The following is a 72,089-nucleotide window of genomic DNA, read 5'->3' on the forward strand; positions in this document are numbered from 1 at the left end:
TTGTCCACACCAGAGGCAGATGGTCATTTGGGCCCTTTCTCCACATGGGTACTTGTATGAAGGAATGCCTGGACACCCCACGGATGGTCAGCAGGGAAAAGGTCACCATCTGCCGCTCAAAGGTCAGCTGTCTAAAGAGCATGGTATTAGCCATGCTTTTGACTGTTTCAATAAGCTGGCGAGGACACGACACACAGCTCCACCTCATTGTGTTAAAACATGAGTGATGCAAAATACTTGTGGAAGCAGTGACTTGAACGGTGCTCCAGACATTCAAGACAAGGACTCTTAGTTGGATTATTTGCTTTCATTTTTAGTGTGAAATACTGACTTTTTTTGTTTGCTTTTCCTTCAAAATACCTATTACAAAAGAAAAATGTCTTTCTGTAACTCAAATATTTATCTCACTGGTTTTAGTGAGAGATTGCTCGAGGCCAGCAGACTCAATACATAGACACTCAGTAATAATTAGTTCAATCTTTTATTGCTACGTAAAAGTTGTGCTAAACAACAAATAGTAACTGAAACTGTATAGTAAATAATGGCATATATTTAAGTAAAACCTATTAATGTATAAGAACAATCTCAAAGATGAATGCAGTTTAATGTATTATTTCAAAGAAGGCTTGGTAGTGATGACTTTAAGATATTTTATTTATTCCAGATTTGGGAAGTTTATTTGCATTTTTCTTTCTCAATAATTCGATCTTGCTTTGAAATTTCAGTAATCAATATAGTAATTAAAATAATATAATAATTGATTCTAAAGCAATATATGCACCTTAAGCTTTTACGGATTAAAAAACTAATGCAGATTAAAAAGTCTGTAAAAAGGTCAGCTACAATGTAAATCAGCACTTCCTAAATTTAAGACTCCCATGATCAGTTCAGAAACCTGGATGTTTTCTGTGGCTCACCCAAACCTCTCATTAGAGCTTTGGTCATAATATAAGCCAAAGGTCATGTTTTTCCTTAGTTGCAATTTAGCTCATTGCTTATGACACGTCATAGCCCCTTTCGTTCTACATACTTTCCCCCATTATTATGGATATATAAGGCAAATTCAGGATCAGAAATCAGCCAGAAAAGTAATCATATCATATCATAGCATACAAATTCACTTTCAACAACAGCCCACCTGAAGTACCATTACCATCCACTGGGGGGAAGAGAGACTACTGACATAGTCTAAAGAGCTTGGAAAGAAAAGCGTCTGGACTTCTTCAAGTTGCTTGAAGATGTTTGACCTCTCATTCAAGAAGCTTCTTCAGTTATAAGGTCAAAGGGTGGAGAGCCCCATATTTAAGTCCTAGGGGTGTGTCCCCCAAGGGGGTGAGAACCCCCTGTTGATCCTCTACCTAATCAAATGATTTACTGAAATAAATCATATGCTATTGCAGGATAATGCTTGAGAAAAAAAGTAACTCAGACTGTAACAGGATTGGCTCATAAAAACATGAACCATTGAAAGTTTTTTGCTTCACATCACACAGGCATGATTATGATTACTGCATTATTTTATTGTCAAAAGAGAAAGGAAATCTTCACATTAACAAAAAAGTGAAAAAGTGGAAAACAGTGAAAACAGCCTTTCATTTGGGATTTTCAAGTGATATATAGAAATGTAAGGCCCCTAAGAGTAATAAAGTTACTGCAAATTATTATAATTTCTACATATGCATATGCTAAACAGGAAGAATGGAGGTTGAAGTTGCAGGGTTTTTGGCATTAACCTGAATAAATGTTAAGTACAATACTCAAACCTGGCAATTACAAAGATCTAATAGCAATCTTTAAGAGATATTGCAGTGTTGAATTATTGTTTTTCTCTCACAGATGTCCATATTCCCCATGGTCTGCTGGGACATTCATCATAAATATCTTATATTATACTAAAAGAAGAAAAACTTGGTGTTTGCTTATTGGTTTCATCAGCTCTCATCCTGACTGCCAGTGGTGCTCGGGGGCGGGTTGGGGCAGACCACTGTGCTGGCGGTGTTGGAGGAGGCATACAAAGAGGGTGAAGATAGCTGGTCATAGCTTGGCAGGCTGTCCTGGCTGGGGAGGACTTTACAGGTCGGTCCGAGCCTTGACCCGCCCCCACCGTCGCCACCAGCATCCTTCTGTTCCAGCAGATATGCGAGGGACTCCACAATGCGATTCAAAGTCTGGTCCATGTGTGTTATCTGTAAGAGTTCAATCAAATATTCATTTAAGTGACAGCTATGACACCAACAGTGCCTCTTAGTAATTAAAATTAAATTAGGTTTGTTTACTTGTTAAACGAAGGAGCTACGGTTACGTTGTTCATAAAGTTTTAATTAACCCGTGTGGCACAAACAGCATCTTTAGTTTGGGCCAATTATTTTAATGATTGTAGTTTTCATGGTCAGTTATGAAACATAAACTAAAGTGATGTTTATTACAGGATTATGAGATGAAAATTCTTTAAAAGCTTTAGACGCAGTTTGATCTTTTTTTCATCCAATCACAAATAACAAAGAGAAAAAAATCACAGATGTATATAAAAACTCAGGGAGGGAATTGCACATTGTGTTCCTTTTTCTTTTCTTTTTTTTTGATGCATCTTTGAAATACATGAAAGCAAACAGTTCCTCTTTTTATGCCACAGAACTGGAACAGGCTCTTAAAGTTTTATATTTGAATCAACAAAAACGAGGCCACATGTGCACACATACATAGTGGCTCATGTTACATTACAGTAAACAAAGGCAGCTCTTGTTGCATTACCCAGAAAACTCCCAAATGCAGTTTATTTTCAAGGGTTCACTGAATTGTAAATTGTCATTGTAAACATCCTCTTGGGATAACCCTTGTGAACGGCTATAAAAGCTCAAATTATAGTGCAAGATAAATGGAGACGGAATTAAATATTTGACTTTTCTCTTGTACAAAGAAAAGAAAGAATCTCAAACTCTACAAGGCTTGTGAGTGTTACTGTATTTTTCCACTGAGGTTGCACAAATCCCACCTTGTCCTCCATCCTGTTGAGTCTGGATCCGATAGAGTTGTTGCCTTTGTCTTTGGCTCGGTCTTCAGAGGCAGACAACAGTCAAGTAAATAACAAGACAGAAGGATTAGGTCTGTGGTTTGTACCATAGCTGCTGTAATGTATTTCGAGAAGTCAGTGGAGTGATTCATTACCTGAACCTGTCTGGAACAAAGTTATCTTCCCTAAAGACTGGTCCAGTCTGGGGGAAACAATGGGAGCCTTAAGTTAGAGGAATATTTACACACTCTCTCTACTTCCCCTTTCATCTTCCTAGATCTTCTCCATTCTTTTTTTTAAAAATTTATCTCTTTGCCTTTGACAGTATTGTACACATATATCCATGCTGTACTCAGGGGATATAATTCACATGAAGCTCATCTTATTTAAACCATTTACCGTCTCTGAAGCTCCTTGATGCGCACCATGAGATTGAGGTGACCCTGGGAGTACTGTTCAATCACATCTCGCACATCATACGGTTTACGAGCTTGCTACAACAGAGAGTTTCAGATTGTTTAATCAAAACGTCATCTCTTTTATTACAAATGTCTTGTCAGGATCAAACCCGTACGAATGTCTTTACATGCCAGAAACTGGATATTCTTTAGAAAATTATTCTGTCAAAGAAACTTATGTAAAAAAAGAAAGGTTTTACTCATGGCATAGAAATAATAAATTAGTTAAGTCAAGTCTCGGGTGAACAACAACACATGACATGACATGTTTGTTATTATTTCTTTAACAAAAACTAAGCCAAAATTCAGGAGACAGTGTGTGAAAATCTAAGTACACACTTACTGCTTTCATAGAAACTAAAAGGGTAACATTAGTGCACTAGTCTTATTGCTCATCAGCAAGTTTGATGACTGCCCTGGAGCATTCAGCAGTGTGTTAATACGAAGCCAGCGAGGAAAGACCATAGCAACGATCTTATCTTAGATAAGTAATTGTTGCTGCTCATTAATCTGGGAAGTGTTACAAGGCCACTTTAAAACAATTTTAAGTCCATCGTTCCACAGGGAGAAAGATTATTCACACATGGACAACATACAAAATAATTTCTAGAGTTACTATGAATGGACATGTCAGCAAATTCACTCCAAGGTCAGGCTGTGCAATGCTCAGAGAAATTGCAGAGAAAAAAAGGGGCCTTAAGAGAGCTGTGCATGAATGAATGCCTGCAAATGTTGTAAAGACGTAAAAAATGCTGTAAAGTTCCCCCACAATGACATGAGAGACTGATAAGTCATGTAGAAAACAATTACTTCAAGTTATTGCTGCTGAAGGTGGTTCTACAGCGTACTGAATCATGAGGTATACTTAGTTTCTCATCCACGGCTTCTTCTTTGGCTTGGTTCTTTGTTAAATAAATAATCATAAAGTTTGGTATGTCACACTTTTCCCCCCTGAAGTTATATTCGAATCATTTAAAGATCTGGTAAGGCCCAGACGATTTTTTTTTTAAATTATGCCCCAAAATGTAAAAGTTTAGAACAGAAAGAGAGTGCTCCTTCTCTTCCACAGATGTTTGGTGAGGTTTAGAAACCAGATATAAAGTAAATCCTGTATACACAGTAATTTTTATTAATTTAATATCATGGAAATGTTATTGTGACTGACTGATAAAGAACAAAGCCTGTACAAAAACAAAAAACAAACAAACCACTGAACAGAGGTTAGCTGGACATAAAGTGAAGTGGAATTAATTTTTTTTATACTTGAAAGCAAAGCAAAAATGCCATAGCTGCCACATTAACTTACAACCGAAACAGAATAAAAAAAATCCTGAGATTGTCTCTTCAGTTTTTGTTCATTAGAAACAATCCAATACAAGCTTTTTCTTGTGGCACAGCTAGCGTTTCATGGCTTGAGCTTTTGATTAGAATTAGAGAAGTCATAAAAGCGTTACTAACATCATCTAAAAGAAAAAAAACATACAGTATAGGACTCATATCCAGATGTACTCATCTTTTTTCCACATCCAATTCAAAAACCTATTACTATAATGATGCTGCTGATCTGCAAACTCAGCTGAACCACTGCTCATTTGCAAACTCAGCTGAACCACTGCTTGCTGTGACCCTGGAGCAAAGTGTATTATTGTTGCTCCCCAATCTCTTTTGTTGTGTTTGATGTTTGCACAGTGACAGTGTGACAGTAAATAACAGTACAGTACTTAGTTAATAACTACTGAAATGTTAGAAATGAATAAATACTGCTTAGTGAAACCAAGCTGTTAGCAGGTGTTCAGAGTATGCAGATAGGTTACGCAATTTTAAGTAGAGCACATAAACATCAATTATTTCCCAATGTGTGAATATTATTCTTTTTTGCTATTAAAAAAAATTGTAATAATTACCTGGAAATTTCTCTTGGCCACAAAATAACGCATTCTCTGGATCACCCGGATGGCTTTTCGGTGAGACTCTGTGAGTCTGTGAAAAACACATTTGCATCAAGGTTGGTCGACTTCAACCTGTTACACTTGTTTACACCCCTTCTTTCACTGAATTGAATGAACGTGGCAGACATTAACCTTCATACCTGAACTCTTATCAGTATAGGCAAAAATATTAAGTTTCATTATTACTGCTCCATCTACATCAAAAGCCTCTCCTCTATTACTTGTCTTCCTTTGAATGTGATGAAGGTGAGTTACAGAAAGAACAAAGGCGGGTAATTTTCAAGGTCTGCACATTTCTCGAAAAATCATTAGCACAAAGCTTAGAGTGATTGTCGGGCATTTAGCCTCCATTATTATGTTGTGGGAATTATTAAATAGGTATTACTTAACAGGCTCATTACCCTGGAAAAGCAGTGAGCGAGTATGTGAGGTGGGAGCGCAGCGAGTTCTTTGTTAAGTCCGGTGTATAACAAGGTAGGTGAGAGTCTCATAATGGACTTTTCAGAGGCAATGCAATGGGCTGATTTTCACATACAGCTTTCATAACATTTTGTCAAATTAGCACTATGAAACGTCAATAATGTGTTCCTGAACTATTATAGAATCCATTTTACATCATAAAAGGATTATGTGGTAGTGATATAAGCAGAAGCCAGGCAGTGAGACAAATTTCTTTTAGCTCTAATGGCAAATTGTGACTTCTTCAGAAAAAAAGGAAGCATTTGAATATCAAAGATGTTTCTTTAATATTTTCATCTACCATCAATGAACACTGTGATGTGAACATCCTAGGGATCTGTAAGGTTATAATCCTTAAAGAAATTGTTAAATATTTTGGAAATGGAGCTTATTAAACTTAAAAAGAGGAGATCTAAGACTGGAATTAAGAGACAGTTTGTTTTACGTAGCACAAAGAATAAAAAGAGGAGCTTAGCCTTGCTCTATCTAAAGCATCCAAGTCTACCTATTAGCAAGCTTAGTAATTAACTCTGTACAGATTTAAAGGGGATTATGTGCTGGACTACGTATTCTAGGCTTCCTCAGTAGAAACCAAAGTCACTATGATCATTTTATGTTCAACAGAGATCTTAACGAATAGTCAGCTACATTAGTGGTTCGAGACAAACATGACGCTTAACGCACCCAAAGGAAAAAGATTTTTTAAATCCTGTTTGGGGAAAGTCAGCAAACATTTTTTTCATTTCTTTTATCAGATTTAATGGGTGATTTTATAAATGCAGTTTTTAATGTCCTGGTGACATTAGATATTCAGTGCTTCAAAATAAGTACCTGATGTGTTGAGAAGTGAGATTCTACAGGGCTTGAAGGAAGTGAGTAAGCATATTTTTCACTCTCATTTTTTTGTAGTAACAGCCATCAGTGAACTTTATTAATGTTGATCATTATCATGGTCTGAGTACATCAATCATTTAGTCTGCATATATATGTGTGTTGCAGATGCAAAAGTTTTGATCTTTACTCCACTGGAGTCACCAGGCAACATGTTGGGCAGTTTTTTAAGTCAACATCAGAATTCAAATCCACCAGCTGACTGGAGTGTTTCTGTGTGGCGTTTGCATGTTCTCCTCATGCATGTGTAGGTTCTTTCTGAGTACATCACATCTCTCAAAGACGTGTGGTTTAGGTTGATTGGAATTTCTAAATTCCCTATTAGCCATGATTGTGAGAATGAATGATTGTCTGTCTCTCTCTGCGGCAGCCCTGTAGATGGACTGGTGACCTGTCCAGAGTGTACTCTGCCTTTTGCCCTATGATAGCTGGGATAGGCTCCAATCCCACCTGCAACCCTAAATTTGATAAGTGGAATGAAATCCCACGGATTAAAGCCTTAGCAAGATTAGAAGGATGTCTTTGGAGCCGTTAGGGGATACTTGATTGTGCTATTTAATATATACAGTGCTATTTAAATAGCACCTAAATGTGCTATTTAATGCAGTAAAGGCATTTTGATTACTATTAGTGCCATATATTCTTTTAGAATGGTCTACTGAGCAGTGTTTTGTCTTCCATCGGATGCCTCTGAGGAATCAAAAGAACTCGGTAAAGTGTTGATATGAATAATTCATTATTATTAGCTGTCATGCTTTGACAGTTCAAAAAGTTACTCTTACGATCAGTATTGTACCAATGGTTTTATTATCACTATGAGTTATGAGGAGACTTTTCAAATAGGGGCAAACATCCATAAAATTTTTTAAGGTGACGTGGATTCTGACTGACTGTGTCTCTACATTGAGAATAATTGATAATATAACATATAAGTAAATACAGGTGGGTTACATGCAATAATACATGCAATTCTTTAACTTTGGAAAAACTCATTTTGCTGCTGTCTGCTTCTGCGAGGTATGTAATGAACTCAGAGAGAAGACTTCTAAAAACAGCTGAAATCTACACTTTGTGTATCTTCAAACCCCTGCCTTATATTTATTAGTAGTAGTGATCAATAATGTAGCCCACAGAGTCTGTCTTCATCATAGAAATTTGTGCTTTAAAAAATATGAAACCCAAGCAAATAATGGTTGTTGAACATTCCTCGAGTGCTTTTTGTGGCTTTTTTGAAAGGTCTAAAGGCACATGAACTCCGCTTTTTGTACTGTCGACATTTTTATGCTGAAATGTCGAAAATGACTGATATTAAAACGTTGTTTTTTTTTAAATTCCAATCCATTCTTTATTTGCAGCATTTAAATAACCTTTATCTGATTTGATGGTTTTGTTACAGACTTTAAAAAAGTGGTTTTTCTTTTCTTTTACAAATGTGGGGATTCAATTGTGTTAAAATGTACAAAACAGTGATGTCATGTTTTGTGACGAGGACCCAGGCACAGAGAGACTTGATGAATTTAAGAATCTTATGATTTAATAAAGAAATTTGCAGACTTGCACAGAGATGGTAAAATTATGATGACTGATAACGGAAACAAAGACAACAGAGGACGAGGACAGGGAGGAACAGGGGTTAAATGCACCAAGGAGACAGTCAGAGAGGACTCAGGACAACTGGAGACATTTAAGGATGCAGGGACTGACAGAGACAGGGAAGAAGTCTCATCGTGACGAGTACAGTTTATCTTGCTTGGCTGGGCAGCTCTCTGGGTGCTCAGCACCCCCAAAGCTCTGATCCTAGAATCGCCCCTGTTCCAAATGCTTCATGTGATTGGTATAAACAAAAATGCAATGTGAAAAAGATTTTCAAAAAAGTTTCTATTGAGCTTTACATTTTTGCCTCACACACTTTTTTTCTTTTATTATGACTTTAAAAGCTCCGTCTTCTGGGTAACTGGGTGTGTAATTTTCGTTTGTTTGGGACAAATGTTTGGCAGTTTTGTTGAAAGTCTCAGTACCTCGATTATTATCAATTTGCCAAAACATAGCACTGCAAAGTCAGAACTGGCAGCTGCAGAAATATGACTCCTGGGAAGTATTCCATAGCGAGAATCTATACACCACGATTTGTACCAATGACTAAACTGAGCTATTCTCCGGTCTTATAAATAAAATAAAACTGACAAATTGGTGTTAAATATGTAACAAAGCGTGTAATCAAAGACAAACCTGGTGAAGAGAAACACATTCTTCAAGGGTTTTTTTTCTCTCATATTTTTGGTGTTGTCTCGTCATGGATAACACAAAGAGTAGTATCTTATAATGGCACAATGCAGCATGGGATTTGATGTGGCGCTGCTCTATGAGAACAGCTGGTTACGTATTTTGAAGTCAGCAGAGCACAGAGTGATCTTTGCCAACAACGCTGCTGCATGCATTTCCCACTCTGCATCATTACTCCTCCGTTTAGAAAGAAGTCCCACGGGTCAAAACTGTCGCTCCATTTGTTTCACTTACTGTGCACTCACATTGCACTGCAGTTACTTAACACTCATTTCCTCATATCACTCTCAGTCTCTAGCTGTGCAAGTGCCTCGGCAAATGCAAGTGATTTTTTTTTCCTGATACACACTCATTACACAGTAGAGACACGAGCCCTCTGGGGTTTGGCATATTTCAAAGGTTAATTACAAATAGCGGGAAAAAAACAACAACCCTAAAACAAAATGCATAAAAACCTTCCCTGTCATGGTCATTAAAACGAACGTACACATAAACACAGAATCCTATGGTGGTAAACTCACTGTGACACTGAGGAGGCTGGGGCCAGTTCATTCTCTCTCTCTGGCTCCAGCTCCATGTCGTCTGCAAAGCTGCAGTTCCTCTGGAGCGCGCTGGGCGAGTGGACTTCTAAAAGGCCAGGGCTTCTTTTCACTGCACGTTCACCCACAGACACCCAGAAACACACTCATTAGACTTTAGCTATTAATATGTGTCTGCAGTGACACTGCAGATAAAGTTTCGCTGTGTACATCCTGTTCAAACAGGTTTTGCGATTTACACTTACTTACACATTTAAATGTATTCTAATTTCTCTTAATGCACTAATGTTGTGTATGCTGATATAACCAACAACAAAAATATGCCCATATGTTGCATTAAAAGTAACATTATCTGAAGACAGTGGAAAGGGGGGAAAAAGACATTCCTATGGTAGCTTTCAGAATCGCTAGTGATTTAGTGAGGGCTTGTGAACTGTGGGAAAATTAGGCCTCATGTGACCTGGGATCTTGACTCTCCAGAGCTCTGTTTAGGATTATAAAAGTGCTGTATTTAGATGGGAAAAGAGATCTGAATTTACAGCTACAGTCATCTTGCAAAAACAGGGAAGAGAGGAAACAACTCCGTTTGGATAGACACAGATGGGTTTTTTTTTTTTATGTAGATGTTCTCAAATGCAACATGCCAGCAGGGTGGCACTTTCTGTTCTTTGCCACATAAACTTGGATAAAGAGACTTTTTTGTGTCTTTTAAAATGGTAAAATTTAATTTAAAAAAAATGAAAGACAAAATGTAACCCCTCAATTATCCAAATCTGCCGCTGGAGTGTTTTGAAACTGCACCATTAAGAGCCGTATGACACAACAGGTTCATGATTTTGATGTGTGAAATAAAAAAAAATAAAAAAAGGTGTTAAATGGCACTGCTTGAAATGCACTGTAAATCAAATGATCTTAAGTGGTGTTGTCATCTGGTGACAAGACTTGCCCTGACCAGCACACTGATATTTCTCAATAACAGAATGCAGGAAAATGTTTTAACTCCCTGCTGGGCAGCTTTTTAGATGAAATGCCAAACATTACTTTGCATATCATCTAAACACATCAGACCTTTAGTCCTCTTGGCAACAACACTTCAAACTGTATGTAACATCACACATGATGAAACCAAAACTTGTTGCAACTAAAACTGAAAAATGAAGCCAGCACCCCAGTGCCAAAAATCTGCAGTTCCTGGAATGACCACTTGAAGTCGATTTCAAAAGTTCTTAATAGACATCCATGTTCAAATTTCTAACTTTACAACAGAAATATGCATTTTTTTCTTCTGGGAAAAGGCTTCAATCTCTACAGAGGATTCTCAAATGACATCATATGCACACCGTTGGCCTCCTCCATCATAAGGGAACCACAAGGGAAAAATGTGTAATCCAGTTGATGAGTGGTTCCTGGAAGCTGCTTTCATGCCACTGGGTGAAGTTGGTCATAAAGAAGGTGCTGCACCAAAAACCTCCTTGGTGTGGTTGAAGATTGCTGCAGCTTTTACATCAAAGATACTAATTTTTTCTATAAACCTTCGCTTTTATAAGAAAACTTATAAAAGTGCAACACAAACTCGACACAAACTGGAAATTGAGGGCATTTCCCTTCAAAGTAAGAGTTGTGCCTCACTTGTGTCACACTTTTATAGTTTCATCCCCATTTGAAGAGTAGTTGGCAAATGTTTGCAGTCTCAGACAACTTGCCATGTTTCCTACGAACTGTGGGCAACTGGAGTTAGGAACCAAAGCAATCACATACAGGCATCTTCTTTGCGACCTAGCAACAGCTAGGAACCTCCAAGATCTATTTGGTAATACATATTTTTCCCTTGCCAGATTATTGTGCACCGTCTCTAGGGCATCGTGACTGAGGTCTTGCTGAATTGATTATACATAGTCACACATCAAAAATGGTGGACCACTTAACATCACGTGGTTAGCAGTTGTAGGACCACAAAACCTCACTAGCTAATTTTCCTTCTTATGACATTTGTAGAGGGGTTTAAATTGTTAAGGCATTAGCATTATTTGCATTATTAGGGGCCTGGACACTTTGAGAGACAGGAAGGTGCCATGAATCGACTATTCTGTAGGCTGTGTATTTTCTCAGGTGTCCATTTTGTGCACAACCTTTTTTTTTGGTGGTCATAATTAACATCAATCTAACAAGAAAGCAGCAGTAAAGATGGCGAAGGTCAGAATACTAAACTCAAGGCTCCAAAACAATAATCCACAACCTCATGAGTGCCATCTCTTTGGCCATGTGCACTTTTTATATGAACGCCAGACTGTATCTTCAAGGCAAACAAAGTAACATAAAAACAACATTAAGCTCTGAAGTTACCTGGAGGTGGTGAGCTGAACTGAAGAGAGGACAAAGATGTCCAGGACTGCTGGCGATCTGAAGAATACATGATGGAAAACACAAGCATAAATTATTAACTTTAATTATCCTGAAAAATGAATGTGGCACTTGGAATCCTTTTTCATAGTCATTAGTCATTAAGAAAACAACACAACATTTCATTACCTCATGGGTGCCTGACTAAGAAAGCATGCTGTTATAAAACTTGACAATGACAAAAAGTGACTTGATGGGCTGTTAAAAACAAGCATTAGGAGAGGATAGCGAGTGCGCAGAGGACGTGACCAGGATGTGGACACTAACATGCAGCTCACCACATCCTCCCAGAGTGTAGAGTCCTGCTAAATCAGGCATAAACACAAAGAGAAAAAAGACACAAGCAAGGAAGTAGGCAGTTAAGTTGAATGGAAGAAGCACAATGAGAATTAAAAAGAGGCAGAAAGACTTAAAATGTAAAAAGAAATACCACATCTGCAATACACCTGATAGTTCCGTTTATTATGAACTGAAAAACACTGATGGAAAATTACTTTCCTTCAGTTTTTCCACTCTTGCAATCAAAATTATAATGACTTGTATCTATTTTATGTAACCACATACCCAGTGAACAGAATTATGAGGAATAAATGCCCACACAGCAGAGATAACCAACAAGGTTAACGCAGGGATGAAATTGTTCAATGCAGAAGACAGGATACGCTTTTAGTGTAAGCTGACAACTCTGTAAGGAGCTAAGCACTTGAGCCAGCATCAGTGCCTGCATCCCCTCACCCCAAGCATACAACAGATGGCAATGTAGCAACTTAGTAAAAAATGGACGTGTTAAAAGCACCATGCTGTAAATGTAAGATGTGCAGTAGACCTGTAGCATCAGAGATCGTGAAGTGCACAGACATGCATAGAACCGTACAATGGTGCAAATTAAATTCTGCCCTTGTACTGAGAAGTGAGTGCAAAGCAAAACCATTGGCACTGTTGTGTTGGTGGTGCTGCAGTCACCCATGTAAGCAGCTTTTCACATTACCAGATTGTGTTAAAGAAAGAGGTTATATAATGAGGGCCTGAAAAGAGTAGCATCCAATTAGATGTTTATATATTATGGATGTGCTAAAACTATCCATATTTATCTTCTTGAAAAAGTAAACAGATGATCCTCTCCTGTGTCTTGGTTGGTCAGTCTAGTAGATCAGGCTATCCATTAATGTCCTTCATACAGCAGTGAGAGGAGTAATAATGATGATCTTTTGAAAAGGTATAAAATAGGCTACTCGGTGAGCAGAACAACATTAGGGAATACACTCTGAGAGAAATGAATGAACATGGAAAATGAACTGACAGGGGGAAAAAAATGAAAGAGGCATTTTCAAAGATGATATTGAATTAGTCAGTATATGTTACTTCAGCAAAAGTTCCACAGCTTGTTTTTTGATGAGAACAGCTCAAATATTCTCAGCCCCAAAAGGCTGCAGCCCCCACTCTCCATGACAGGATGTTGTAAACCAGGAAGTTAGAAAGTGGGGCATATGATATTTTGGAAAAGTAACTCACATTCTGATTTGTTTGTATGTAGGCTTTAAAAGGCCACATAGTCCCTTGAATGAGAAAATCTGTGACTACACTGACCACAAGAATGGGAGCGTTAACATTAAAGGGTTTAAGGTGACTGCTGATTGCTAAAGTTGGCCACAATCTAATTGCATATTAAATTGTGTCTGTGCAATGCTATGCAGTGTGCATGCTCCACATGCTCCACAATACATTTAGTTCAATTTGACTAATGTTAGATGTGTTGAGTAGTTTCAAATGGCTCTTAAATACTAATGCAAGGACAGTGTTTCATTGTACTGTCTAGCTCGTGATTCAGGCTGTTTTCAGGAACATTTCTATCATTTATACATTAAAGTAAAATAATGTAAAAAAGTCATTCAGTGTCAGTGAAAAGGAAAAGGGAAAACTTTGACCTGCTGGTGGCACTACTCCTGAGCTATTAGAAAAGGTTTGATTTGAAGTATTTAAAGTGAACTCATCAAAGTAGTTGGAGTACACAACATAATCTTAAGTGACACTGACAGGATGCAGTATTGATTTGAATACCTTCTTTATTTGACTCCTAGTTCTTCATCATTGAATCAGCAGCACTGTTTGTTGTGCAGATTTTTACAAGTTCAGCAGAGGACCCTTGCAGTTCATACTCATCAATGCAACCTCACGTTATATTCCTGCAATGCGCTCATCTATTTTTAATGTTTGGACTTTGTCCTCTTCACCTGCTGTGGACAGCCTTATATCTGCAGTTTAAATTCAACATTCTCTATTTTCTGTATCATGAAAGAATTTTTGGTTTGACACCTGAGCAGCGCTAATGAAATCTTTACTCATTAAGTGATGCTGTGAGTATTGATTCTGATTTGAAGGAAAGAACAGGCACCACTCCATATATCTACACACTTGCAACAAACATCAGTCTGTTTTCTTCTAGAAACTGTTCTTCACTCTTTCAATAGGTTTTAGTACCTGTGCCAACAGTGCTGTAAACATCTGAACTCATCTCCCTCCCGCTGTCAAACACAGAGTCGAAGGTGATGCTCGGAACTGTGGGGGAAGTTGGACCATTATCCTTGTCACTGCTCTTCAACTTCTTCCTCAACTTCACCTGTTCGAGAAAATGCAAACAGCTCAATGAAGTGTTTGGCTGCAACTTGAGTGACACAAAAAGGTAACCGTGTTCACCATGTGGGAAAAACATTTGGAGTTACATTTTGATTTTGCAGCCAAAGTCTCAACTGTCAAACGGAATTAGATTTAGCAGCCAACAAACCTTCGTAAACATAAAGGCATATCAGTCGCCAAATTACGTGATGTAATGATCTTCATAATCTGCCTACCTTTCTCTACCGCCACTCTCTGTTTTAAAAAGTGTGGAGCTGTCAAGCATTTAAATAATTTATCATTTCTGTTGATGATAATTACATGGAAATACAGTAGGAGGATCAGAGTCACTGATACTGACTGCACATAAGCAACATTTAAAAACAGATGCATTAGTAGATGTATGGTTGGTTGCAAAGATGCTGAATAATCAATATCATTATTAAATTGCCTCTGGCTGTCTTACTTGCTGACTTTTTTCCCCTTGTCAGGCGTTTCTTGTTTGTTTTTATGTGTATCTTTTCAAAATCTGATATCCAGTCTTGTGATTCTGTTATGCTACAGTAATGGATGATTTTCTTAAATCTAACTAGTTGATTAAGCCTGTCTGATAGTAGAGAGTGAGTGAGGGGGTTGAAACCCAATCTGACATTAATTTATGAAATTATTTACAATAATTCTGTTTATTTGTTTCTATTATTTTTTTCTATTATTACTATTATTTGTTAGCCATTACTAGTCGGAAAAGACTGACCTCTCTCATAAGAACTATGGTGTTTCCAGTATTTTTGCATCGATATCAGATATCAGATTTGCATCATTGAGTGCAGTCTAAACATCAGAAACAAGTTGCAGTATAAAGCAACACAATGCAGCACAGCAGACTACAGCCTTGACAGTGAGCACATAATAACTGAAAAACAAAAACAGCCTACATTAACCTTCATGGAAACCTTTGTAAATTTAGGATTTACAGTATTGCAGGGGTGTTGCTTCAGACTACATTAGTTGCACTTTGCCTGTGTCTAATAAACGGGAAACCGGGTGTATGAAGCAGTTACAGAGAAATCTATAAAATGATTACTAACCGATTTCTTGGGCTTGGGGGTGGATAGAGAAGAGGCAGGGATGTTTGATCTTTTTCTCAAAAACATCTTGAATGTGGCAGAATCAAAGTTCTCCACCGCAAAACATCTCCACGATGTCTGGAGGGGCATAAAAATAGCAATACGTTGGTTGGACAGGACAAATTTCATGCCAACATGTCTGCCATATAAGAAAAGAAAGAAAAGGTTACATGAAAGGATGGTCTCCATAATAAGACTGTAGCTCTGAGACAGCATAATCCCCCGGCTGTACTGAGCTACTGTTGGGAGTATTTTCTTGGTCAAATACCTGAATGAGACAGGCAGCTGCAGGGATCTGTCGGTTGAAGTGTTTTTGTCTTTGCTTCTGCTGCACCTTCAGGGCGAAGCCTGAGCCCAAGATTCCCTGTGAAGAACAGCATAGCAGAGTTTTTTCTCATTATTCAGTTTTAACCACACACTTTCAGGCAGCTGCACGATCCGAAAGATAGAGAAAGAAGGAAGAAACAAAGAGAGATCCTTCATGATTCTATTCGGTTGAGAATAATTTATTTTTTCCCATTAACCTTCATAAACACGGAATTAGCAGATTTAAACGGGGAGATTAAGCGTTTTTATTTCTTGAACTAAACGTAAATAATTGGGGCTCTAAGTATTTGAGACATTTCATAAACCTTATTATGAATATTGAACCAAGGGTAATATAAAAAGTGATGAGGAAAACTATACTTGTCTAATCCAATTTTTCACCCAGTTTTACTGGGTTCACTGACTTACTATGTTTCTCAGCAAAGTCACTGCTGTTCTGTAATCCTCACGGCACAACTCAATGATATGGTTAGATGGAAATTTCTCACTGCACTTACTGCAGGCAGGGCAAAGAATGAAATGGCAAAGACTGAGAAACAGGAAGCAATAGTCTTTCCAATCCAGGTTTGTGGCACTTTGTCTCCATAGCCAATAGTTGTCACTGTGACCTAAAGGGAAAAAAAACACAGACAAGATAATGACGACAGTAGCATTTTATAATTAGCGTTCATCAAAATATACAGCTAGGGTATGTGCTTTTAATAAACCAAAGTATAGGACAGCTTAAATAATTACCTGAGGCACTAGATGAAAAATTAAATGGGAACTACACACCTTCGGAGCGGGAGTCACAAGTTCGATTCCCACCCGGTATCCAGTAAAGGTCCTGGCTAGACCCCCCATGCTAAAAACCAAGTCCTGGAATGGCGCGACTATGTCTGCAGACTGTCTGCAGCTCGGACACAAGAATTTCACTACATGTTGTACTCTGTATAATTGTGTATGTGACAAATAAAGGTTGTTTGTTTGTTTTTGTTTGTTTGTATCACAAACTGCTTTGTGCTATGTTCTGTATTTATATTGGACACACAGCTGGATTTTGGGGTTCATATATTTTGCTTAAGGACACCACTGGTCCCCTGAGACATGGCCGCCATTACTACATATCATCATCACTGGTTGAAAAATCTGGGGATCATCAAAGTCAGTAGTACATCCGTGGTCCCTGCAGATAGGCTAGAGCAGTTGCTGATACCACACTCTTGAGTATCTGCTGACTCAAATACCAATTTGATACCGTCTTTTCCTCGCTCTTCAGTAACTAGGCTGCTAATAATACTTTTTTTGGAAACACAGCTGAGCTCCAGATGTCTCTTGTGAAACTGCAATGCTCATATTCCAGTCATTTCAGTGGATAGTATTATAACTTGTATGCACTTTCTGGAGACTTATTATCACTGCATCCCTAATTCTAACCACTACCCTATCATTAAAGGGGACCTATTATGCTTTTCCTTATTTTCTATCACATATATACATAGTGTTATCAAGGCTGGAGTGCTAATATTTAACACTGCTAAAGTTTTAAAGAACAATGTGTAAAGTAACCCTAAAAAGCTTAGGCTACAAACTGCTATAAACACTCTAAACACTACCAATTAGAGTGGATAGCTCAGGCACACAGGCACCAGGGCAACACTTTCTAATCTAATCTAATAAATTCTAATCTTTCTAATCGACCGAGTTACTCATTGCACATCTATTTCCATGCATGTGCTCAGAGCTTACTTTAGCATTAGCATTAGCATTAACTTGATAGTTTGGGCTAATGACTTGGTACTGACTAGGGTTGCCAACCGTCCCTTAAAATACGGAATCGTCCCGTATTTCGAAACAAAAGTACACGTCCCGTATTGAGCTAATAAGGGACGCACTTTGTCCCGTAATACAGTGAGAACCAAAAGTAGTCTATAAATGTTTATGGAATTAACGCTTTGTTTGAAAACATAATTCCCAGCCCCTCTCCTGCTTTGTGACCAATGAGCTGACAGCACACTTATGACAATTCGAGTATGACAATTCAGATTACCGCTCATCTCATTGGTCGAGGAAAGGTCGCTTTCGGAGAAAATACCGGAAGACAACAGGTGACCACAACAAGAAGCATGGCCAACAGGGAAACAAACGCCGACACTGCGGTGCAAGTCTCGGACGACAGTACACCTAAAGCTGGGCAGACACTGTGCGATTTTTTCAGTCGCGTTATTCAGCTCCTGCTCAAACTGCACGATTGACTCACAGGGGTTAGAAGTTCATAGGTCACGATGTACTCTCACACTGTACCGCCCGATGCTCTGATGCGACCTGAGTGCTCACACTGTGCCGCTGTTGTGCCAAAGTAGTTACCCCCGCCATAAAATGAAGGTTATAACAGAAAATCTGTCGCTCTCTCTCTCTGTCTTTCACTCACACAGACACACCACCACCATCAACTTTGCTAAATTGCTAATGAAAAACATGATCAGGCAGCTGTGATTAAGCAGCAGTGTAAATCCAACTATTTTCACGGTTGTTGTGGTCGTGATAATTTTGTGAGGCCACATCGAAAAGGCTCGGATGAGCTTTCCAAAGTTCTACAAGTTGTGCCTCCATCGCTTGTGTCCAGATCACACGCTGCACTGCCGTGCTGCTCCGTCTTTTTCACCGACGTTTACGTGTTTGCGCGCGAGCAGCTGCGGTGACACCCTCACGAGCGATTGATGATCGGGAACTGGTCGTGAGGTGTTAATCACTTCTCGTTACCCAACGTATACTACATGACGCACGATGAAGGCCAAAATCGGTCCGATCACTCAAAAATCGGCTCAAAATGGGCCTAAAACCGCACAGTGTGAGCCCAGCATTAGAGCAGCAATGTTTGTTTCCCTCAGAGAAAGGGAAGAATGGGAAAAGGAAAACACCTGGCTGGAAAAAGTTAATATGGGCATGTGCAGTGAATATCAGCGCTATGTGGCCAGAAGTGTGATAATATAATTTATTTTGTGTAATAAACAACTGCAAGGATAGATGATTACAACAAATAGATGACTAATACAAAAAGTAATACATAGGTGAATAATGATGATGAGTTATGATGCGTAATCATGGGAACAAGTGGGTTTACAAACAGGAGCAGCTGATTAGCATTAGAAAAGCTGAAATAATACCTCAACTGAAGCCAATTGTACTAAATGCACTAAATAGAATAGAATAGAATTCAACTTTATTGTCATTGCACATGCACAGGTACAGGGCAACGAAATGCAGTTTGCATCCATCCAGAAGTGCTTTAGTGATATAGATATATTACAATATATATTAGCAATAATATAGATATGTGAGTATATTACAGAAATGGGTCTATTATGGTATGTTATAATGTACACGGTATGAAGTATGTTGTGAATATTCTATAACTATAAGTATGTACAGGCTATGAACAGGATATAAATATGAAAAACTATACAGAATATGAAATAAATAACTTTACAGAATCCGAGATATACAGCTATACAGAAATGGGAACTATGCAAGTTGTAAACAGTTGTAGGATTAAAGATTATCGAATGTACAGAATGATTATTTACACAGAGCTATACAGTAGTGCAGTTAAGATAAGTGAGGGTGTAGATAGTTTCTACAGAGGCTATATAAAGTGCTAGTGGTTGTGAGTGGTGGTTCACTCCATGTTATTATTGTGTTTGAGGGTACAGTTGTCCATTGTGGGTGTGTGTATGTTCAGTCCATGAGTTTAACGTGGGTCAGATGTCAGGAGGCAGAGTTCAGGAGTCTGACAGCTGTGGGGAAGAAGCTGTTCCGGTACCTGGTGGTCTTAGTCCGGAGGCTCCTGTGGCGCCTCCCAGAGGGCAGGAGGGTGAAGAGTCCATGTGATGGGTGACTGGGGTCTTTGATGATTTTCCCAGCCCTTTTCAGACACCGCTTCCTGTAGATGTCTTTTATGGCAGGAAGTGGTGCTCCGGCGATGCGCTGGGCAGTTTTCACGACCCTCTGCAACGCCTTCCGGTCCGAGGCAGAGCAGTTCCCGTACCAGACTGTTATACAGTTGGTCAGGATGCTCTCGATGGTGCAGCGATAGAAGTTCACCAGGATGTCTGAGGACAGGTGGTTCTTCCTCAGAGTCCTCAAGAAGAAGAGGCGCTGGTGAGCCTTCTTGACCAGCTTGGCACTGTTACAAGAATATTTTTCTTTCTATTGTTTTCTATTATTTTAAGTTAAGCAGGACAGAGTTCTTTTAAAGAAAGATTTACTTATATTCTCAAAAGTTAAGCATGACAGGCTTCTGTTTAAGAAAGAGACCTGTTTTATTGTGTTAATGTTGTCATTTTGAGCTAAAAATAAATAGCTAAATGATCATTTGTTTCACATGTGTTGATATCACAAAGAATAGAATATGCATCTACTTAAATCAACTTCAAGTCAAATGGTTAAAAAAATAATTTCACACACAAAAAAAGAGCTAGAAAATTCACCACACTGGGAAGGGTGAAGACAACTGGGTCGCCCGGTCCTGGCCACGAGGTGTCCCTTATTTATTTTTCAGGGAGTTGGCAACCCTAGTACTGACAGGGGTTATTAGATTTGTACAGAAAATCATTAAAGTATCCAACACTGACTTGATCCAAAAACAGTAGTAGTCGTTTTAGAGTACAGACATTTTGCTAGTGTGGTTGCAAAAAAACAGTGAAAGTACTGCTAGCAAACAGTTTAAAAACTGTATCATCACATCCACAGCTGAACCCACAATTATCTATTGACTTTACTTGACCAAATACTTTCTCTGCTTTGAGTCTTTAGTGCATTAGACCCTTGATTTCCCAATCCTCCAACTACAACTCTGATCTTTTCACCTCTTGGACTCTTAATAACATCTTCATGTGCTGAAATACCCCAAACTGACTCTCAGCGTGTGTGACAGCAGACCCAAATCAGATTTAAAAAAAAAATAAATCATGGGATCTAATGTGTACAACAACAACTTTCATTTCATACTGAGACAAGTTATTGACTTTGCTGTGTATGTGTGAGAATGTGTGTGTGCGTGCATTTTTTAATATCAGAGTCCCTGAAGTTTCCATGAGGCCGAGTGGGTGGTGACTTATTGTCTGAAAATAAATTTTCATCCCGTGTTTTCTGCACTATTTGTTTTGCTGTTTGTATTAGCAGCCCACTGGATTTGCCCAAGGGGCTTCACACAACTCCTACTGTAACATCAGTAGTACAGATAAAACAGTCTATATTTGACCTTTCACTTGGTAAAAAGCAGCTTACAACAAGTCATGGTTTTCTGCAAAATCTTATTTGTGCCGGGATAGAAATGTCAAATCTCAGAATTCAGAAGACAATCATAATTGAATTGTTTCGGATCATTTCACTTTGACAGTTATTTCTAAGGATAATTTCACTAACATTTTACACGGGTTTCTGTTCTAGTTAAAGGGCGCTGGGCAGTTGCCCAGGACCCCAGGACACCTCAGGTAAGGACAAAATATTTTGTAATTAATTTTAAACATCTAAAGCACACCTTACTTTGAACAAATACTGGTCACTGTGCTCTCAACACCAGCTAGACAGACTGTTGAAAGGCTCTCTACTGGGGCCTGACTCTTGCTGATATAACCTGCCGGCTGCTGCTTTTGCAACCGTGCAGATTATTTGCTCACACGGCTTTGTGTATCAGACATGAGTAAACACGTTCTTTACGTTCTATGCAAACATTACAATTTCATCCTCATTGGGAAAAATCATAATCCGGACAGATAATACTACATGCCCAGATATGTCCTACAGCAGGCCTTTTATGTATCTTTCAGTGACATTGTGGAGTCGAACAAATGTTCTAAAGTGCTGCTGTATTTTAGCTAATTCACAGTTTTATGAGTGTCTATCTAAGTCTTTGGCAGATCTTCTTGTATTTGGGAAATATTATGACATTATATATAATATATATTACATTATAAGGAATACTTTATGTCCTTAATCCTATTCAGTTGTAAAACAGCTAAACTGCATCACTAAATTTGACATAGGGTTGAATATTGAACTGTACGGCATATAATGGGGCAAAGTGAACCATAAAGCAAAGCAGTGACATTCTCATATTAATGACTTCTGTTATAGTTTCTCAGTATAGAACTCATAGAGATAATGTTAGAATCATATAGGGATGTGAACACTCTGGTTATGTTTTATACCACAATCCCAAACATGATTAAAACTGGGATAACTCATAACACAGATCAGCGAAAAGATACTTATTCACAGGTGAATCTGGTAGGTCTCCCCCCCCCCACACACACACATGCACACACAGAGCTGGCTTGAATCAGGTCACAAGCACACTGAGTGTTTGCTTAGGGCTCCATGGACAGCAGAGGGCCCCCAAGAGCGCTTGAAATATTCCATAACATAGCTTCTCCAGTTTTTCTCCAAAAAGAAAGAAAGAAAGAAAAATGTCAGCAAATAACCTTAACATTAAGTTGATGTGCTTGCTTGTAGTGCAAATCCCTCTAGCCTGTCTGTCTTACTAACATAGCTGGACAGAGCATCTCTTGGTATGTCTGTGTGTTGCTTGTTAACCATTTCCATGGCTGGGTTCTTTGTCTTTGTGGCTGACTAAAGTGACAAGGCTTAGAAACTGCAATTCACACTTCACATGTGTTCATATGTGACCATATGGCTTCGTATGCACATTCGTGAAATGAAACATATGCTTTACAGCAGCAGCCTCTGCAAGGGCCAGTCCAGAAAATACAATGTAGGAGTATGATTGCACTCCACAAAAGCACCCTGAACTCGACAGTGATCATGTAAAAAAGGAAACTCTTTGCAAAGCCAGTGACTGACAATTACAATTGATTCAGTATTAGAATATAAATTCTCCTTAGCTGTGCATATGAAATGATAACAAAAACAACAAAACAAAAAGTCATTCGTGCAGCATTTCATTCTCATGTGTCATCTTGAGATTGTAAAGAATATACTGTGTGAAAAAAATCGTGTTTGTTTATCTCATACTTTTCTGTATAAGTATACTCAATTGTAGATGAACAGATTGAGCAAATTGTTTGCACTGTGCTGACAGGTGGGACTGTGTGGCAATCTCACACAGCGTGCATGGCTTATGGGTAAATTAGGAGGGCCCCCTTAGCAGAATTTTCCTCAGAGCCCCAGGCAAACTCTGCTCATGTTTCTGTCATTTTAGAGAACATTTCAACAACTTACTTTCATTTTCTGGAGACTTTCTTCAACCATCATAACTGCTTGCCAAATCCCAAGACTCAACAAAGAGACTATTATAATTTTCCTTTTTTTGTGTGTCATACACTATATTGCCAAAAGTATTCACTCACCCATCTAAATTATTGAATCTAGGTGTTCCAATCACTTGCACGGCCACAGGTGTATAAAATCAAGCAGCAAGACATACAGACTTCTTTTACAAACATTTGTGAGCGAGTGGGTCGCACTCAGGAGCTCAGTGATTTTCAGGATGTTACTGTAATAGTCATAGTCATGAAAATTCCTTGCTACTACAGTCAACAACAACAGCAACTGAGCCACAAAGTGGTAGGCCACGTAAAATCACAGAGCGAGGTCAGTGAACGCGCATAGTGCATAGAGGTCACCAACTTTCTGCAGGCAGTTACTACAGACCTTCTAAACTTCATGTGGACTTCGTTTAGCTCAAGAACGGAGCGTAGAGGGAGCTTCATGGAATGGGTTTCCATGGCTGAGCAGCTGCATCCATGCCTTAGTCTGAGCCTTAGCTTCTAAGTGTCGGATGCAGCGATGTAAAGCACACCACCACTGGAACCTAGAGCAGTGCAGATGTGTTCTCTGGAGTGATGAGTCTGTGCGCTTGGCTCAAGTAGGTTTTGTTTTTTAAGAGTTGGGCTCAGCCCCTTAGTTCCAACTGTTAACAAATTTGTGGGAACGGGATGGCCCCTTCCTGTTTCAACATGACTGCTCGCCAGTCTCTCTCTCTCTCCATATATATGCTTTCACAGTTCATTTTTTCAATTGACATTATCATTTCCCTTTTTGTCCCAGGAGTCCCAAAAATGTGTGTACAATGATTTATGGCCATACACTATAAGTAATACAAATGCTTACCACTCCCCACCACAGGGCATCAGCATAGTTCCCAAAACCAGTGGTGCCACTGCTGTCAACAGCATCTTTCTCTGCCAGGTAGACAAAGTACGACGAGAAGATCAGGCTCAAAAAGCCAATGTATAAGGTTGTGATCAGCTCCTGAAATACACATGCACAAAGACATTACATATTTCAAACTCGGACATGTGACCATGTTAGAGAAAATATTAAGTAATATGAGGTGTGAATTTATGTATACTTTCTGGCAAAATGCATCAGCTAGCTTACCAGTCAGCTGCCTGTAGCTCGATGTGGCTGTGTTTGCTAATAACATGACATATGGATGTGAATATTCATGTAAGAGTGCTGGGTAAATATGATGATTAAATTTTTCCATTGGAGCATTTTGCTGCCTGTGCGGGCTTGTGTCATTCAATAACCAAAAGTGAATGCAAAGCTGTTCTTAATCATGCAACCTGTCATTTTGCCGCTAATTTTTGGCACCAGTTCTTTCAATCGAACATCTATTGGATGGGATCTTATTTGAAAACTGCCATCTGAAATTTGATTATGACGCTCTATCTCAACCAAAACTGTGCGACTCTATTCAGAATAAGTGGTTGTTTTTTTTTTTTTTTTGATCAAGTGAAAAGCCATTAAAATGCTCATGGTATTCTTGGCCAGAGCAAACACTAAAATGTCTTGAGTTTTAAAGGGGCCATAAGTGCTAATGAGTTTAAACTGAAAGTAAATTCAGTAATAATCAGTAATCACCGCAGGGGTGTTGATTGAATTCAGATGTGCGGTAAATCATCATAAATTACTTTGAAACCCAGACGTCTGATGTCTTCCAGTGTATTTATCATATATATAAAGCATCGTGTTGCAGATTCAATAAGCACTTTGCTCAGGAGGTCTACTTGGGTTTGGGGCTCTCATCCTGTCTGAGTGTAATTAGACTACTGCTTTGTGAAAAAGCTCTCTAAGTGCACTCACCTACTACGTGATTTTAAACTGGGTTTAACTACTCAAAGTGCCAGAGCGCTACCTGATAAGTGAAAATTTTATTTGTGTCTCAGCCCAAAACTGTCACTCTGAGATTGCGACACAGAGAAGCAGCAGCAGATGTAAGCATCCTAGCCTTACATTGCTCTAAACAAACGGTGCTTACAATCTCCCAGTAGTCCACATTTGCACCTGCATTTCCTCATTTCATCACACATTGTTTTTGGGAATGTTTCTGGGCATCAGACCTTTGCTAGTAAACACCTGACAGAGCCTCTATAACACCTTCAAGTCATCCGTACTGCTAGCAACTTGATTCTTGGAAATAACAGCTTTTAACGCATTCAGGTACATTTTCCTTGAGCTGCTACCTGAGGTTTAGTAGATGTGTTGCTGTCACTGTGACCTGGCAAACACATTCACGAGATGTGTGCCTCCCATCTGCCAGTATCAGCCAGGAGCAACTGTGCAAATTGTGTTTAGAGCCACAGGCACTAGAATGCCACTGTGTGTGTATGTAAATGCCGTTATAACACAAGGATTGGATACTGATTGGAGTGAATGAAACTCCATTGACTTTAAAAACTCCAGCTGTTAACACAGAGGGGGCTGCACTTTCATGCGTTTATGCGAGAGTCTAGCGGAGCAAAATATTCCTGCTCTGTATAACACCAAGAAACTCACAAAGGAACATATATTATATACAATACACCAGAGACCAGCTGGTTGATGGCAACTTGACCCCTACTGCACTGGCTGTTGTGAGAGTACACAATGTATTTCCCTCACGGCTGTTGGAGTTGTGTAGAGCCTTAGCAGAAGATATGAGAACTATACCAACAGTGGCTGCAGTGCGAGGTGAAACAAAAATAAAGCATGGATGTGATGAGTGTGGTTCTCATGGAACAGCTCCCTCTATGTTACACATGATGACTTCTGATGCCTGCAATCAGGACTGAATTTAGCCAGGCCTCTCCTAGAGTCAGTCTCACACTCATCCTCTCCTTTCAGAGTCTATTTAGGAACAGCCCAGCCAGTGTGTGAGTGGAATTGGGCAGTGAAACCCTTAAATGGTCTACATCAGTGAAGGCTTGTCACTCTCAGCTAGCAGGGTTTGGAAAATTGAGAAAACCTGAAATAAGTCCCACATGGTTTTGCGTGCTGTAGGTGTATTCTATGCAAATTTGGGGGGTGGGGGAGTTACAAGATGATTAAAAGGATTAAGAAAGACAAAGAAAGCCACGATTTATAGTTAGGTCCACAGTGACACATTTTTTTGTAGTTTTCCCTCTGAACACCATCACACTGGACTTTAAATCAAACAATCAAGATGGGATTCAAGTGCAGTCTTTCAGCTTTAGTTCAGGGGGCATAACAAAACATTTGCATTAACTGTTTAGAAATTACTGTCATTTTTATACACAGTTTTCTATTTTCAGGGCTCAAAACTAATTGGTCAAATGAACATGGGTAATTTTAAATCTCGTGATTGTTTTCAGTACACGGATGAAAATCCTTTGAATGACGGCTTGAAGTCTAAAACCCATGAACATCACTAAATGCTGTTTCCTCCCTTGAGATGCCCTGTCGGGCCTTTACTGCAGCAGTCTTCAGTTCCTATTTGTTTGTGGATCTCTCTGCTTTCAGTTTTGCCTTCAGTAAGTGAAAAGCATGCTGTGTTCGGTCGAGATCAGGTGACTCACCTGTCAGTTGAATTTCTTTGTCTTGAGAAAGTTTTGCAGCTTTCTTTGGGTTGTTGTCTATTTGTAGTCTCACGTGCCATACAATCAATTTGCAGGATTTAGCTGAGTAGAGAACATTTGCAAGCGCTTCTTTCACCAGTTACATCATTGATAAACACTGACTTGGTTCCACTGACAGCCACACATGCCTGTGCAATATTACCTTCACCCATGTTTGACAGATGATGTGATATCTTTCAGATTTGTAATAAGCTTCTGAGCTGTTCACTTATTTCTCAATTTGTTTCTCTTGCCATCATTCTGATACCAGTTAATCTTAGTTTCATCTGTCCAAGGATTTATTTTTCCCCAGATCTTGTCAATTTCCTTTAGAAGTCTAATCTGACTTTCCTTTTTTGGATTGCAACCAGCGGTTTGCACTTTGTTAGAAACTTTTGATATAAAAATGTGCAGTCATGAAGGCATTTTGGCCAGATGTTGTGAAGGTGGAAAGAATACTGTGATCGTCTACTTTAGTCGTCTTCCGTTGTCGTCCTGGCACTTTGTTATTGCTGAGCTGGCCGATGCATTCATTCTTTTAAAGAATGCACCACTTTTGATCCTTGGATCTCTGAATGTTCCTTTTTTATTACTCCTGCACAAAGTAAACATTATTCTAATCACTCTAGCTGCTGGAGAAACTGTGGGGCCCAAGAAATAAAACACTTCCTTGTTTTGGTCTTGCCCATTGATCAACACTTTTTGGGTATCGATTCATTCTGAGTTACAGATTATTTTTAGTATGCAACTTCCTTTTAATTGGGATGAACTTTTGTTTGGATATTTATACTCAGTGAATGTAGATAAAATGTCCAAGCTGTTGTATGGTATTCTGAGTCTGGCTGCCTGTAAGACTATTACCAAGAAATGGCTTAGTGTGAAAATTCCATCACTAAATGACTGGTATGAGATTGTTTATGGGATGTTTAAAATGGAAAGAATTACCTTCATTAATAGACTCCAATATGACATATTTAGTGATATTTGGGATAAATGGAAACATTACATTTTGTCAAGGAGACCCGATTTTGTTTGAATCTCTGTAATTATGTATGCCATATTTTTGAACTGTTATGTGTATATATGTATATGTCAGTATGTATGTGTATAGGCAAATACATATGTATGTAGGTATGTGTATGTACGTGTGTGTGTGGTTATTATATATATATATATATATATATATATATATATATATATATATATATATATATATATATATATATATATATATATACACACTAGATGGTTCACCCGTTTGTTTATTTTTGATTATTTGTTTATTTTGGTTTATTTGTGTTCATATAGGTTGTTTATTAAAAAATAAAATAGCAAAAGCCTCCAAAAAAAAAAAAAAAAAAAAAAAAAAAATAGGATCTCTGAATGTTCCAGTGGACAGCTGATTTCATCACTTGAAATCAAGTCCAGATCTTTCATCTGCATAATTTGCCATAGAATAATCAGGAAAATATCCTGACTTGACCATGAAACTGCTTGTCTGTTAGGAACTGTTTAGAAATATATATAATTCTGTATACTTGACTTTAATTGCTAGAAGGTTAATGCAACACTTTTGTTAAACCCTTGAAATAAACCAAAAACAATAACATCTTGATTGCATACATTTGAAAACAAACAAACAAACTATCCCATTGTCTCAGTCCCCCTAAGTAACTGTAGATGGACTGCATAAACTATGTTCATTATCTCTGTTAACCTTTTCTTGCTTTGTAAGAAATGTTACTTCCTCAAAATTAGTCAGATGCAGCACAACACTCTTGGGTTGAAGTTTTCACTGCAGATGGTATATTTGTGTGTATATTTGTTTTTATTCAATAGTAATTTAGCTGAGCTAACCATGAGAAGGTGAATATGACCTTTTAAAACAATCGGTTAATTAGGAGCACAGCATGCAACACAAAGGAGGTTTCTAAGGAAACAGAACTTAGCAGATTAACAAGAACTCATCCCCTAGCCATATCAGCTGTGATAGATACTGCAATCTCCTTCAATAACAAGTACATTCCAAACTTCACCTTTTTTTTTTTTTTACCTTCAAGCTAAAGTGCTTTCTACAGCCAGTCAGAAATCAGATTTGAAAATGCCCCAATATGTCCCTGTGCTGACATTCATAGCAGAGGTCAGTGGCTGATGATAACCAGCTTCAGCTGCAAGCAAAATCAGCCAAGGCCAATACAAGAAAGCATGGTAGGTGGTACTGGATGAGTAACATCCTTGATCCCCTGCTCATCACTCTCTCTTTTTATACTGACACTAAGGACAACTACTGTGACCACTGGGGCTAATCATGTCCACCTCTGTGTCTCAGCTGAATGATACCCTAGAGAAAGACATGGCCCTCTCCAGCAGATGAGCCTATATCCCAAAAACCCAAGCTATTACGCAGTGGCGCTTTTGTTGTGGTTCTCGGCTGAATACTCATTTAACTGTATGAGGTATTCCCATGTGAGGACCTTCTCTTTATACCGCATAGAAAGGAAAAATAAAACATGAAGAGGACAGACTATCCTTGGCATAATCCCCTGACAGAAAGCTGGCAGATAACTAATAATGCTCCGAAGCTCTGGTGGTGGTAATAGTTCTGGACGTAAAATCTAATTTGAAGCCTTTAAAGGAGTGATTGTGTACCTGCCGATGGATGAAGACAACTGAGCCCAGGAGACGCCACGTTCCTCCCTGTCGGTCAACGTGGAGCATACGCAGGATTTGCAGAAAGCGAATCCCTCTGGTCAATTAAAAAAAGGAAAAGGAAAAGAGAAAGTGTTTATATGCAGATATTATTCTGCACAGCAATTGAATGTTAATATTCATGTACACACAATAAGGCTAGAAATATTTGGATACCTAAAGCATGTGTGCATCTTTATCACATATATCATAAATGGTCTCCATTCCTATGTAAAGACTTTCGACGTTTACAAATGTTAGAGCAAACTCGTCTAATTTTCTCCCTTGCAGAGCAGTGAGCAATAGGCCTGGCTTGCAGTTCAGCGATTAATCCCAGAGGTGTAGCGCGTTCTTACAGTCATGGCTACAAACTTTCACCCCAAACTGATGAAATCATTCATTATGGATCTGGCTTTGTGCAGGGGCACATAGTTATGTTATCGAGGCCAGAGGTACAGAAAGCATCTTCATACTTATGGCCACAAAGTTTCTGCTTGTACATACTAGACACAGTCTCTTACCTTACAGCAGAGGTTGCAAAGACCTGGCCTTTGGAGCCCACTGACAGCACAATTATCGAAGCAACAACTACAATCAGATCTGCATTAATAGAGAATGAGGGGTCTTAAGCCTACATATGCCATAACCAATAACGTATATAATGTGAATAATTTTACACTCATGATTATGATGTTAATACAACAAGAAATGAAGAAGTGTTGTTCTCCATATGGGGGTGGGGTGGGACGGTGGGGGTCAAAGAAGAAAGTACAGAAAGTGTTATTTTAGGAAATTATCATCAGTTTTCATTTCAGAATGATTCTATTAATCAATTTAGCTTAGACGGGTTACAAACATTATTAATACTAATTTTCGTTGCAACATATTAAAAAAAAACACCTGGAGGCATCAAATTTAAGAATAACAAGCTGAAGGTGGAAGAAATATTGCAGTGACAGTTTTAATTTCATGCTGAATTTGTCTTAAATATCTCATTTTGGGATAAAGCTCAGGGTATATTACAGATATTGTTTAAATTTTGTGCGTGGGTGGGGAGTGATACGCATGCATGTGTAAAGATATGTGTGTGTGTGTGTGTGTGTGTGTGTGTGTGTGTGTGTGTGTGTGTGTGTGTGCACGGGGGTTGTGTTGCTACCTATAACAGATATTGGCTTCCTGGCAAAGCGTAGTCGGCCCCAGATGCCAACATATTTACTGCGGCAGCCTGCTGACCAAAGGCGGACAAAATATTCCACACCGAAGAACACCACAAGGACAATCTCCTGTCAGACAAATGAGGGAGAGGGAGGGAGGCAGAAAAAAACAAACATCAGATGCTGCTGCAGGATGTTCGGTCCAAAAACGGCTGAACAGCTGCTTTGACTAAAACAATGTTTGTGTTACAAATAATATGGATAAAATTTTATTAATGACCAAGATAAACCTGCAGGTGCATACTCCATTTGCTACTTCCTATTTGTATCACATCATTGATTTGAGTCAGCTGTTAAAATAATTTAATGTACCCGATAAAATAAGGTATGTGTGCTTTCTGACAGGTGGTTCAATAATCTTTATCTCTATTTAGTTGATTTTGAAACTGGATTTTGATTATTTTACGCATCCAAGTTATTAAATCTTGAAGAATATATATGTGAGCAATGTTACATAAAGTCTTTCTATCTCCGGAGAGAGTCGTATAAGATCTGATATATTTCAGAGTGACTTGAGTACTTGAGTCAGCATCAGCTGGGATTTGATGAAAATCTGGAGGTGTACAGTGAGAAAAAAAGTAGGTTATAAGACCTCTGTAGCCCACCCATTACTGCTGATTGTGGCAGCTTGAAGCTACATTAGCTGCTCACATGCAAATGTTACCCAAGGATTAAGGTGGTTTTAAAGAGGAAGGCAAACTATCCATTTTGATATTTTTCTTTTAATAGAACAAAAACTTAAACATTCTAGAAAAGATACTTGATTTTATCTGAAGTTCCACTCATTTTTCTGTACAGTGAAGCTACAGCCAGCAGCTTGTTAGCCTAGCTTAGTTGTCTACAATGACAGTGTAGAGGAGAGAAAACTCATAGCAGCTGGTAGCCCAGTGACAGTTTCTTAGGTTATACTGACTAATTAGCCAATGTGAAAGTTTCGTGAATATAATTTGCAGCTTGCCCCAAATAATTAAATCCAAGCATTGACACAGTTTCAGAGCTAGAAAAATAGCCAATGTGAAAATGCCTTAAAGTCATACTGTATCTGAACACTAACTGAAAACAGCTTTCTGACCGCACTACTGTATACACTTTCCTGTTGAGCTGATGTTCTCAGTCAGTGATTATGGGTGTTACAGAATAACAGGTTCAGTCTGTTTTGTATCTCTCAGTCATACTATGTTTTAAAATGGTGATTAGCTATAGTATGACACTGGCTCACTGGCTAAGGAATTTTCAGTTAGAAGTCCTATCCCACAGTCAGACCTGCGCCTCTTGTCACATTGTGTCAGAAAAATGTTTACTATTGCGTTCTCTTAAGCTAAGTTCCCTCTTTGTGATAATAGCAAAGCAGTTATAGTTTAATAACCCATTTAAAATGTATTATGGCTTAAAGTTATGCTTGTTTAGTGTCCTAGTACCTTTATGTGATAGGTAAGTCCAAATTTCTTTAAGATCTTTGAGTATTAGCCTGTCAATGCACCTTGCTAACCAAATTAGCAGCCAGTGCTACTCTTAGCCACATTTCCTTGTCAAATGTGGTTCACCCAGTTTAAAAAAATCAAGATGCTAAAACGGAAGTTGCAAACTTAAAGGCTTCAAAATGGTGGCGCAAAAAGCAGTGGGGCGTATAACAATGGTAACTTTTTACCATCTATTGTAGGAACTAATCTGGTCTAAAGCTAGCAAAGCCTAAAAGCAGCCTATCAACATATTTAAGATATACTTATCATTAAAAGCTACATTGCTTGTGTAACCCAGCGGTTCTCGGACTATGTGGACGGCACTGATGGGGCAACAATAAACTCCACGTCTCAGGATAGCAGCTGTCTGACAGTAAATCACTAACCTTTCCTTAGTTTTTTTTTTCCTTTTCTTTTTTTTTGGATGAGCAAATTGTGTTTTAAGGGCGAAATCTCAGAGCTTTTGGAGCTGTTTTCATTATTTGAGCTAAAAATGTAAACCTTGTAAAATGAAAATTGGATTATTAATATGCTAAAGTGTGTTCCTGGAAGCTAATATGTAAAATGTTAAAGCATTTAATTTTGCAGCAAGGATTTCTACATCAAAAGCTCTGGTGTGAATCGTGGAGCTTGAGTTAAAAGTTTTCTTTACCTCGGGTACTGCAGAGCAATTTTTTTTAGTGTTTGTGTCTTGTGTCTGCACGTGACAACAGTGTTATAGACAGCTGATAGATGCACTGAAAAAAATAATCAGTGGGATAAACGTAAAAAAATTATTGTAATCGGTTGCACGAAATTAAGTTATGTTTGGTTAACCTTAGTTTTTTATGTTATACCTGCACACATTTTTCTGGTAACATGAACATGACTTTTTTATGTTGTTGTTATGTTTTTCATTCCGGTCAAATATTTATACAGTGGGGCAAAAAAGTATTTAGTCAGCCACCGATTGTGCAAGTTCCCCCACCTAAAATGATGACAGAGGTCAGTAATTTGCACCAGAGGTACACTTCAACTGTGAGAGACAGAATGTGAAAAAAAAATCCATGAATCCACATGGTAGGATTTGTAAAGAATTTATCCGTAAATCAGGGTGGAAAATAAGTATTTGGTCAATAACAAAAATACAACTCAATACTTTGTAACATAACCTTTGTTGGCAATAACAGAGGTCAAACGTTTACTATAGGTCTTTACCAGGTTTGCACACACAGTAGCTGGTATTTTGGCCCATTCCTCCATGCAGATCTTCTCGAGAGCAGTGATGTTTTGGGGCTGTCGCCGAGCAACACGGACTTTCAACTCCCGCCACAGATTTTCTATGGGGTTGAGGTCTGGAGACTGGCTAGGCCACTCCAGGACTTTCAAATGCTTCTTACGGAGCCACTCCTTTGTTGCCCGGGCGGTGTGTTGTGGATCATTGTCATGTTGGAAGACCCAGCCTCGTTTCATCTTCAAAGTTCTCACTGATGGAAGGAGGTTTTGGCTCAAAATCTCACGATACATGGCCCCATTCATTCTGTCCTTAACACGGATCAGTCGTCCTGTCCCCTTGGCAGAAAAACAGCCCCATAGCATGATGTTTCCACCCCCATGCTTCACAGTAGGTATGGTGTTCTTGGGATGCAACTCAGTATTCTTCGTCCTCCAAACACGACGAGTTGAGTTTATACCAAAAAGTTCTACTTTGGTTTCATCTGACCACATGACATTCTCCCAATCCTCTGCTGTATCATCCATGTGCTCTCTGGCAAACTTCAGACGGGCCTGGACATGCACTGGCTTCAGCAGCGGTACACGTCTGGCACTGCGGGATTTGATTCCCTGCCGTTGTAGTGTGTTACTGATGGTGACCTTTGTTACTTTGGTCCCAGCTCTCTGCAGGTCATTCACCAGGTCCCCCCGTGTGGTTCTGGGATCTTTGCTCACCGTTCTCATGATCATTTTGACCCCACGGGATGAGATCTTGCGTGGAGCCCCAGATCGAGGGAGATTATCAGTGGTCTTGTATGTCTTCCATTTTCTGATGATTGCTCCCACAGTTGATTTTTTCACACCAAGCTGCTTGCCTATTGTAGATTCACTCTTCCCAGTCTGGTGCAGGTCTACAATACTTTTCCTGGTGTCCTTCGAAAGCTCTTTGGTCTTGGCCATGGCGGAGTTTGGAGTCTGACTGTTTGAGGCTGTGGACAGGTGTCTTTTATACAGATGATGAGTTCAAACAGGTGCCATTCATACAGGTAACGAGTGGGGGACAGAAAAGCTTCTTACAGAAGACGTTACAGGTCTGTGAGAGCCAGAGATTTTCCTTGTTTGAGGTGACCAAATACTTATTTTCCACCCTAATTTACGAATAAATTCTTTACAAATCCTACCATGTGAATTCATGGATTTTTTTTTCACATTCTGTCTCTCACAGTTGAAGTGTACCTCTGGTGCAAATTACTGACCTCTGTCATCATTTTAAGTGGGGGAACTTGCACAATCGGTGGCTGACTAAATACTTTTTTGCCCCACTGTAGAAACCACTTGTTTATCAGACATGAACTTTTTGTGTTAATTGTACTGGACTACTATATGTTATATTGACAAGATTATTTTATGGTAAGCTTATTTTATTTTATAACAAATTTCTAATATATAATATATAATCTAATATATAATTGAGTGTTCAATAAATAAAACTAAATTAAGGCTGATCTTACTGTATGTACTGTACACTTTGTCTTCAATCAAAGAAATAAGCAAAACATTTTTGAACAATGACCTGTATTTTTGAAAATACTACACAGTTGTAACAACGGACTTTCAATTCAGGCTTCCAAAATATACATGAGTCATATTTGTACAATGCATCTCTTGAAAAACATTCCACAACATTCCTCAAAGTTATCTTCTGTAAGTTGAATTCAACATTGTGGGGCCTTATGACATCGCGCTTATGTAAAAAATAGTTTTTTAAATGTAAGAGCCATAAGGTAATATGGCAACAGGGGTGTAATTATTAAAATGACACAAAGAAGAGACTTAAAATAACATTATAACCCACAGGCACACAACCAAGAGACCTAAACTGATTAGTATTGGCTTGCTTCTATCACTAAACATCACAATCACTAATACTAGACGATGCAATCTGTTTGTAGTGGTGCACCTTGGGAAAAAAATTGCAAACTGGTGAAATTGGTGCAAGGCACCATTTCCATTGAGAAAAATGGACATTCAAAGTTTTAATTTTTTTTTAAAAGAGCCATGGCTTGAAAAGTGAAAACTGCAGTAATAAAGGCCCCGAGTTGAAAAGTGCCAGAAAAATAAGTTTCACTATGTACTGCAACTTTACCAGTGCTGGCTTAAAAGAAAGGATGGTACATATTCGAAGAGGTAAACATGTTGTTCCCACATCATAACTGGAAAACTGTTCAATCGTACAGTCTGGTCCTGAAAACCTGGGCCTTCTTTGAAAGGCTGTTCCTTTTGAGCTCCATAACCAGTTTCTATAATACCTCGAAGGTATACTTTTCCAGTGGGTAGGTGAGGTTCAAAGTGTACATTAGTCCAAACAGCATTGCAGCTGCTAGGGTATAGTTATCCAAATCCTGCCAGACTCTCTGGCCTTCAAGGACTATCCGGATGTCCTCAGGGCTGCCATTGACATCTCTTGACTTTATGATGTAAATTCCCATGGTTGTTTCCTTATTAGATCGTTGGATAATGGCTTCATCTGTGGCCTAGAAAATGCAGAATTCCAAAATTTAATTAAACAGAACACTGGTCAAAGAACATTATACCAAATCTTATTTTAATCTGTGTCACTATTCCAAAAAATGTTAACATTAACACATTAGGTGAACAAAAATGGATTCATTACAGCATGTGATTTGAGTCCTCAGAATGCTCAAAAAGGTAATGCATTTCTGAAGTGAAATCTCCATGCAAAGAAGCAGAATACTGTCAGAGCATAGAGAGGTGTTCAACTATGAACTCCACACATAGTTCTAATGCAGGTAAAAGAAGAAAAAAAAATGCACCCATGGTAAATTGTGAAAATCCCAGGTGATTTTCAACATACTCCTGGCATAGAGTGACAAGCAGCATTTTGTTAAAATTATTATTTTCCCTAAAGTGTATACACAAATTAATTTTTTTCTTACCTGGGCCGTGGGCTCCAGAATGTTCTGAAGTCTTCTTCCTATTTGTCCTCCTCGCCTTTTGAAGACCTTTATTAGTTTGTCAGATAGCACATCTATCTGCGAGAGTAATCTGGACTGCAGTGGCATGGTGGTAATGCGCTTAAACTCTGCATTTATCTAAAAAGAGAAGTTGTCACATAAAAATGCTGTCAAAATCTCAAATCTCACAAGGTTACATCCACACAAAGTTGTTATTTTTTGTCATATTACTATTTATTAGCTATGGGTCCCATGTTGCTGAGCAGTTCCATAGTTGCCCTTACTTCCATACCACCCAAAGCCTGTTTGCAACCACAGCAGTTGCCTCCTTCTGGCCATTTTGCAGTTCTGCCAAATGACCCAGAAACTACATCTATTATTGTCATATACACATCAAGGTCTTTCATTAATACTTAGTTAAATTAGTTAATTTGACTTCTCCAGAAAATTTACCTTACAGAATGTGAGATAACATATGCAAATCTTCACTAGTAAATAAAATAATGTTATTAAAACCTTAACTGTAACACCTCTACGTAACAGCGCTAGAGAATTGTTCTGAAGCAACACCAATCTGCCCTTCAGCAGGGATAAGCACCATATATCGATACAGAAAAAATAAATTTAACATATTTCTATCGTCATTATTTTTATCTCTTTAAGCCCTCCTCTCAGTTTCTCTATAAATCAGTTAAAACAATTTGTTGGGTTTTTGTGTGTCTTCAACATGTTATCAGTACATTACATTCACTGCCCCAGAACATGAAATAAAGCCCCACGTCATGCACTTCCTCTCCTAATGAGTACTGCATAGGTGTCATGCCCTAAATAAACCGACTTTAGTGAAGACCCCCCCCCCCCCCCCCCCCCCACCCCCCAACACAGCCCACCCCATGGCAAACTAGCTTATTTAACTGTTTAACTAAAACATTTTAGGTACAACCAGTTAACTAAATGGACACGAGTTTGTTAGTCTGTATTCACTGAGAAAAAACAAGCGAATGTGACTGGGCACACACTGAAAAAAAGCTAATGCACATAATATTGTCCCGCAGCTTAAGCTAGCATTATCGTTAGTTAACTTAAGGAATGACTTGTTTTTTACATTATGTTGCTCAACAGCAATTCATGAGAAAAACTTCCCCATCTAATGGATGTTCTCTTCGTTTCCTCTCAAACATGTAGTTTTCAGTTTACCGCGACAAAGTAAAGCTCAGCACCAAACGTAAACTAAGCGAAGACAAAAAATGGCGGACCGCCACAGTGAATTTTCCCTCGCAGAACACACCCTGGGGGGTGGAGTTTCAACAGAAAACATAACTATTTTCTGTTATTTTGATATGACTGGTTTTAAAAGACTGAACATCCTTCTAAAACAAGTGAAAGGCGTGAGACTTAATTATGTTTAGACCAAAAAGATAAATGATTTATGTTGGATATATTTACTGTATTTTTACTAATTTAACAACGTCATCATTGCATTAGTCGCTTTATGCTATAGCATTACGCTTACATTAGCTTGAAGCTCAAGGTCGTCATTTTATTTACTTTCTTTTTCTGGGCTTACAAACAGGACACACAACATTTAGATAACCGTTACACTGAATCTTGGGTCTGTTTTGAGTCTTCCAGCTGCTGACTACAGAAGCTAGATTGACCTTTCAGCATGTTTATAGCGGCTGTGGCTATGTGCTGGTAATGTTACCGTGTGTGAGCAGTCACATTGGCAGCAGACATGTTTCAACAAACTAGTCATATCCCAGCCCTACATTAGCTTGTTTAATGGTTAAGACACTGCAGGTACCACCACTTACTACAGACACCGATGCAAGTTTGTAATAGTCTGTTAATTTAGACTGAAAGAATATACAAACAATATTAACTCACATATGTTAATTACTAATTTGCTTATCGCATAATTTCGGTTACCATTAGCTAACTGGAGCCTAACATTAGCCTTTCATGGTTTTCGATAAACAGCCCACATACCTGTAAAATAACAACACCCCAGTAAAAGTCCACATATATAAAGGGTCTACACTCTTTCTCACTGGTGTGTTAGCTTTAAAATCTTATTTACCTTCAAGTGTAAAACTCCAGATGGTAGTAGATTTTCCAAAGCGAGAGACAAAAATGGCGGACAGTGCAGCCGATTTTTCCTTTCCAGGGGGCGGAGCTTGAGGATAAAACACGACTAACTTGTTTCTTTTCAACATGATTTGTTCTAAAAGAATGAATATTCTTAAAGAATATGTGAAAATTAAAAGACAAAAATATGTTTAGATGTGAAATTTAAATTAGTCATGCTGGATATATGAAGTAATTCTATGCAAATTCAACAACCACCCTATTGCATTTTTTTCAGTGTGCACAGAATACTGACAGTGGTTTTACTCTATTTCACTGACAGGTGACAACATGCCATCAGTCACAGAGTAGATAAGACGTGAGCTAAGACGATGTGGTTTTCGGAATTTAGAGAGAAAAATGATTTTGCAAACAATTATTAGTTAAGATTAGGAATTTATCGTTTTTTGTTTACAAGACCTTAAGGATGCGTCCTTTGGTCAGAAATCGAACCTAAACACAGCTGTCTGTTTTTTATTTAGAAGAAAACAATGCAGCACATTTTGACAAGGAAGCTATTTACAGAAGGGAAAATGGGGAAAGGGGGGGGGGGGGGGGGGTGTGAACAAGCGAAAAAAAGGTGGCAAAGATCAATCCTCATTCTCATCCAGCTTCTCGTGCCTAGCCCCGCTGCTACGCTAGATCTCACTCCTCTCAAATCCCTCACCCCTACAAACCCACCCAACTCTGCTTCTTCCATCCTTTTTGTCTTATTATGAGAACCACAAGGGGGGTGACAACAAATCGAAAACACCTCCTGAAATCATTGTCTCCACGCTGAGGGTCCTTCCCTGAAGTCCTCAATGCAAGATTTCTTTTGACCGAGACAAATCACTGATTCTCATTCCTGCCTCGTTCCCTTATGTTAGACTCTCACTATATTAATCAATCAATCAATCAATCTTTATTTATAAAGCACTTTTCATACAGAAAAAATGTAGCACAAAGTGCTTTACATAGTTAAAAGCAGCCCACCCCACCCTCCAACTCACTCCCCACACTCTCAATACACATATATCCCCCCACCCCCACCCACACACACATACACACACGCGCACACTTAAAGAGTAAAAATTGGGCTGGGCTCGCATGAGCCAAGTGAGGAAACATTATAACAGAGAGCCGTCTGCACCGGGAGCCGGTCACAGACCGCAGCCTCCGGGCTGGGCACACAGCAGGAGGGAGGCCAAGGAGCCCCCCAACCAGGCTGAGATCCCACCCTTTGGTGTCCACCACCCCCCCAAATCTATTTAATAGTAATCTACACTGAAGGATGAGTTACTGGTCTCCATTAGTGAAATTCCAGGTCAGCCAGCTTAGATTGCCTGAATTCCTTTGCACTTTGACACACTCAAAAACAATGCAGCTATACTTTAAATAGGTCACGGTGCTCTGGATCCAAAAAGAAATAAACAAATTCTTTTGAGAATGTGAATCCTTTGGGCAAACCGCCAAGCATCTGGCCAAAAACACTACTACACAGTGCCAGCCAAAGCTCCATCTCCAACTAAAGAACAGAGAGGTTTCTGTTAACCTTGAGCATACAGGAAGAAAGAAACAAGACAAAGGAGAGGCTTCAGTGGTGGGGGAGGAAAGAATGAAAGAGTAGCAGGGTCAGAGCAAATCTCTAAACTAGAAAGCACAAAGTACAAAACAGTCCCTCAGGGATGCAGGATGGAAGAGATGAATGTTTGAGATTTTAGCAGCAAATATTAATTATTCATTATCTGTGTAGAAGAGAAGAATAAGAAGATTAAATATCTCCAGAGGGTGAACCTAAGGCAGAAAAACAGGTTGCAATAAAATGCATGTATATTTGATGATACCATAGTATTTATTAATAAAAGACTTTCAGACTTTTTTGGTTTCTTTTTTAAATTACAAGTCTGACTTTTAAACAGAAGAACACACAGCAGCCCTGTATATGAAGCAGAAAATAAACCTGTAGGATTTGAGATGTGCCGACTCATGACCCACCATGACTATTTTATCCCATTATCCTCAGGCCAAGGTGAACTTGTCACATGTGGCACGCTCCAGTCCTCCTCAAAATCCTTTTTATCCTTTCTTTAGGTTTTCTTTTATCCAAGCTTGAGTGACTCACTCATCACCCAGACAGCTCCTCTGTGCTCAGCTGCTGGTGTCTCGGGGTTAAGTTGATCTCATTTACTATTGATTTTAGAGAAGGCGCTTTTGCCCTCTTAGGCCAGCGGGACACACTGAAATTGTTTGTAGAAAAGTCACTTATATAGTATGAGCAAAACTGTCCCTAAAATGTTTTTTGTTGTTGTTTTTTTTGTAATGCAGCGGTCAGGGCCATCAATAAATGAAATAGATTGTTTTTTTTTTTAAACAGCACACACTGACATTTGGGGTTTCAAAACAAAAAAATGGTCAAAATGAAACATCTGTTTACTCTGACTGTCAGGGTGTACAAGGTGGACTCACGCACTGGACTCCAGGGATTGATGCACACAAGAGAATTTATTAATGAGCAATGTCCAATGAGTGTATATACAAAAGGTGTGAGGCAGTGCTATCTACAAAAGGTGAGAGGGGCAGGGCTCCGGGGGAAATCCAGGTGAATACTCTTGTCTCTCTCCAAACATGAATCCACTCGGACACTCGTCACTCAGGGGACACCAGGGAAAACAGTCCAGAGGGTCTGCACACAAAGAAATGCTCGTTAGATCCCAAACACACAACTACATGGAAAAACACTTGCTAGACGCTCGACTTTCACTGACGCGATTCTCACAACGATCCAGCGAAGAACAGCCGTTGCTTCCTGGCTTAAATGCCATCCACACTGATGAGGCACAGGTGTTTCCTCCTCCGAGGGGGTGAACCCATAACGAGTTCCGCCCTGGGGGGGAGAGAATCAGCGACCAGCTGAACCTCCAGGCCGTGACAGTACCCCCCTCCCCCCCAACGGGAGCCTCCCCGCGACCCCCAGGCTTCTCAGGATGAGCGTCATGGAACGCCCGCACCATGTTCCTGTCCAGAAGGGCCGCACGTGGGATCCAAGACCGCTCCTCCATTCCGTAGCCCTCCCAATCCACAAGGTACTGCAAACCACGCCCCCTGCGCTTGACATCTATGATGCGCGAGATGGTGAAGGCCAGATGGCCATCGATGACCCGGGCGGGCCTGGAAGGAGGGCACAGGGGGCTGGAAAGACAGGGCTTCACTTGAGAGACGTGAAAAACATTGTGGATCCGCATGTTTCAGGGCAGCTTAAGATGGACCGACACCGGGTTCACCAGAGAGTCAATCACAAAGGGACCAATAAAGATAGGAGACAGTTTCTTAGACTCAGCTCTAAGCGGAATGAATCTGGTCGACAGCCAAACCTTTTGTCTGGGTGCATAAACTGGTGCCGGGGTCCCATGGCGGTCCGCCAGGCACTTGTTCTGCTCAGCCGTGCGGAGAAGGGCAGCCCGTGTGGTCCTCCAAGCGCGCCAACACCTTTGGATGTGCTGCTGGACAGAAGGTACGAAATGCTCACCCTCTACAGCAGCAAACAGAGGTGGTGGAAACCCAGAGACGCCTCAAAAGGGGACACTCTGGTGGCCGAGGAGGTGAGGCTATTGTGGGCGTACTCAATCCAAAGGAGCTGCTTGCTCCAGGTGGTCTGATGGGTGGAGGCCACGCATCGGAGGGCCGCCTCAAGCTCCTGATTGGCTCGCTCTGTTTGACCCTTAGTCTGCGGGTGAAAGCCAGAGGAAAGACTGACCTGAGCTCCCAGGGAGGAACAGAACTCCTTCCACACACGAGACGTGAATTGCGGACCCCTGTCTGAGATTATATCCACCGGAATTCCATGGAGACGGAAGACGTGGTTCATTGATCGTTTAGAAAAACGATCAATGATAGAATGACAGAGTTACCTGACGAAGGTGGCAATCCCGTGACGAAATCGACAGCGATGTGGGACCAGGGGCGGCTTGGCGTAGGCAGGGGCTGAAGGAGACCAGAGGTTGGCTGATTAACACCTCTCCAGGCTTCTTGAAGGGCACAAAGAGTAGTCCAGGAGGACCAGTTCCTGGGTCTGGTTCTGTTCGTTGGGCCCCCCTAATGGCTGGTTCAACCTCCTACGTCAGGGCCCCAATGACACACGAGGGGGGAATGATGGGAGAGTCTCGAGCAGTCTCCTCAGAGGCAGTGAATTGACGAGAGAGAGCGTCGGGTTTGGTGTTGCGGGAACCTGGCCTGTAGGTTATAGTAAACTGAAATCTTGTGAAATGCTTAATGCCTGGTGGGCATTAAGCCGCTTCGCTGAACGGATATATTCCAAATTTTTATGGTCTGTCCAAACTACAAACGGCTGGGCAGCACCCTCCAGCCAGGGACGCCATTCCTCTAGAGCGAACTTAATGGCTAACAGTTCCCTGTCCCCAACGTCATAATTTTGTTCAGCAGATGAGAGACGGCGAGAGTAGAAGGCACAGGGATGGAGCTTACCCTTCTGTTGCTGGGATAGAATGGCCCCCACCCCTGTGTCCGAGGCATCCACCTCCACGACAAACTGCAGGCCGAGGTCAGGTTGAACCAGGATGGGTGTGGAGGAGAAACAAGCCTTCAGGAGGCTGAAATCCCTTTGTGCTGACTCCTTCCAGCAGAAGGGAACCTTGGGAGATGTGAGACGAGTTAGTGGGAGAGCAAGCTTACTGTAGTCACGGATGAATCGTCTGTAGAAATGAGCAAAACCCAGGAAACTTTGGATTTGCTTGCGGTTTGTCGGGACGGGCCAATTATTGACAGCTTGGACCTTAGCTGGGTCAGGCCTGAGATTACCCTGTTCAATGATGTAGCCCAGGAATGAAACGGTGGTCACATGAAATTCACACTTCTCACCTTTCATGAAGAGACAGTTCTTGAGAAGACGTTGCAAAACCAGCCGGACGTTCATGTTCAGAGACGGAGCGTGAAAAGATGAGAATGTCGTCAAGTTAGATGAACACAAAGTGGTTAAGGACGTCTCGGAGCACGTCGTTGACAAAAGCCTGGAACACAGCTGGGGCATTGGTTAGACCAAACGGCATAACGAGGTACTCAAAATGGCCCAAGTGTGTGTTACAAGCCATCTTCCATTCATCCCCCTCTTGTATCCTAACCAGATGGTACGCGTTACGCAGATCCAGCTTTGTAAAAACTGTGGCCCCTTGGAGCAGTTCATAGGGTGATATCAGTAGTGGTAGTGGGTATTTGTTTTTGGTGGTGATATTGTTGAGGCCTCGATAATCTATGCACAGCCGTAAGCTCTTGTCCTTCTTAGCAACAAAAAAGAACCCCGCCGCAACAGGGGATGATGACGGGCGAATCAGACCTGCGGCGAGCGACTCGTTAATGTACTTTTCCATGCTGTTCCGTTCAGGCTGTGAAAGACTGTATAATCGGCTGGTAGGAAATGGGGCGTCTGGGAGAAGATCAATTCCGCAGTCGTACGGCCGGTGAGGGGAATGAGAACGTGCTCTATCTTTACAAAAAACCTGCTTAAGATCGTGATAGACTGAGGGCACAGATGAGAGATCGGGTGACTCTGATGGTGGGGGGTTACTCTGAGGGTTCGCAGGTGGAGTTGCGGCTTTTAGACAAGACATATGACATTCCTCTCCCCACCCTAGAATGCTTTACTTCCTCCAATCCAGGACTGGGTTGTGTTGACATAACCAGGGGAACCCTAAGACTAGTGGTGACTAGCCTTAAACACAAATAACTGCAACATCTCAGAATGATTACCAGAGAGGGTTAATGATATTGGCTCAGTAATACGGGTGATATCCGGGAGACGCTGCCCACTGAGGGCGGTAACTTGGAGTGAGTGTGGCAGTGGTTTAGTGTTTAGTTTTAATTCTTGAGCGAGGGACTCATCAATGAAATTCTGCTCTGCACCTGAATCAATTAGTGCGTGGAGTGGGTGAGAAACAGAACGAACCGTTAGTTTAGCCGCAAGCATCAAGCGAGGAGGAGATTGTGAACAGGAAACTTCGCCCACCCGTACTCTCCCCTCTACTGGCGGGCGCGGTCTTTTGGCTGGTCAGGACAGTAAACGGCCATATGGCCCTTACGGCCGCAGTAGAAGCATTCACCAGCTCTCCAACGCCGTTGTCGCTCTGCCGGCGTTAATCTGGAGCATCCTATTTGCATGGGTTGCTCACTCTCGTCTTCATAATTCCTGTTCCGTTTTCCCATTCCACTTGCCATACCTCCGCCGGAGGCCAAGGGTGTGAACCCATAATGAGTTCCGCCCTGGCGAGAGAGAGAGAGAGAGAGAGAGAGAGAGAGAGAGAGAGAGAGAGAGAGAAAGAGAACTAGAGGGAGAGCGAAACAGCTGATCAGCGACCAGCTGAACCGTGACACTGACATTTAGACAGTGCTTTATCCACGTATCACATCGCACAGACAAAATCAAAATATACATCGTAACTCGGTCACTGTTAATTGCACCATCATCATTTTTAAAAACTGATTTAAAGACAGCTGTTTAGCAAAGAACAGAAGCCTTCTGCATCCCAATTGGGCTTGTTTGTGTTACGTAGGCCAACACAAAGAGACAAAACAAAGGTGCCGAGCAGATGATAGAAGTCATATAAAAGATCGGATGAGGAGACTCAAAAGGGAGGACAGGCTGTGAGAAAAAGAGGTGAATCTTGCTTTTGATTTGTATTCTTTTAAACCTCGGTCACACTTCTTCCGTCTTTCAGAAACAAGTGGGTCACAGACTGCTGATCAGGATAATTAAAAATACACAAAACCAGTTTAGATTCAGCATTTCTTGGCAAACGCACCCTGCATATCTTTACAGCCTAACAAGTAAGTCTACAACCTTAAAAAATATATCCATACATTTTTTTAGAACTGTCTTCTTTTCCTTATCTTGTACTCGCACATTGCTACCTTTCGTGGATCACTGCAACCATCAAGCATGAAGATCCCGATACTGTCAGTAATTGCTTGAAAGTGTTGTTGTGACGTGTATTTGGTAGTTTGTCTGGTCATATGGCACAGCAGATTTGACACGAGGACCTTGGAAACTGTCAGTGAATTCAATACAGCAAACAATATATTCATAAAATAATTGCAAACCTGTTTCGTAGCCCCCTGCTTATGATCCCCATGACTCATTTCTGTTGTCAAATGAAATGTGAATTGTGGCCGTGACTGTACCTGTGGATGTGTGTGGTTATTATAGCACAACATGAGGTACGGTAGCAGGACCTCCTGTTCCACAGTGACTCCTTTTTTATTCCTTGTATGCCTACTTGAAGCTTACAGCAGACCATCAGGAACAAAATCAGATTGTTTTTATGTCATAAACTTTGGTACCTCTAGAGAGAGTAGTCCGTCTAGTACTCGCTGGGTCACTGAGCATCTAGCAAACACCTTCTTTATGATTATGTGCAAACAGATCTTTTTTTGGAATCCATAGTATTAATTCTTTCTTCCCCCATGGTATCTTCAGTCACTGTGTCCTGGTTGGTTTGATTATGTATTAAAAGGTGGTAACTGAGCCTTCAGCACTTCAGAGGAGATTACAGCATGAGAATGCTGCATTATTTATAGGCCTCACTCTAAGCTAAGGTCATGGAATGGCCATGGTTAGATGAAATAAACATTAACTGATAAAAGGGAAAAGAACAGCAAACAACTAATCACCTGCAGAATACAGTATCTGACTCAGTCTGTCTCTATTGTCATAATCACAATGGCTACTAAAGGACCTTTTTTGCTTTTACATAAACAGACACAATATAAAAAAATGTCACGTAATTATGAAAATTTCTTGTCAGTATCACTAAAATTTTATATAATGACAAGGTATATTTAAAGATGTTAATGTCTACACAGTCTACACAGAGATACTTTAACTCATCTACTTGGTAACATTCCTATCCTTGCCTATGGGCATAAGCTGTGAGCTATGACCAAAAAAATAATATCTGAGATACAAGAATCGGATGTCTTGACCATTGCTTGGAGATAGGGTGAGACGCTTGGTCATTTTGGAGGAGCTCAGAGTAAAGCCACTGTTTGTCTAAACAGTTGAGGCGGTTCCAGCATCGGACAGGGGTACCTTCTGGATGAAATATTAAAGCTATTGTAAAATTTGTTGTCCACGCTATGTAAAGCTCTATACACAAGAAAAAACCCAAATAACAACAAACCAGGCACAAACCAATGTTCTTTAAGAAAATCTCAGTTGTTCCTTTTCTTAATTTTAAAATTGAACACTCACCACCCAGAAGAGTGTTGTATGCGCCAGGGCCTGGTACTGCTGAATGGTAGAGAGAACACTGAGGATCAAACAGGCCAAAACTATCAGAAATCTGCAGAGAATGAAAGAGAACATACATTAATCTTGATTAAAAGGTTTTATGAAGTTTTACAATACAGTTCATACATAGCACCATAATTTTTTATAACATCCAATTGCATACTACTAGCCAAATGGATATTCACTATCAATCAGTTTTATTTTCCCTAAGTCAAAAGTTTGCATAAATTGTCAGTCAAGACATGTAACTGCAAAATCCTCACTCCATTTTTCAATACCTCACCTCATATTTATGTTAGCAGTTCACACTTTGATTTAAGCTGCAAAAATTCAGTCAGCTTTGGTGTCTGCTTTGGGTTTAAGCTTCTGAACAACCTTACAAAAAAAAAAGAAGGTTCCAGACAGCATGGCATTATGTTGTATTTTTACCATGAAAAGTATTTGATTGAATCTGAGAAAACATTCAAGGACAGCCCTCTGGAGGAAATAGTAGGAACCTTTTGAACTCAACCATATGAATGCAAAGCACATGATAAACTTGTCAAATAATAGGAACACTGGTTTGCACACAACCCACAAGCAGTATCAACAAACATGAAATTGCTCTTTAACATTCTCCTTATCCCTCTCAAGGTCACAAGCATTTCAAATGCAGAAACAATGAGATGTCTGAAACTCCTCATACTACTTGAGTAATATATATTGTTGATATAAAGCTTTAAACTGCTGTGACACTAAACCAAAATCCTACTACCCATGTGACCTTGAGATTAAATTCTAACAATGTTTTTGTTATTTGAAAGAAAAGAGCAGACTTTATTTAAAAAGTCTACACAGTACCTTGTAACATAACATCAATTTTATTGATTTTTTCCCTCTGCTGTTCATAAAAGTCAAAGGGAAAGGTTTTGTTTAATTTGACGACATTAAAGGAAGGTGGAAAAGCAGGACTAACTGTAATATAAGTGATAAACCATTTTCAAACCCATAACCTTCTCACATGTGCTTCAGTCCAACAAGACAGACGTTCGTGTTTTAAATTTTTATCATTGCAGTACTGCAGTAACCTCAGCTTACAGAGCTCAAGTAATGCTAGTGTTAAGCATTGCAATTCTTTAGCCAATAATTCAACAGCTGCTCATCACATATGATCTACTTTTAAATCACAGGGTGCATTGCTGAGAACCAGAGTTAAACACAGTTTCTAGTCATATCTCTGATCCCATATGACACCACAGTTAAGATAGTATTTTACTGTCCTCTTTCACTTCATTATGATGTCACCAGTGATGCCACGGCCGTGTTACCGAGCAGTGTACTCGCACTTTGGCAGCTTAACAGAACTGTCATGCGATACTTCGCCGAAAAGTTGCCAGGAGGGCCAAGGTTAAAATGATTGGCTTTTCATTTCCGTTACCTTGGGAATGGAATGTTGCTGATAAAGGGCAAAACTTCTGAATGGATTCTTGTTTCAATGTCAGTGTTTTTGCCTGCCGTCAGACAGAAGAAAACTTTGACGACTAACTCAGACACAAATGTATTGCTGTGTCTCTGCAAACATACATGGGAAAAACAGAGTTTGTACAATTCTAACAAGCCTGGAAGTCAACAGAGTTATGATTACCTTTAATCTTAAACACAGCCTGAACTCTCTTAAGCAAGTTTTTTTTGCAATTTCTTAGTGTTCAGGAATACCTCTCCAGGCTTCTTGAAGGACATTCAAAGCTATTCTTTGGACGTTGGGTGCCTTTTGTTCCATTCTCTCTCAAGACAACCCAACACTGCTTCAAGTATTGTTTAGCTCTGGGCTCTGAGGAAGCCTATCCATGACTGATAGTGTTCATCCCTCCTTAAGCCCTATTGCCACTGATTTTCAGTCCAGTTTTCGTGTACCTCAGCCTTTTCTCCCTGTTTTCTTTCTTTAAGAATAGCTTCTTGACAGCTGCTTTTCCAATGAGACTATTTCTGATGAGGCTTCAGTAAACAGTAGCTGGATCAAATGAAGGGCCAGATACATCTCTCAGGTCTTGTGTCAGGTCATTGCTAGATTTTTTTTTTCTCAATTTTTCCAAGTACACGACTTTCTTATAATGTTCATCTGTTGCAGATGGTTTCTTTGAGGGCTGCCTCTTCTTTTGTCCTCCACTTGTCCAGTTTCCTTTGATTTTTTGAAGGACACTCTGTACACAATGCTGAGATGTGCCAAGATTTTGGCCAATAGCTCTTTGGGAATCACCCTGTTGGTACAAAAATGCTATTTTATGCCTGTCAAACTGTGCTGTTCTTGGCATTTTATTTATTTATTTATTTATTTTAGATTCAAGGAAAGAATTATATGTGCTTTTGTGACAGGCTGCAAGTAAGAGAGTGCCTAAAGATACATTTTAAAATGGGCTGTCTGCTAACGTGTGTGTAAACTCAAAACTGCTTGATCCAGTGAGTTAGGTTATACCTGAATGAATCATAGGTCAGTGTTAAGTGGCTCACTGATCAAAAAACCCCAATAAAACAAAAAAGCTTTGCACATATCTTTAACATATCTACATTGTACACATGTTAAAGAACACCAGATTATGTGTGATTTTTGTTTCTTTTGGGAAAAGCAGATTTACAAGTGGATATGTGTGTTACTTAACCAAACAGCTACAGAATTATAGTGAATAATTACCCGTTTTTCACACGGAAAGCAACATGAATACAAACAACATCACTTAAAAAATTTACTTTTTATATAACTAAACAGGTGAAATAAAAATCTTTCAAAGATAAAAAGAAAAAGTTTAATTTAATTATTTATTTAAGGCAAACTGCAAATGTAGTAAGTGTTTCTTTCTTTCGGAGGAGGGCTAAGAGTAATGCTGTTTGAAGTTACCACTTGGATGAAAGTGACATATGAGCTACCTAATCTACAAATTAAACCAAAACCGAGACAACCTGCAAACATGCAGCTAGTCCTGTGACATTTAGAGAGATAACATTATCAGGTTATTTGGATGACGTTACTTTCAGCTGATTAACCTTCACATAGCTCCAAGTTCCAGGATTAATTGCAGGACCCCACTGAAATTTCTCTTGTTTACTAAGGAAATATCACTGTATAATGTTACCAACGCTGACCTCGGTGACAACATCTGTGAATAAGTGAGTCTTCTTCTAAATGAGTTGCTGCTCTTCGACATAGAGAACCTTCAGCAGCTATAATGCTGTAGAGTTTGGAAATTACAATGCTAACTACATTTACTGCAGAGAGTCCATCTGTTGTATCACTGCAGTGCACACATAGACACTGTGTATGTGTGTGTACGTATGTGCGAGAAAAACAACACCTCAGTTGTTTCTATACTCCCGGCTATATAAGAATGACAGCTGTAACTAATTTAACTGTACACAAATATGGTGACAGCTGGAGCTGTAAAATGCTTAGATGATTGAAAAATGTAAAATAAAACGACCAACAAAAAAAGAAAGAAAAGGAAAAGAAAAAAAACCCAATTTTATTAGTCTAATCTACTTTAGGTGCCAAAGTTGGCACTAAGTACAATCCAGACTCATATCAGGGACACTGCAGCTTTAGTGGCGAGTGAAACCTGAAGCTACATGAACTCACCCCATCACCTCCAAAGCCACCACAGCCCTAAATATTCATTGTCTTGTTCCAATGTGAAAACACTCCTGTATGGAAACTTTACATGTGGAGAGTTACAGTTTCCAGTCAGTGTTTGCACCACGAAAACCCTTATCGCCACACGCTACAGCTTCAGTTCATTGAAGACTGGCCAGGAATCGAAATAACCCCCTCTGTGTGTGTCTGTGTTTAGCTTAAACACAGACACAGACACACACGCACACACAGGCATGAATGTGCACGCCACACATCAACACAGATAAAAGACTGAGGAGAAACCTGCTCAGGGCTGGTGCATAACACAGCTAAAGCAGCTTGTCTTGTCTGAAAGGACCGAACAAGTAGATAATGCAGCACAGTAAGCTGACTCTTCAAAACGACATCTTCAGACTGCTGCCTGTAAAAATGGAAGTAAATACATCGAGGAAGAGCGAGCCACATTACACAAAAAAGGTCAAAATGTTCACCGGTAAGAACATAGTGTAATTTGTCAGACTTTATGCTAATCTGTGACAGAGGCAGTTAAAGAGAAGATCAAAAGAAACACAGCTGAACATCAAACTTTCCAAACCATACACTCTGTTATGCTAATGGTTGTAATTTGTCAGTGAAGCGCCGCTTAAATTATTTCAGAGCGTTTGAAATCCCTGTAAACATACACACTCGGTATGCTGAGAATACACTTCTGCTTTCTTTATATTCATCGGAGACTATCTAACTTGTCAGTCCCTCTCCACTATAACTGCACCATCATATTTCACTTCCTTGACCTCCAGGCCTATAGATAATACAGGCTCTGTGTTGCTGTCTGGCACCCGTGGGCTTGGTGTAGCAACGGACAAAATAATACATCGGCTAAGCTACATAGGCACCACTGAACTCTAAACAAAAGCTCAAAGCTTTGCTCCTATCTATTATTGATGGACACATTCACTTGCAGTCTGTTGTGCAGCGAGTGTAGAGACAAAGTGGGGGAAAGGATAAGAGTAGCAATGCTGCTGACCATATAACTAGCTCTTTCATTCAGCTGTCACGTACCATGAAACCCCCCGCAATAAAACAGAGATAAATCAATCAAAAGAAAAAGAAAACTATAAAGAAAACTCAGCCAAAACTTTGGCCGATATCGGGTTAGGGTTAATAGTTCAGAGATACCAGCTCCTAGATGATGAGTAGTCTTGTGTATGTGCTTCACTGGGTAACTTAGATCTTAGCTCCATCTAAACTGGAGGGAAAAAAAGTTGCTTAATTGAAAAGAATAACTTGATGTCTCTTCTTATTAAATCTTCTTATTAAAGTTGTCTTTGACTGAACATCCTCTGCTAGTTAGTCTGAAAAAACAAACACTTTTCATTTGATTTTTCTCTTCATTTCCCAGTTGATTGATCCATCACCAGCATGTGGAATGGCTTCATAACACAATGCTGAGTTTACTGTGGGACTCAAGACTCGTTTTAAATGTGGTGCTACAAGAAAAGCAATATGTGGAGCGAGGCTTTCTTTCCAATAGCTAAGTATATTTTATGATCATTTCAAAGGAAATGCATGGGCCCTTTCTTTTTAAACATAATGAAACATTCCTCAGACCCTTAAAGCATGCTATATCACTAAACTGACTTACATATGCATTCACCTGCGCGCACGCGCACACACACACACGCGCTTCTGATAAGGCTTTGGGTCACTCTGGTGTTTGAGTTCTGGGTCAGTGATAAGGCGGTACTTGTTCCTAACTGCCTTTCTCCCACTCAAACATTTGCAAAACAAGGTACTAAGCTGACACTAAAAACCTGCTGCATGGTTACACACTATACTTACAGCAAGCACCTGCTGCTCTCATAGTAGCAATAAAGCTCTGTCTTAAATGCACAACAATACGCCACCATATTAAACCTAATGATCTAATCTAATCTAATCTAATCTAATCTAATCTAATCGTTTTGAATATCTTCAAATGTACTCCATTTTTCAAAAAGCTGAATCTGTATGTGCGGCACTAAGAATATTTTTGCCATTAAAGGGTGCCATCGAATTGCCTTTATGTCCTGAAAAAAAGACTCCCTCCATCTCCCAATCGTGGCAGTTTCTCCTTTGTTTACCTTTGACCATGTACACTGCTAACAGGGACACAGTTAGAAAGGTGAAAGTGATTATTCTGCTTGCACATCACTATATTTAGTACAAATTTCAGAATACAAAGTACAGTGTGACTCTCGCAGTGATCCCCAGAGTATTATGATGCCCTGCATTTACTTTTACATCTTTTCTTTTACATGCAAAAAGAAAACCCAGACAACAACAACAAAAAAACCCAACAAATAAGAATTTCTCAATTTGAAAAAAAAATGTCAGGAGAGCGGAAACCTCGTAACCCAGTTTTCCAAAATGATCACCTGCACATGTAACCTAATCTCATCAAACCCCTGTGATTTTGCCTTCTTGAGACACCATTGCAAGATTTTCCTATAATTGTACAGTACTAACTTTACAGTGTCAACTCATTCTCAGTAATGTTTTAACATGTTTGAGTTGCACTGTGTTTGCCTTTGCTCCCTTTGAGCCACTGAGAGTAAGCCGCTCTGACAGGCCGAGTTCCCCTGCATCACCTCCGACACCACAGGGTCACCGGGTGGCACTGCCAGACAGGGCCACTACCTCCTCTAAAGCACACATGCTGCCAAGTTTAGCTGCCTGCTATCAGTGCCAGCAAGTGGGGACAGACAGCACACGGTGGGGTTGTGCTCGGAGATCATATCCCACATTCCTAAACCTGGGCCTGAACTCTCCATCTTGGATATATCAGACTGTGAGTTTACTGGACATGGGTTACACTTAGAAAAATAACGAAAGAAACACAAAGATAGCATGATATCAGTGGTGTACAGTATTTATCCTCAGTAACAACATTTCATTTGCCAAGAAAGACAAAGTATCAGTTTTCTAATTTTCATGACAGTGGTACTTTATCCCATATAACCTGAGCCACACTTGATAAACCCCACTTTTATGTTTTTATAAAAGGTAGTCCTTCATACCGATCATGCTGTCAGGAAGGGAAAACACTGAAACATTTCCTGCTGGGCTGAATTGGTTTTTAAAGTTCTCTTGTCAGAGGCTTGCTGAATACAAAACACCTCTTTGCTGCACACAAACTGTTCTGCAAAATTAAATGCCCACTGGTGCTGAGGAAAATAGTCTCCCAAATGAAAGATCTGTATAATATTCCTATACTCCTCCTGTGAAGGCTTGTTTTGTCCAAGACTCTCTTGTCTGTGATGAATTACATGCATTTTTTAAAAATCTGCCACGGTAAGACTAAAATATCCATATAATGTTCCTAAAGGGACCTCCGGTTGTGCTGCGATATCTGTGTAGCATCTTTATAAAATTCATAGGATTAACAGTTCTTTGTAGTGAGGACTTCCAAGGCTCTACATGAGCAATTAACTCCCTGTTTAATTAGGATCTTAGAGTTGCAATTATGCCCTTGAATACCCAGTGGATCTGGGTGATTAGGAAAATAAAAACACTCACACTGTGAAGTGATACACGAAGCATTTCCAGCCAGACGGCCTTTCCAGAAAATTATACACGCGCCCTTGGATGTAGGTTCGGGTGAGGACTGGACGAACCCCGGTGCTGTACACCGACATCCGCACAGACATCCGGGGATGAGAAAAATAAGGGTGGAGGTGAACGGGAGGTATATCGTTGGGGGTACACCCGTCCTCTGGCATTTTGTCCCTTTCACAAAACGTGTTGTTGCCCACAGGTGTCCCTGTTTCGGGCTCACTAAAAGTAATTTCTGACAGCTCCAGATCCGGTGGTCTTTTTCCACGTGCCAAACCAGAACTCCTCCGTGTGTTCTCCTGACGAGGGTCGGAAGAATTAGACATTATAGCCTCCCGTTAGTCTTCTGTCGCTGGCTTAACTTTTTTTTTCACAGTTATTTTTTTCGGTCACTGACTCAAACGGACAAATGTTCGCCCATGTGCGCTCACCTTCTGTTGCGCGCCCGATCGCACCAAGGCACATAAAACTGTAACATAAACTAAGTTATTAATGCTCCAGATCACCAGCGGGGTTTCTTTAATTTAACTTTACAGCTCTCCGGGTTGTCGAGGATATGGCGAGTCCCAGCCTTCAATGGAAACCCCCCCCCTCCCTTGCTACTTTCAGGGCACTTATCAGCTTGGAGAGCTGTCGCCAGGCGGTGCGCTGCGAGCCGCCAGCTGTTCAGACTATTTACTGTAATGCAGAACTGCTTAAAACAATCTGAACCTGGCGAACTCCATCACAGTCGCGCGACGAGCTTTGGATTAAACCATCTCTGCAAAACAGTGACACGCATTTCTATTAAAAGTAGAGTTGGCTTTATAACGACGTTAATGAAACTGCCACTGTTCATTTATGCGCGCGTGTCCAGCTGGGCCAGAACTTCTTAACAAAGCACATCAGGACACCTCGCACCTTAAGTTTACATGTTAATGGAGTTTCACTTCTGCATAATAAATCACTTTAAGTAGCAGAGACTGAACAAATGTGTAAACAAAAGGGTGACCACACGATATAAATTAAAAGGAACCCGTTTCATTCAAAGGTCTTTTCATATCGATATTAAATTATTAGACAGCAACTAAAGTTGTTGTTTATATTTCGTTCAATTCAACAGTCGCTTCAAGGCACTTTATATTGTAAGGTAAATACCCTACAATAATACTAAGAAAACCCCAGCAATCATAGAATCATCTGTGAGCATGCACTTGGTGACACTGGGAAGGAAAAATTCCCTTTTGACATAAGAGAACTTCCAGCAAAACCAGGGGAGGGGAGGGGCAGTGATTTGTGACCAGTTGGGGTTGAGGGTAGGAAGCTAGGGCAGGTTAGCACTGTTGCCTCACAGCGAGAAGTTCCTGGGTTTGAATCCATCATCTGGCCGGAGTTCGCATGTTCTCCGCCATATTTACGTGGGTTCTCTCTGCCTTCTTTCCATAGTCCAAAGACATGCACTGAGTGGGGTTAGGTTGGTGATCCTAAACTCTAAACTGGCCATAGGTGTTAGTGTGAATGCAAATGGTTGTCTGTCTCTTTGAGTTAGCTCTGTGACCTGTCCAGGGTGTACCTTGTTTTTTTTGCCTGGGATAGCTTCCAGCCGCCCAATGACCTTGAATTGGATAAGCCGCAGAATAGATAGATGGGTATGTGATGGCTTCTTCTTTTTTGCAGATTCCCTAAATGTCTCTATCGACAGCGGGTGAGCATTCAGTATCATATAAAGGCCAGAGGTCTCATTCAGCGCTAATCATTTCATATTGTCAGTATATGATGCGACTGCTATATTGGCAGGTTAGGATGTGACCTCAGTAACCTGTTTTATTACACATACACACAGACGCCTACTGGAACAAATGTGTAATGAGCAGTGTGTGCGAAACGTGTCTCCAACCCCTTTTCTGCAAAGAAACCACTTGATTGGCTGAATTAATGTGTTAAGAAGTGCGTAGAATTTCCTTCCATTGTTTGAAGAGGCATTCAGCCTCAGTCATTTTCCATCATTAAACTGCCAGTTTGAAGTTTAACATTAGCAGTCATTGTGTGAAAGTCATTGGTGTTTGGGAGCTATACAGAGCTCTCCTCTGCACACCTGTTCCCCACACCACCATTGAAACTACTAAACATCGCTGCACTGTGTGCACCAGTGTGTGTTTTTATTAGGTTTTTCACCTTTTGATATCCTCTTCTTATCTCTTTCTTTCATCCACTCAGACCAGAGTGCACAAAATATGAAATAGCTTTTAACAACTGACAAGAGAGACCGTATTACTATTATCACCTTCTTAAACTGGAATAATACGATCTACTGCAGCTTAAAATTTCTATGAACATGTGGATGTTACTTGCTTTACATGAGCTAAAATAACACTGGTGTTAGGCTAATTGAAAACTCTTATACATGGAGCTTAGTTTGACAAAGTTAGCCTGTTACTCATTCATTTTTAGCTGTGACCTTGACTAAGAAAGTGCAAGGAGGAAGAAACAAGTCCCCCACTGCAGATTTTAATAGGAGTCCAGTGGCATCCACGTGATGACAGGATCTGTTGACAGGTAGATATTAAAACAATTCTAACTGGGTCTTGCTGTTAGATGCCACTGCTACATTTGAGATTTTGTTCATAATAAAAAAGGGCAATTATTCTAAATGTCATCATTCCAATGTGCATTTTATTGTGCGGAGGAAATAAAATATTGAATTTCTATTTAAAAGCAAAAATGGCAACACTTAGAGATGCTTAGTCATTGCAAAAGTAATGAGATCTGGATTATCAATTAGTCAGCAAAATCATTTTTTAAGCGAAAAAGACAAAAGATTTTGCTGCATTAAAAAAATATAACACCTACTTGCATTTTTGAATGTAAATAACAACCTGAATTCAACATGATCAACAGAGGACACTCCAACTCCACATCACCTAATGCAGTCATGTTGCATAATTTCTTTTAATTTTTATTTCTTTTTTGTACTCTTGTGAGCAAATAATATTAAAATTTTGGTTATTGTTACTCATGTTCAACAACCAATTTGGAAGACTGAATCCCCTCAAAGAAAAGACACCCTCCTCCTACTGAAGTTGACACCAGAGGGCAGTCAGAAAGCTATTGTTATTCACTCAGGCATATCCAGATTAGAAAAGGGGATTCTTTTTTTGTTGTTGTCCCAGGCACCCAGCTGAGAAAACAGCAACTCGTAATTTAGTTTGCAGTGAGAAGACAAGAAATAATATTGCACTGTAACCAACTAATGATCACAAATACACACACACAAAAAAGTGTGTGTGTGTGTGTGTGTGGGGGGGGGGGGGGGGGGGGAGAGCGAGAACAGAGAGAACATTTAAAAAGATTACCAGTGGAATACAAACAGTTTCCAGTAGACTCATCTTCCTGGTCATAAATATGTTGAACTTAGAAGTAGTTACATAAGGTTGAAATGTCTCCGCAGGGTACTCCACAGATAGTCTTTCCAAACAGTCTGTCCAAGCGTTCAGCCCAGTCAGTTGAAATTAGTCATGGGATCTCAGACTTTATTGTCCTCCATATTTATGAGTAATATAAACACATAAAGAAAATGGGCTCCATCCCTCGATGGCTTTATAAACAAATGATCAGTGACAAAGCCCATTCATGTAAAGACCTTAGTAATGAAGCCACAACATATAATGCGTGAAGACGTGTTCGTGTTGTACGTTTTATGATGTAACCCAATTAATAATGTCTACACCGCGTGCGTCACTGTGCACTGATGCTCTCGTACACATGCTGTCTGTGGCCCCATTCAGGGCTGCATCCTTTGAAGTCTGTGTTTCTTTACCAGATATGACAAGGCTGTCCCCTTCCAAAGGCTCTCCTGAATGCAGCCTGAGAAATGCTTGTCGCTTTTGCCTGCAATTGAAGAACAAAAGTTGGTGTATCCCTCGCAGTGTGCATACGCCAGTGAGGGAACAGCACTGGAACACATAAAAAAAATTAAACTATTATGTATGTAAGACCCACCAACCGGAAGTTATCACATTTGTACAGACTGCCACCCCCACCACACAAGAGGAAGTGGGTTGCGTGTGATTTGCATGCAGGCACTAATAATGATGAGATCAAGGACTCTGGCAAACAACAATGGGGTGACAAGATCAAACAGTCAAAGCACTAAAGGGTACGGGAATGACTCGAAACATTACCTGATTAGCTTTAGTTACTGTCGTCACATGCGGTAAAATTATAACAAGAGAAGCTACATTGCTCTTCCTCGAGTGCATCTATGAACATTATTCCGGTGTTTGCTGTATAATTAGAACTCATGTTTAAAATACTTGATTTAAGCACACATATGAAGGCAGATGGAGCGACTGCGGGGTAATTTGCATGGCTGTGATCTTTTCTGTTGTTTTTTCCTCGCACTGTTTGCGTTTGTTGTTCCTGGTTTAGTTTTGCGTTTAGTCACTGTTTGGATAGGTTTAATCTCACTATTGCTGTGACACAGGCAAAGCAGGACCAATGCCAAAGAGCACTGAGGTGTCCAAGTGGCCAAAGAGGCAGCCTGGCAAAAAAAAAAAGAGAGAAAAGAAAAAACAAATCAATGTTATAATTTTCTTAGTTGCAGACATTCTACATTTAGTAAAGTACCATACCAAGCTACAACAACAAAAGTAAAAACAGCTCCATTTAACCAACTTTCTGCAGGAATGGTCTAAATTTGATGTTCAATCTTTAACAATAAAAGTGACAAACTGATTGTAACCGATCTGCCATCGTTTCAGAGGGCTGTTATTATTTAAGATTGCAGAGGACCCGCAGATCATGAAGGGTCTGCGCTTCGATCTCAAGATCAAAAAAAGACAAAGAAAGAGAGAGAAAAGAAAGTAACAGGGGTTAATCAGACTTAACTGTGAGCAGAGCCAGACACGGCATCACGGTCACAAATATAATTCTTCCATTGTTATTCCCACAGTTCATCAGAACACCATGTTTTAGTTCTGCCTCATCTTCTCTCATTCTTACACACAGACACAAAACTTCCCACATATACAGACCCATACATCTCCCCATTATCAGGCTCTCTAGGCTCTCTGCGACGTGATGAACTGCATCCCAGCTCTGGAGATACTGTATCTCCCCATGTTCCCCATGTCTCTGTCGTAAATCTGTGTGCATGCCAGGAAGTGAACAAAATTCTGCTGTGCAAAACATCTCAGTACAGCTTACTTTCAACATGGGTGTAAATGATCTTTATCCGAGATAATTTAGACATGTAGTTTATTATAAATTATTCAGTTTTCATTCATTGTAGATTTATTACCATGTCCAAGAATTTTGCAATACATCCATCCATTCATTTTCTTAACTACTTATCCAATTCAGGGGATGTTGGCACCTATAAATTCAAAACAGAAAACCCTGTTTTTCTGTGTGTGAGGTCTCACTCTTTGTTGGCACTTTGTTTTACTTTGGTTTATTATTTTTGCTTCTTTTTGCTCAAATTTTGTTCTGTCGTTAACCTTTTTATCTGTGGTTAACCTTTTTATCCGTCGTTAACCTTTTTATCTGTGTATATACTCTAAACTTTATCCTTTTTCATTTGTCAGCTCATCTCGACATGCTATTGCGTCTCATAGTCTCTTTACTCTCTGCTGGAGTGTTTGGTTAACCTTTCGGACTTATGCTCTTTATTCATCAGATTACTACTTCTTTCTTTCTTTTGGACTTATAGTTGTTTTTCCTGCCATCTCCTTTTATAACTTCCCAAGTAAGTTTTTATTAAAGTTTACTTTTGTTTATTCATTCTGGCTGTCTGCCTGCTGTTCTTTATTTTGGATCCTATTTTCAACCCCATCCACTCATAACAACATAGAGAAATGCAGCTTTTACAGATAGAATGCAATACAGTATTGCAAATGTGACAGTAAAAGGATGTACTGTAAACACCTTTACCAAAATGTTGATAGCAAACGTTGGTGTTGTGCCATTCTGTGCCATTTGCCATTGCCCATGGAGGCATTTGAATACTTGTATGAGGTGGCTTTATCATCTTCATAGCTAGCTTGTTGGTAAGTAGCTACAGTCTCGTCCATAAGTTTCTGAATATTTACACATTTTTAGTGATTTTGCCTCTGTACACCACCACAGTGGTTATTAAAGAAAACACTCAACATGTGACTGAAGTGCAGAATTTTAGCTTTATTTAAGGGTTTTGGCAAGAGCATTGCATAAGGTGATTAGGAATTACAGAAATTCAATACTTAATACCCCATTTTCAGAGGCTCAGACAAAATTGGACAGTTGACTGGCAGGCAGTTTTATGGCCAGATGAGGCTTGTCCCTCCTTATTTCATACCAAACAAGAACCACTTTGAGAGTGCAAACCTCTGCCAAGCTCACTCTTCCACCAATATTCACTTTTAATAGTAGGGCTGCACAATTAATCTTTAGAAAATCACGATCTCGATTCATACTTATGTGCGATCTCATTTCCAAATGACAACGATTTTGATCCGGGACGTAATCTGCATGAAAACATGCGCTCACGCTTCCTGCTCAACAAATGACAAGGGCGGAGCCTTATACCACGTGATACAGAAGCTGTGCCGTGTGATGCTAAAATTAGCAGGGAAAAAACAACGGAGAGCACGTCAGGGATGACGAGAAAGTGACAGGAGAAAATCCATCCCGGTCAACCACCCAAACATCAATAACGGGAACCTTATACAGCGCTTCCCTATACCCGTCGAACTCCCGCAGGCACAAAGAAATTACGGAGGCTATCACTTATCACCTGACCAAAGATATGGCTCCCATCAACACTGTGCAAAACGAGGGATTTAGGAAAATGATCAACACCCTAGACAAACGCTACACAGTGCCGTCCCGCAACTATTTTTCTATTGTTGCACTACCTGCTCTATACACGCAGCGTCGAGCAACGGTGGAGACGGAATTTCAAGCAGTACAACATTTTGCGGCAACGACAAAACGTGAGACATTTGTTGTTTTTATGTTTATTTATTGTTTTTATGTTCAGTCTCAACTGTTACGAAGTTGATGTGCAGTTAATAAGTGCAATAAATATTTATACTGGAAAAGAGAATCGTGATCTCAATTCTAAGCCAAAAAATCGTGATTCTCATTTTATGCAAAATCGTGCAGCCCTATTTAATAGTATTGTTTTGTTTGTTCTTTTTGTACATACTTTAAATAATTTACTGTAAAAATCCAGTAGCATGACAGGATGTTTATGAATAATAAGTATTTACTATAAGTACCTGAACATGAACAACTTGAGCTCATTAAACAACACTACAGTATATTTAGAATAAACTTAGCAGCTCGTTGAATTTCTCTTGGGAATACTTTCTTTGAAGATAGAATGCATTTTGAGGTTAACTTGAAAGAAAGGCAGATGTGAAACATTGGATGCAAATGAAATGACTTAATGAAAGGTTATTTGACGTTGAAGAGGTCAGGGGTCCAAAGTAACGTGAACCTTAGAATCCCCATATAACATTCCCTTGATGCCCTAAATGTTGTCATTACAAACATAAATGTCAATAGAAACATAGATTGAAATAGTTCTATATTGCACTATAATCACTTTGACCTTCATATCAACATGCTATTTCAAATTTTTAGAAGGGAATTTCTATATATTGGTAATATTTATAATTGTAAGAATCATAGTTTAAAAGTTTTTTTGTTACTTGTCAACCAAGTAATCATGTTAAGGTCACCTTGAAGACCGTGGCGGACGTAACCCAGATTATGGATTGTTAACATGACCCCCCAGAATGACAGATACGCTTGCAAGCATTACCTAAAATATCACCTTCTGGACAGAGGTACAGGAAACCAGAAAGTAGCAACATATTTGCTGTATATGACTCTGATGCAAGAGGTTGTTACAAGAAAATTCATATGAACGAGTCTATTAAACTGACAGCCTAAATTGTTTAAAAACAAACAAACAAAACATTAACTGCTTCGAGCAGCTTGATAACATTACAACTTAATGGCAGACCGGCTACATTACCCACCAAACATTATCTTCTAACAGTAAATGAAAGAGTGAAAACAAATATTGAATATTTGCATTTTGCCATAACTGAACAATCACCCACCATGTAAACATGAAACATTCTTCTTGATGATGCTATCACATATTTCCTGCAAATGTTTTAACCTATTGTAACTCAGGTTCTCTGCTGGCTTTGAATGCAGTCACTGTGGCGGCTATTGGAGTAAATGTAAGTCAATGTCATGTTATATTTTCTTCAAGGAAGCATTCATTTGGAAAAGGGCAAAAAATGTGACCATGAGCGGATGCTTCTGTATTGCAACAATGCTGAGCGATGCTGTGGTATTCAGGATATGCAATACAGATTTTTACTATCATGAGTCAAGATTCCTTTGATGATTATTGTTTTGAGCACTTTGATATTGTAGCCTTGCTCTGTTGCTCGCTTTTATTTATGAAACACCATACACCTGAGCCTCCTCTGAATCAAAAATAAAATTCAGGAATATAAACAAATGACAGATTTTTATGCAATAAAAAAAAGAAAGATAAGAACTCTTACTCCATTTCTCAATTGTACTACTAAACGCAACATGGTCACAAATACACACTCGTTACTCTTTGGCAGAGAGCTTAACATCCTTCTGTTTTTCCACCATTTTATCCCATGCTAACCACTACCTAATCTAAACACATTTAGGATTAGCATATAATAAGTGATTGAGACACAGCAGAGGAGAGGGGTACCAGCTGTGTGGGAAGTCAGGCACAAGAGAAAACACAATGGGGGTGGCTGGTGGACAGGTGGGAAATGTCAGCATCTGAAAAAGGGACATACACACACAAAGGGAAGCAGGGAATAAAACTGACACCAGAACAGCTGGGACAAACAAAAAATGTGTAACTGTGTTGTGGAAACACAATGGCTTATTGTGACTTCAGGCCAAATTATGTATACTAGCATGTCTGCGTGTATGTATGTTGACTTTTGTGTAAATACTGTAGTGCTTAGAGTACCAGTTCACATAATTATGATATTAAACATGTTTTAAAAACTTTCAAAAGACAAGGAAATTATAATTTTGCGTGTTGATTGTGATTGTTGCCTGTCCAGTATGTTAACAAGTCTTTACCTTCAAGTACTGAGTGCAATAATACAAAGCAAACTTTGTATACTTGTATACTTTGGTATTTTTAGAGTTGTTTTTATTGTTATTCATAATTTAAAGTTTTTACTGTATTTGTTTCTGTGTGCTGCCACCAGAGAAGGGGGCTGCTTCTAATTTTGTTTGATATCGGATAGCTCAGTGCAGTAATGTCAAGATAAAACTGTGATACAGTACAGTGGCAACAACAGCGAGAAGTTCTGAAATAATGTGCCAACCCTGGAAGAAGAGCGCAGTGGAACTGAATTACACAATGCCCAACTACCTGCAATGACAAATGCAGATTGTGGTCAGACTCAAGGTAGCCACCCAAACAAGTGCAGGACTCTGCACTCACTGACAGTCCCTTCAGAAGCGATGCACAATCCCCAATACCAGTATCACTGAAACCAGTGAGCTCATAAATACCACTCTAACAGTAATCCCAGAAGCCCTTGAGTATAAGATTAAGGATTCAGGCAGAGGAAGCCCCCTGTGAAGAAGAAGGCCTGAAGCCAAAATCAGTAAAACTCGGAAGGACGTTAGTCAGTTAAGTGAGATGCAGAAGAGTAGCATGAGAGATAGAGATCCTGGATGAAAAACAAATACACTCAGATGTCTACTACTGAGGCTTTAGAAACTGCCAAACAAAGACTCATACGTCTGGTCACTAGACTAGATGTACAAGAGAAGCAGAGGCCAAGAGGATAAATGTCCCGGTACTTTCAGATCCATCCAGGGTATACTCTCAGCTACAAAGGGATGCACAGCAAAAGGACAGACACACCAAGAACTGAAACTAAGCAATACTGAAAGATGGCAGAAATAATCCATTATTACTGGGTGAAGAAGCTGACAGCGCTCCATGATCCATGGTAGCACAAATAACCCTTAAACACAAATAAACAACCCTTCTAAGCCAGTCCAACACTAATAGTGGATAACGATACCGATACAGGAGTGACCATCAGCCACCCCTGGTACATGGATGCCATCAACCTGTATTTCTGGATTGAGCAAAACATTGACTCACAGCTCCACCTCACCAGGATCAGAAAATTGGGATGTCACTTCAACTGGATAAGTGTAGCTGAATGATTGTAAAGAGAGGTATGGTGAGAATGAATGAATGGGTGGTGCTACCAGAAGGCAGAATAGCAGATATAAGGAACAACTAGTACTGCCTGGGTATCCTGCAAATCAACAGGAACACAAAAATTTGTGAAGGTCTGCCACAGTCAAATACCCCCAGAAATTAAAGCAGGTGCTGAGAAGCTGGCTGAACAGTAGGAAGATCCAAGGTATCAATACGTATGCCCTAGCTGTCAGCAGACAGACAGCTGGAATAAGAAGCTGGCTGCAGGAGGAGATAGATGCCACTGATGTTATGACACAAAAACTCCTCATGGTGTACAAAGATCTTCACCCAGAGTCCAACACCCTGAGGCTCTATGATCAGCAGAAAGAAAGGGAATGAAAATTAGCGATTGTCCAAAAATCCAAAATCCCAGATCTGGAGCTTCTGTAAATACATTATGATAAAAGATATCCTCCTGGGATAAGCTGCCTCAAAAATGCCTCAGGCAGCTGAAGACAGATGGTGATTTTGAACAGGAAGATGAGAGACTAATCATGGACAACCAACCCTTACATGGGGCCCCATCAACAGATAGAGGAAGTAGCTAATATCAAGAAATCCTATCAGTGGCTAGAAAAGGCAAGCTTAAAGGACAGCACAGAGACTCTGGGGCAGCACAAGAACAGCCCCTAAGTACCAGATCACCACAGCTGACAGGACCCAAGTTTCAGACTGTGCAGAGGTTCCCTGGAGATTATCCAACACACAGCAGGATGTAAAATGCAAGCAGGGACTGCATACACTGAGACACACAACATAGTTGTAGGGGTAATGTACAGAAATATCTGTGCTGCATATGGACCAGAAGTCCCCAAGTCCCAATGGGAGACGAGACCAAAGGTGGTTGAGAACAACAGCAATAAGATCCTGTCGGACTTCAAGTTCTAGACAGTAGTAGCTGATCCAACCAGACATAGCGCTGGTTGGCAAGGAGAAGATGACCACTGACACAGTTTTGATAGATGTGGAAGAAGGAGCACAAGAAAAAAGAGAAATAACAGGGGCTGAAGGAACAACTGGAGCACATGTAGAAGGTAAAGTCCAAAGTGATCCCAGTGGTAATAGGAGTATTAGGAGGTGAAATCCAGAAACCTGAAGAGTGGCTTCAGCTAAGATACTGTACAGAACACTCAAACTCCCAGGCCTCTGGTAAAGAACCAGAGCTTGAGGAACATGCGCATACCAGCCTCTGCAGCAGGGGTGAGAGCGAGATTATATATAATCCATTTTTCAAATCCATTGTTTACAATACGGTCTCATCAGCAGAACATGCAATGAAAAGTTGGTACAATATTAAAGCAGAACTGTCTGATCTTATCCAGTTAGCATGCTGTGTTGGTCTTAGAAAGCAGACTGTTGTATTGAAGCCCACTGAAATTCTTTAACAAGAAGAGTTTCTGTGTAAAATAGTAACTCAACATGCTTGTTGTTTTGGCTCAGCTACCTTAAAACTGCCTTTAAGCAAAGATATTTGTACTTCACAGCGCTCTGTGCTACGAGTTATTTCTGAATCAGTTTCCTTGTCACTCAAATGCCAAGAGTTAAGTGTAATTGCTCCTGTTGTGTCCTCCGGGTGCTGGTGCTCTCCATGACACATGTGCTGTGTCGCCTACAGAGAGGTAGCAAAAGCAACTTCCATTTAAGATGGTTTCAAGATAGACGGCAGCTGTAGAGACATATTGAAAGAAAATGATTTGATCTTGTGTATGACTGTGTGTAGTTAGAGCATCAGAAATGGCTTCAACTGCTGGAAAATGATTAAACATTGACATGTTAACAGTATATACAACACACATGCAGGGATAATTTTGGTCAGATTAAAGGACAAAACCAGATATATTCCACAATGTATTTTCCTTAGTGTCAGCACACGTCATAAGAAGTCTCCTTGAAATTTATTTTCACTTAGTTAGTACAGCCTGCTGCTGTAAATATACCAAGCACTTTTGTAATCCATGGCTGAAAATGCACCATATTATATGCATTATTTACTTTGGTGTGACTAATATTTGAACAGAACTGCAGTGCACAGCAGGAAATGATCTGGGCTTTATAAAATATACAACTATAGATGCTTAGTTACAGTTGAAACAAAAGGGCCTGAGATCATTGTCATCCCCTATGTAGCTGGTGTCTCAGAAAAACTCAGGAGGGTTTTCTCCAAGCATGACATCCCGGTGTATTTCAGACCCAGCAACACGCTCAGACAAAAACTGGTTCACCCGAAAGACAAAACGCCAAAACACAGACTTAACAATGTGGTGTATGCTGTACAGTGCAGCGAGGAATGCCCAGACCTCTACATTGGAGAAACCAAACAGCCACTTCACAAGCGCATGGCACAACACAGAAGAGCCACCTCCACAGGACAAGACTCAGCTGTTCATCTGCATCTTAAGGATAAAGGACACTCTTTCGAGGATGCCAACGTTCACATTTTGGACAGAGATGGCGTGGCCACGTCCAGACGCCTTCCTGACCACTCCGCTCCGACTATCTACTTTTCTTGTTTTTTACCTATTTTTTGCTCTGGTTTTCATCCCAAAATCCTCTAGTCTTATAGTTTATGACAGCGGATCACTTGTAAACATCGGTGCCAAGGTTGCACATCTAATCTTGGACACTTTTAAACCTGACCCTTCCTGGCCGTCAGAGATTCTACGCGGCGCGGAGAACAACAAAGGACGGGCCGCTCATCCGAGGCGCAGAACAAAGAAGCGCCGGGGGAAACGCGTTGGTATTAGGAACAGACTGAGACAGCAGGCGCATCGCGCACCACTGCCCAGTATCCTACTGGCCAATGTACAATCCATGGAGAACAAGCTCGACGACCTAAGAGCAAGGGTCACCTTCCAACGTGATATGAGGGACTGCAACATTCTGTGCTTCACGGAGACATGGCTGACCCCCACCGTGCCGGACCAGGCCGTAACTCCGTCGGCAGAGTCGAACAAAACCAAAGGTGGGGGAGTGTGTTTCATGGTAAACAGAAAGTGGTGTGATGCCAGGAGCATTTCTACTCTCTCCAGCGGCTGCTCGCCACATCTGGAGTTCCTGAGCGTTAAGTGCCGCCCTTTCTATCTGCCCCGTGAGTTCACCTCGGTCATCGCCACGGCGGTCTACATCCCACCCCAAGCGGACACAGGTATGGCTTTGTCCGAATTACATGATGTGCTGAGCTCGCTTCAAAACAAGGACCCGGGCGCAGCCCTCATTGTAGCAGGAGACTTTAACAAAGCGAACCTCAGACAAGCCATGCCAAACTTTTACCAGCATGTCTCGTGTCCAACGAGAGAGGATCGAATTTTGGATCACTGCTACACGCCATACAAGCAGGGCTACAAAGCTGTCTCACACCCAGCTTTTGGGAAGTCTGACCACAACGCCATCTTCCTCATCCCCCAGTATAAACAAAGCATACGGAGGGAGGACGTGACCACGAGGGAGGTAAAACGGTGGACTGCCCAATCAGAAGCTACGCTACAGGACGCACTCAACGACGTCGACTGGGACATGTTCAGAGCATGCGCAGTCGACATCAACGAGTTTACGGAAGTAGCAGTATGCTTCGTCAATATGCTAGCGGAGGAGATTATCCCCACTGCGAGAGTCACCACATTCCCAAACCAGAAACCGTGGATGGACAGATCAATCCGCACTGCAGTAAACGCCAGGACCGCCTCCTACAACGCGGGTCTCGCCACTGGCGATATGAGCGCCTACAAAGCGGCCTCATACGGCGTGCGGTGAGAGATGCCAAACGCCGGTACCGGGAACGTGTGGAGTCCCACTTCCACCAGGGCGACACACGGAGTATGTGGCACGGACTACGCACCATTACGGACTACAAAGCCAGGGACACTGCGCTGATCAACGCTGACTCTGCATTCACCAACGAGCTGAATCAGTTCTACGCCCGTTTCGAGGTTAGCCAGGCGGCTAATGCTATCTACCGCCTGACTACCGAGGACGGTGACGTCATCAGCGAGAGACCGGTGACCAGCATCGCGGAGCATGACGTCCGAGCGGCACTGAGGAGAGTGAACACAAGGAAAGCGGCGGGGCCAGACGGCATCACCGGCCGTCTGCTGTGCTGCTGTGCTGACCAGCTAGCAGGTGTGTTCACTTGCATCTTCAACGAGTCCCTGGCGAAGTCTGTGGTCCCCACATGCTTCAAAAGATCCACCATCATCCCTGTGCCCAAGAACAGCAAACCCTCATCCCTGAACGATTACCGGCTAGTTGCACTGACCTCGGTAGTAATGAAGGTGTTTGAGAGGCTGCTGAAGAACATCATCTCCTCCTCCATCCCAGACACCACAGATCCGCTGCAGTTCGCCTACAGATCCAACAGATCCACAGAGGATGCCATCGCCCACGTCCTACACACCACTCTCAGCCACGTGGACAAGAAACAGGGTAACTATGTGCGAATGCTGTTTGTTGATTACAGTTCAGCGTTTAACACAATAGTGCCCTGCAGACTGTTCACAAAGCTCAGGGATCTGGGACTTAACAGCCGTCTGTGTGCATGGGTGTTGGACTTCCTTACTGGCAGAACTCAGGTGGTGAGGGTGGGCAGGTGCTTCTCCAACAGCATCACCATCAACACAGGAGCACCTCAGGGATGTGTCCTCTCGCCACTGCTCTACTCCCTCTACACTTCAGACTGTGTGGCCACCCATGGCTCCAACACCATTGTGAAGTTTGCTGACGACACAGTGGTGTTGGGTGCCATCTCCAACAATGATGAGGCGGCCTACATGGATGAAGTGAAGAATCTGGCATCGTGGTGCCAGGACAACCACCTCCAGCTGAACATCGGCAAGACCAAGGAGCTGGTGGTGGACTTCAGAAGGAGTCAGCACAGAGACTACAAGCCCATTATCATCAATGGAGCTCCAGTGGAGAGGGTGCAGTCCTTCAAGTATCTTGGTGTCCACATCTCCTCAGACCTGACATGGGCTGCCCACATTCAGGTCCCGACCAAAAAGGCTAGGCAGCGCCTGTATCACCTACGACAACTGAGGAAGTTCAGGGTCTCTCCAAAGATCCTCAGGATTTTCTATACAGGCGCTGTGGAGAGCATCCTCACACAGAACATGACATCGTGGTTTGGGAACAGCTGTGTGAAGGACCAAAAAGCTCTCCAGAGAGTGATCCGTACAGCAGAACGCTGCTGCAGGATTGCTCTCCCCCCGCTTCAGGACACCTACACCAGGAGATGCCGGACTAGAGCAGCGCAGATACTGAAGGACCCGTCCCATCCTGGCAACAAACTGTTCCAACTTCTGCAATCTGGTAGAAGGTTCCGCATCTTCCGGGCAAGGACAGAGAGACTCAAGAGGAGCTTCTATCCCCAAGCCATCCGTGCCCTAAACACACACACCCGCCCTCTCACATCATCTATAATTGACTGAGACAGGACTCTTCCAGACACGAAACCAAGGCACAATGTACATTTCAAATTCCTTTAATTTTAAATATGTTTATATTGTCTATCCTGTAAAATAGTCAGATGTCTATTCATATACTGCACATTCACCCAATGTATATACTACATATATATATATATATATATGTTCTTCCTCTACACCCCCCCCCCCCCCCCCCCCCCAATTTTTTTGCACATGTCGAGGAGCGTGTCAGGCTACATTTCACTGTGTGTTATACTTGTATAACTATGCATGTGACAAATAAAGAACCTTGAACCTTGAACCTTGAGGACAGATGGTTTGAAAGAGGACTGAAAGAAGCCATCTATGTCCACTGTGAGCGACCATCTTTGAACAGAGGCGGTGGTTTACGACACCAACTCTCTGCCATCGATAATCCAGTTTTGAGATCCCTTCCCAGACGCCTTAATGCCCACTCACATCCTGGGCCATCTGATCTCAGGAATTCGCATGATAAGGTGGGGCCAGGTTTCACAATGAACTCACCCAAACTCTGGCTGATTGGGACCCACACCCAGTTTCACACCTTGGCTCAGGCGATTAGAGGATCATCAGGGGGTCCTTTTGTCCCTCTGTGGGGGGAAACTCCCACTAGGTTTATATCTGGGATTCTCCACCATTTGACCTTAGAACTGAAGAAGCTTCTCGGATGAGAGGTGAAACATCTTCAAGTAACTTAAAGAAGTCCAGATGCTTTTCTTTGCAAGCTCCTTTGACTTCTCAAACAAACATTTATACTCTGTGACAATGAGCACAAATGTGTGCAAAATCACTATGTAATCAGTGTTGGGGAGTATTGGAGATTTTTGGTTCAGATAAAGCCAACTGGATGCAAAGCTTTAACAATTGTCCACTATCGTGATTGATTTATTGTAAAATTGGCACCCTGCAGTAGTGATCTTTGCATAGAGCAGCAATGGAGAATACTGTTATTGTCTCCCCGCCTATTTTTAACTTGGCCATTGTGTTCTGAAATTCAGTATTATGCAATATGACATTTTCCAAAAATGTTCTATAAGAGAGGGAAAAAAAGTCAGGAGATGAAGAAATGTATGGGAGCAAATATTATTTAAACAATGTGTGCCCAATAATATAACAACTGATCTCAAGAATGGGTGTCACTTGTTCATGTCATGTTTTTGTAGATCAGGTCTGTCTGACTATCAAGCTGTCCGTCTACAATCTAGCCCCTGCCTTTGTTTAAATGTAATTTATCTAATGTATTCATTAAGACATGAATTTAAACATTTGTACAATAATTACACTGCATAATTATCCGATCAGCACTATTCTGATGCTTTACATTAGGTCTACAAGGGTTTGGACAATGACACTTTGTTTTGTGTTTTGCCTCTTTACACCACCAGGGTGGATCTTTAATAAAGCAGTCATGTGACTGCAGAAGATATTTAATTCAAGGTATTTAACTAAAAATTATTGCATTAATAGTTTAGATTCTACACTCAATAAATAACTGTAAACGCACAGGTGCAAAACGCTGAGACTGAAGAACAATAAGGTCAGATTAGATAATCAGAAGACATCTAAAAAAGAAGCAAAACGTATGAAGTCAGAAAGAAACAGCTTATTATCTGAAACATCTCTCATTATTTCTCAACATGGTGCAGGCAGTGACAGCCAATGAAACCAGGTCACTTGTATTTATTGATGATGGTACTGCTTATAGATGTAGAAAGATGAATTCTGGAGGGTACAGGGCTATACTCTCTGCTCAGATTCAGCCAGATGCTGCACAATTGATTGGATGGTGCTTTACAGTGCAAATGGATATTGGTCCAATGCATACTGCAAAAGCAACCCAGGGGTTTCACAAAACAGAAATGCAATACTCTTCAATGGCCAAGTCAGTCACCTGATCTCAATCATGCTTTTCAGTTACTCAAGGCAAAAAAGCAGCGAGATCCACAAAGAAGCCGCAGTAAAAGCCTTGAAGAGCATCTCAAAGGAAGAAACGTAGAATTTAGTGATTTCCAAGGGAAAAAGAAAAAGATGTGCAGCCACATCGGTAAACAGTAAACCTTTGTCCTGCTACTTTTGAGCCTCTGAAAAAGGAGAACTTTGTATAAAAATGGCTGTAATTCAAAAACAGTTAATGCAACATTTGTGTTAAATGCCTTGAATCAAAGCTGAAAGGTTGCACTTCAATCATCCTGATTATTTGATTTAGCATAATTATGTACAGAGAGGAGAAATGTCAAAAAAGCCTTTGGACCTAACTGTATTGCCAGGTACAGATTATGGTTGGACGATGCACATGATCATATTCAAAAGAGCACAAAAAATAAAGTGCTGTATGAAAGACATGGGAGCCACA

The 72,089-nt window shown here is 40.4% G+C and overlaps 1 protein-coding gene and 1 long non-coding RNA gene across 5 annotated transcripts; both read right to left on the reverse strand.

Moving 5' to 3' along the window:
• Window positions 1-1,309: 1,309 nt before the first annotated feature.
• kcnq1.1 (potassium voltage-gated channel, KQT-like subfamily, member 1.1) lies at window positions 1,310-54,612 on the reverse strand. 4 transcript variants are annotated; one of them, XM_080885669.1, is made up of 18 exons: window positions 53,993-54,612; window positions 46,795-46,885; window positions 30,742-30,868; window positions 30,107-30,185; window positions 29,547-29,643; window positions 24,169-24,309; window positions 16,554-16,664; window positions 15,998-16,093; window positions 15,691-15,807; window positions 14,468-14,606; window positions 12,268-12,291; window positions 11,933-11,989; window positions 9,572-9,701; window positions 5,373-5,448; window positions 3,410-3,504; window positions 3,166-3,212; window positions 2,993-3,054; window positions 1,310-2,186 (listed from the first exon to the last, which is right to left on the reverse strand). In XM_080885669.1, the coding sequence occupies exons 1-18, from the start codon at window positions 54,352-54,354 to the stop codon at window positions 1,932-1,934; spliced, it is 2,106 nt and encodes a 701-aa protein (XP_080741795.1). In that variant the 5' UTR covers window positions 54,355-54,612; the 3' UTR covers window positions 1,310-1,931. The 4 variants fall into 4 exon arrangements, with proteins under 4 accessions (XP_080741795.1, XP_080741794.1, XP_080741797.1 ...); XM_080885668.1 differs by having other exon boundaries at window positions 12,268-12,294; XM_080885671.1 differs by lacking the exon at window positions 15,691-15,807 and having other exon boundaries at window positions 12,268-12,294.
• LOC308398840 lies at window positions 35,067-39,084 on the reverse strand. Its single transcript, XR_013972023.1, has 3 exons — window positions 38,509-39,084; window positions 36,411-36,566; window positions 35,067-35,987 (listed from the first exon to the last, which is right to left on the reverse strand). It is a non-coding gene; the product is annotated as an uncharacterized lncRNA (long non-coding RNA).
• Window positions 54,613-72,089: the final 17,477 nt, after the last annotated feature.

Source organism: Rhamphochromis sp. 'chilingali' (assembly GCF_963969265.1).
Source record: "Rhamphochromis sp. 'chilingali' genome assembly, chromosome: 6".
NCBI classification, from domain to species: Eukaryota; Metazoa; Chordata; class Actinopteri; order Cichliformes; family Cichlidae; genus Rhamphochromis; species Rhamphochromis sp. 'chilingali'.

Bases quoted from the DNA above. Each gene is read 5' to 3' on its own strand.
- kcnq1.1 (XM_080885668.1), bottom strand. From the start codon at position 54,354: ATGTCTAATTCTTCCGACCCTCGTCAGGAGAACACACGGAGGAGTTCT. The intron at 46,886-53,992 runs GTGAGTGTTTTT...CATTCTCTGCAG, and splicing joins TTCGTGTATCACTTCACAGT to ATTTCTGATAGTTTTGGCCT. The intron at 5,449-9,571 runs GTGAGTTTACCA...TGTTTTTCACAG, and splicing joins CCAGCCTCCTCAGTGTCACA to ACTCACAGAGTCTCACCGAA.